Source organism: Ascidiella aspersa, chromosome 8, assembly GCF_963924565.1.
Source record: "Ascidiella aspersa chromosome 8, kaAscAspe10.2, whole genome shotgun sequence".
NCBI lineage: Eukaryota > Metazoa > Chordata > Ascidiacea > Phlebobranchia > Ascidiidae > Ascidiella > Ascidiella aspersa.
Genome location: NC_139454.1, coordinates 18927956 through 18986111, shown reverse-complemented (window position 1 = coordinate 18986111; position 58156 = coordinate 18927956). Strand labels below are relative to the sequence as shown.

General features: G+C 36.9%; 3 protein-coding genes and 1 long non-coding RNA gene across 5 annotated transcripts; 3 read left to right on the top strand and 1 right to left on the bottom strand.

Annotated features, from left to right (window-relative positions):
- Positions 1 to 1875: 1875 nt before the first annotated feature.
- On the top strand, positions 1876 to 6001 carry LOC146136709 (uncharacterized). The gene is made up of 7 exons (XM_083396238.1): positions 1876 to 1982; positions 3634 to 3926; positions 4263 to 4324; positions 4410 to 4692; positions 5311 to 5487; positions 5564 to 5702; positions 5841 to 6001. Exons 1-7 carry the CDS (start codon positions 1919 to 1921, stop codon positions 5999 to 6001), a joined length of 1179 nt encoding a protein of 392 aa, XP_083252364.1. The 5' UTR covers positions 1876 to 1918.
- Positions 6002 to 7059: 1058 nt separating this feature from the next.
- LOC146136708 (uncharacterized) lies at positions 7060 to 10399 on the top strand. The gene is made up of 5 exons (XM_083396237.1): positions 7060 to 7116; positions 7526 to 7610; positions 8090 to 8301; positions 9536 to 9690; positions 10122 to 10399. The coding sequence occupies exons 1-5, from the start codon at positions 7109 to 7111 to the stop codon at positions 10379 to 10381; spliced, it is 720 nt and encodes a 239-aa protein (XP_083252363.1). The 5' UTR covers positions 7060 to 7108; the 3' UTR covers positions 10382 to 10399.
- A 5295-nt stretch (positions 10400 to 15694) lies between these two features.
- LOC146136707 (spondin-1-like) lies at positions 15695 to 35328 on the top strand. 2 transcript variants are annotated; one of them, XM_083395200.1, is made up of 19 exons: positions 15695 to 15725; positions 16695 to 17127; positions 17936 to 18030; positions 18507 to 18660; positions 19627 to 19794; positions 20515 to 20728; positions 21389 to 21538; positions 22372 to 22564; positions 24201 to 24347; positions 24533 to 24662; positions 24842 to 24952; positions 25562 to 25676; positions 26143 to 26240; positions 26668 to 26967; positions 28325 to 28468; positions 32265 to 32469; positions 32718 to 32839; positions 33517 to 33687; positions 34683 to 35328. In XM_083395200.1, exons 2-19 carry the CDS (start codon positions 16917 to 16919, stop codon positions 34859 to 34861), a joined length of 2907 nt encoding a protein of 968 aa, XP_083251326.1. In that variant the 5' UTR covers positions 15695 to 15725; positions 16695 to 16916; the 3' UTR covers positions 34862 to 35328. The 2 variants fall into 2 exon arrangements, with proteins under 2 accessions (XP_083251326.1, XP_083251327.1); XM_083395201.1 differs by lacking the exon at positions 15695 to 15725 and having other exon boundaries at positions 16522 to 17127; positions 26671 to 26967.
- A 7238-nt stretch (positions 35329 to 42566) lies between these two features.
- Positions 42567 to 44362, bottom strand: LOC146136706 (uncharacterized). The gene is made up of 4 exons (XR_014501621.1): positions 44264 to 44362; positions 44070 to 44146; positions 43696 to 43794; positions 42567 to 43072 (listed from the first exon to the last, which is right to left on the bottom strand). It is a non-coding gene; the product is annotated as an uncharacterized LOC146136706 (long non-coding RNA).
- Positions 44363 to 58156: the final 13794 nt, after the last annotated feature.

Here is a 58156-nt window from a genome sequence, read left to right as displayed (position 1 = left end):
CAGAGGCGAAACACAAGGGCAAATCACGTATATCCTATGCGCTTAAACGGATTAGTGAAAACCTGTGTTTATTTGCAGTCTATGCAAAGCAAACTTGACCTTTAAAACCTTGTCAGGGTTCATTTCAACAGAAGCATATTGGACTTTGAACCGCAACTCACCTCTGGATGAATTTAATGATGTGAGCGAACATGATGACGCTTCGGGCTTACAAGAACTAGCTTATTTTGCTGCTCGATAAATTTGCTTTTCTTAGACGAAATTTGACAAATATGATGCGAGGGTAATCCAACCACCAAAAAGGAGGGGTATCCAACAAAAAAAGGAAAATCTCAGTTAATAATATTCTTGACATTTATTTTGGCCTGTCCGACGGCGAAAAGTGTACTTGTCGATTGCAATCAGGGTCTTGTCGGTCGCCTCAGGTTTTAACACAGGCCAATCACCATCCTCCGTTATCTTGCAAATCCATTGTTTACCCGATGATAAAGTTAGCTCGGCAGAAATTTACGCCTAGAGACAGAACTTCATCCTGAACAAACTTCGCACTGTTAAGGTGCACTAGGTCAATGAGTTTACGACAGACTTCATAACTTGCTGAAAATTTTTCTACATCTAAACAAATGTCAAGACAACTGCAGTATTAGTTTCCAGAGAAGGTTTTCCGCTTAATGCTTAACGGGTGTGATTTAATTTATGTTAAAACCCCTTTGTATTTTTTTGGTAGTTAACAGGCCACAAAAAAATATTGTTGTTCTTTTTTCCAAGTATCCCGAGAAACAATCATGTGTTTTCTTGTACTTAATAAATGTTTTAACTGAAAGTCTTGGTCCAAATGACATACTTATTTAAATTTATTTGTTCAGTTCATCACTATTAATTACATCGTTTGAAGAGTCTTCAACGTATACCGTAGTTCAAAACCTTCTTTCAGTCATTACAAAATTACCAATCTCACGAAATCCTAAACAATAGTTTTTCAAAACTACGCCTACCTACGATAACTATATAGATGTGACATTGTGGCCGATTAAAATGTAATTACTTAATTTAATCTAACATTGTACAATTATCAGGCGCCACAGCTCGCCTGATCACTCAATGAGGCCTCTTAGTCCTAAATAGATTTTACAATCAATAAATGTTGCCGTGTTTTTCAAAATAAATCTGTCACTCTGGAACTTTTTCATACCTCCAAGGGGTGAGTGACGTTATCGTTTGGAACCACTGATGTAATGTTTTTCGGCATAACCACAACTAACTGGAGTTTCGTTACGTAAGTGGTTCCCAACCTTTTTGTTATCTCGACCCCTTTTAAGTTTTCGAACTTGCGCGACCCCCCAATTAATTATAATGCCTGACACATAAACCAGAGTCAATAAAAAGCACATTTCAAAATTGGCAAAATGAAAATGTCTGGACGGATTTTATCAACATTTGCCCAAAATGTCCGGATTTAAATATGCACGTTATTAGACATTGTTTGACTAAAGCTTATGTTTGATTCATTAATTAGAATAATGGTGATGTCATAAAACACGACTGGTTCACTGCAAAAGCCACATAATCACAAATGTTAGACTGGCGGTTGCTTTTGCTCCTTCTAAAGTGCTAAAATTTTAGTTCATAATGCTTAGTTCGTTAGAAGTTTTTCTTTATCAAATACTACACGGCGACCCCCAGACAACCCCTTGCGACCCCCAGGTTGGGAGCCACTGCGTTACACTGACCGACTCCAAAATATCACGTGGGACCTGTGACGTCAGCAAGTTCCCCTCAGCGACAGAACATAACTAATAATACCAACGAGTGGCACTTGATCAGATCAAGTCGCTTGTTGTGCGATATAAGTGCTTGATCAACTCACGTGAAACAGACGCCTTTATGCCGATCAGTAAAGCCGACTTCTTATCAATGCATGGGTTTATTTACAATGGGAACAGGTTCTTCCAAACAACGAAAGCTTAGAACTGCAAGGAAAGGTAAGATCACAAATGTGACATTATTTTATTTCAACAGAGGGTGAACCACATTTTTAGAGTAGGATATTGAATGCTTATGTTAATTGTGATATAGACGCCACTTTTTTACGTTAGTTTTGTATTGTTACGAATTTCTTGCCTCGTAAGACAGGTTAAAGAAAATGTATGAGTTGTAAGCGAGTTTAAACTTTTAGTTGACTAGCAGGAATAAGACATTAGTTGAACTGATACAGTTTGAGCAGTAAAAAGCGTAAAAAGGCTTTTGTATGTCTGGTAAAATATGCTCGAATTGTGCCAAAGTACACCAAAATACAATAGAAAAACCCCAGCGATAAAAACGTTACACAGTATGCGTTGTTTTTAGTCAGAACGTGGGATGTGTAGCCGATGAAATATGTTCGTATAGGCTTATTGATTTTATACAAGAATATATACGCTATCCACGTGAGTAAAACGGACAAAGGCCACATAATACTACATTTAATCTGTTTGTTACTACTTTTACCCTTCTTCGCAAACAACAGGGAGAACTTGCATTTAGGTTATATATATGTATATGTATATATATTTCATTTTAGGGGTGAAAATAAAGTTTCTCACCGGAACGCAAAAACAATTATAACTGTTAACATTTTGAAATGTGGTTTTAAAACATTTATGAAAGTTTAATAAAATAGTTAAATATAATGTCAGCGGCCATAAAAACCTAGGCTATCGTTCGATGTCGTCCGCGAATATACAACTAAAATTTATACATCTAAGAAGTTGCAACAAGCACAGAAAAAAATCGTTGTTGGGTTCAAATCGGCAACAGAATAATTAGAACGAGAACATGCTTTTACAAACATTTAGCCGCTCCGGCCTACTCATATGGATATATATATATATATCCGCAGGCGGTAAAATCACAGTTGTATAGGATAGTACACCGAAAGTCATTGCAGACTCACCGAAACTGTCGATCAATGATGCATCCAGAGCAGGCTAAAAAAACAACTAGCCTGCAGTGAGATTCGAATACGCGACCTCAGATCAAGCCATGGCCGTCGCTCTACCAACTGAGCTACAAAGGCTCAGAGAGGAGCGTGTCGAGAACAACCATACGATAATGCTTGCTTAATCTGTTAGTACAAGCAACTTCATATTGAAGGGGATCCACAGTACCACATTATTTATTCAAAGAAACATATGCACACAAATATGTGTGTTAACAACTAAAATCTAGCCCTTCTGAAGCCGCTTTTTGACCAACGATTGCGGCTTACGTATCATTAGTACAGCGAAAGCCAGTTGTTATCTCAGTTGTTATATGTGTGTGCATATGTGTCATTGAATAAATGTGTAGCTCAGTTGGTAGAGCGACGGACACGGCTTGACCTAAGGTCGTGAGTTCAAACCTCACTGAAGGGTCTACAATGGCTTTCAATTTACTAATGATACGTAAGCCGTAAACGTTGGCCAAAAAGCAGCTTCAGAAGGGCTAGATCTCAGTTGTTAACATACATATGTGTGTGCATATGTTTCATTGTGTAGGATAGGGTATCAAACTTTCCGAGACATGGATCGCAACTCGTTAACCTATTATTTAGTAATTTGATGTTATGTAAATATGAATGAGCCCATTGCATTTTTACGTTTTTCCTTTCTACAGAAAATGTCGGAAGAGTCCGTTTCTCTCCTGAATGTCACTCTGCTTCAAATCTTCTTTCGCGAGACCAATCGTCGTCTTCTATGTTACCGTTGATATCGTCCAGTCGAATCGATGTTAACAGGTTGCCGGAAAAAGTAAACAACAGCGAACCTCATTTCGGCGACGACGAGGACTGTGACGTCAGAGCTTCGTCACGCCTGTGGATGAAGTCACCAGATCGAGTTCTCAGCTCTGGTGGTTACCCATCTTTTGTTTCTTCTTCAAGGTCCTGTTTGTCTGTTGATCTTTCACTGGTGAGCTTTCAATGACAAAGAAAAACGATTTTGTTACCACTGTTTGTATCGAATTTTAACGCAGTAGGCCTATAATTGAAAACAGATGTTACATGTTGACCCTTAAGTAAACACATCATACTTTTGGCGTGAAATCTAACGAAACCTAGAGAATGTCACAGTTAATTTATAGGATTTTTTGGTGTATTTTTATCGCCATAAGGCAATAAACAACCATGGGCAAATTACTGCTATTGTTAATTTTTTTTTACTATTGTCAACGTTAAAGTGGTGTTGCTCGCCGAATATGCTTCCAGGATATAACCTTATCAACATTAAATATTGTTTCTTTGTTAGATGCAACATCAACCAAAGATACCTGATCATCCACCCAATGAAATGGAGTCAACGATCGTCGGGTAAATATTTTTTTTGAAACCTCTAGAAATTCGAAGTTATCATTTAATGTAATTCAACTATTCATTTTGCCTTTTTTTTTTGGAGTGTGCGCCCTCAATCAGCTAACATGCTCTTTTTGCGGGAGCTCTTGAACTTGGATGTCGTGAGACCAAATACCGCTCCCGATATTTTACAATCGGTGCCGCGAAACGGTGAAATGCAGGACAGGAGTGGTTTCAAGAGGATTAAGGAAGTAATGATCAGCAGAGAGACTTCGAAGATTTCCCAGAGCAGCCAGACTGGACGCGACCGGAATAACGAAGTGTGTGACCAATCAGTACAATGTAAGGATGCTGAAGTCCAGTGTTCTTACAGTGATCAATATCAGGTGAGATGTTTGCCTTTTTGTTAAAACCGTTATTGAGGCTAAACATTGGGTTATCAAAGATTGCGATCACATTATCAAAACTCTAGCCTGGCATTAGATTTATAGTTGAGGCCTAGCTAAGTGGGGCAAACTTAGTGGTTAAAGCAAGTAAGCTAAAGCTTAGTAAAGTCAATTAGGTTAAGTGGTGAAGCAAGTAATAAAATATTACAACCCTGGAATGTTTTGCCAACAAGAATAAACCTTTATTGTGTCGTAATGCTATAAACAATTTTCGTAGGCTAATGTAGAAATGTTGCTATAGGACCGGAATTTTATTGTAAACATTTTGAAGAGAAGAGGTTCTTAAGTAAGACGATTACAGTGATTGCAAAAATAATGACTAACAGGTGATTGCAAGGCCTATCGTTTGGCGTTTCTGGATACATAATGCAGGCTATAAATCCTTTTACATCAAACGTATACCAGGACTAAAAACACTCTACAGTTTTCCAAAAATGTAATAACCTCCATTTTAAAATACGATTTATGCAAAAAATATCTTATTTTAGATATGAACACTTTCGCATCGAAATTGTCCTTAAACTTTTGTTGTTCTATTTTTCGTTTAATATTCTACAGACCCCACTGAGCATTGAGTCGCCAAATAACAACGATCGCACCTCGTCAAAACGTCGGAAAGATAAAACAACATCAAAGGAGAAATTGAGATTGAAAAAGTTTCGCCAGTTGAAACCATTGTCACACCAACCTAAAATAAAAGTGCGTGCAAAAATTTTTCCAAAACACCCAAACACAGTAAGTATACCGGCATTAAGCAGTTGCTGGGTGTTTCCACACTTTTAAGCGTAGTTTTGTGGTGTGTTACGTTAAGGAGCGAGCTTCATCATTTTCCACGTCATGTTTGAATGACCAAATCTCGTACAATTTCGACTCACCTTCGCCAATATTTGACGACAGAATTCTTCCTGCTACTAAAGTGAAATCAAGGTCAAAAAACGCCCAAGACAAGTGTAAGTAATTACTAAAACCTAATTTCATCGATCAAATTTACATTCTTCTTTAAGCTATCTATCGAACGCCAAATTGAAAAAATAATTTTAATACTATCAATGTAACTCGCTACAAAGTCGAACGAACTTTTGTTGCAGTAGCGAACAGTCCTTACCAAAGCGCAAAACGCAACAGAACCAAAATCACAATTCGACCACTCTATCACGGACACCGAAAGATGACAGCACGACAAGTCAGCGACGTCGTTAATCGACTGTACACTTTCAAACCAGGAGTTGGCCAGCATATCGATAAGTGAGCAACCTTGCTTTAAACCAATCAATTATTCATGAAACAAAATAAATTACCCTTGAAGTTGTGTATTTTAGTGGCGTATTCTTCTGAATAACATCGAACGATAACCTCAGGTTTTCTAAGGTTACTTGTTTTCGACACCCTGTATGACGTAACTTTGCGACGTCATCACGAATAATTTTCATGCGTTCCGGTTGTCATTTTTTTTATTCTTCCTGGAGAAAAACTATTTTACTTTAACCCCTGGATGCAGCCAAAGTAAAGGTACGTTGCAAAAGTAAAACGTTACCGGTAATTAAAATAACCGATGTTTTCATGAATATGACCAGTGTTCCCTCTAAGGAAATTTTCAACTGCTCAAATATTTTTTGAAGTGCGCAAGAATATTTCAAGGGTGCGTTGACAGAGGCCCGCGGCAGGTCAATGTTTTGTATCGCGGCGATTCGTGAAAATTTTAGAGATGAAGTCACAAAGCGTGACGTCATTAAACAAATATTCTCAAGAAACTTGTATGTGCAAGTGCAATCGAGTTTAAATAGTTCAAGGATATGACAACGAAGCGGTCGCGCGAAAAAATATCCGATTATTTGGGTTAAATTACAAAACGAGCACGAACTATTCCGCTCCTTTGCATTTATCAAGATAATTGTGTCAATTTGCGGACCTTTGCCCTCACAGCTAAAAACATACGCAGCATGGTTGATAAAAACCAATTAGACAAAGTAATATATTACGTCACAATCGTCAATATGGATTTAATTTGTTTACTTGATTTTAGCTACAAACATCAACGAAAACATGGCACTTGAGAAATACTTAAACTGTTGCGGCAAAAAAGTCAAGATATTTAGGTTTATTTAAGAAAGATGTCAGTGGGCAAAAATAAATTTCACAGCTCAATTTGTCTGGTGCGAGTTTAAAAAAAATGTAAAATTCATTTTCTATAAACCGCGGCGTCAGTCGCAGCAAAGTCATTCCCACCGGAATTGAAGTCCATTTTATTTAAAGGTGTCCAATTGACAGTTCGATGTTTGAACTGACGAAATTAAACCAGGCTACCTTCAATTCGTTTCAAGAAGTGGCGTCAATTTGGAAGAAAATTTCACCAAGCATGGAAATGTAACAACTGACGCACAATAAAGTTTTATTATGACAGTAATCTAAAGTCTTTGTTTGTGTTGAACACAATGAATAAACTATTCAGTCGCAATAAACTATCATTAGATTTTTGTGTGAACAACAACATATTGCAGTGAACTTATTTATATTTAACAACTAAACCAACTGTTTCTACCGCTAATTTTGTTGTCCTGGTTTGTCACCATAATTCTATGTTTAATCATTTCGCACCAGTTGTCTGAAAACTTTAATTTTACCCATTTACATAAAGTTGAGTTTTCTATTTCCCATAGCTTTATTGTTTTCTTCAAAATAAAACCCGATTCGTTGCTTACCACATATTATTACATGATGCGTTACATTTTACTCAACCCAAGTTTTAAATAAACATATTTTATCCTTATTATAGGTGTCATAGTTCCAAAACGAGAGTCGAACGGGGCATGCGCCAGCAAGTTTGGCAACTCTACCAATCACTCTCGCAGGCCAACCGGGTAAGAATAATTCCAGGCTCGTGGGTATAGCCGGTCATTCTTTTTATTCTTAGGGCACAACAAAACGAGTGCGAAATAACAAAAGAGACGAGAAACAACACATGTCAAAAAGCGACGATTTAGCAGGGATGCATTCAAAGACAGCTGGGGATTTGGGCTTACTTGTACTGGACTTCAATATGGCAATGTCCACCTGCATAGAAAGTCATTTATTTTATTCTTCTTAGTGGCGATAATATGTTCCGATTTTTAAACCGATTTGACCATACTAAGGAACATATTAAATTTATCACGAACTCGGCGTACTTACAACGTTAAATAACAAAACGCGGACACAACAACAAACAATTCAGATCAATCCGCCACAATATCAACCAACATATAAACAGGATTATGAACTATTTTTATCACAATTTCGCCGAGATGTATTGCCTGTCGATATGGCGGTCGTGTAAAACTGCCGCGTGTGTTTAATGCAGGTGGTGGAAGACATGCAGCGCACCCTTCAGACCCTAACGTCGAGGTCGATCGAACATTACGCGGTCGACGAGGAGACGCTGGCAATGTTACGGCAACAGCTATCGGGTTACGTGGCGCTAAAGACAGAGGTTTCACCCAACTGTAACCAACAGGAAAGCAGACAACACACTCTAAGTGGAATGGTCGTGAAGCACATTCGGTGTCAAGACAGGTTCGACCGTTCATTTATCTCGGTTTTTCTATTAAGAAATTGACGTGTTCTGACAGGAATGAGCTAATCAGATACAAACTGTAGATCAACGAATCAGACTTGGGCAAAATACGCCCCGCGGGTCAGCCAAGGAATTTAATCTAGCACGCGGCTTTATCTTAAAATACAAACCAGGGCGACTTTTCTAGATGTATGGTTGTAACATTTGCATACAGTCTATCCAGGGATGGATCTATGACCTGATTAGATCCACGCGTTTTCGGCATCTTTACAGGCATAAGTCGCCCTCTGCACTGTGACACCCTTTCAAACGAAAGTTTGTCGAACTTTTTTTTAGCCTAATTCGATCGCCTGCATTCCGTCTTAAAAATGTGAACAAATATCAGTATAATGACGGTTTTATATCCTCTAAAAACATATCGATTTACATCTAGTTAACCTAATTTGGTTAATGAACGTTTGTGCTTTTTACCGATGTATACCGTCTTTGCAATATGTCCATTGTATCGCACGAAACACATCGGCAACGTAAAGCCTCAAAAACCAGAAAAGTGCATTTGTAAGTTGTTCTGTTGTTCTGTGCAAAAAATAATTGTAAGTTGTTCTGTGTAAAAAATAATTTTCACGTATTTCAACTTTAAGCTGTAGGGTTATTTAACCTTAGGCTGTTTGGCCCCCGCCACTTAGTTAATTCCAACGTATCAAGTAATGTACACATATGTTATCTGTGCATAATGTGTCACATCCCCCTCTATACCATTTTGAACACTTCACTTAAAGCTTCATTCAATCATGCTTTATAATGTTTAGACAGGCTAATCAGATGCAAAACAGCAATCAGCTAGTTTGTCAAGGTCGATATAGAAATGTCCATCAAGTCTTGGTCGAAAATTATTCTAACGTCAGGATTGGTGGCGATAGGCAGATTTTGATTTTGACTCGTACTCAATCAATTGAATTTTTAATTAGAAACAGTTTTTGCCGTGAAATTCAATGTTAAATAGAACCGTTTGCGTTGTCATGCTATTCACATTTGAAAGTGTTTAGCGCTAGTCAGCAGCACTGGTAATATGCAATTACACATTTTTTTTTTCAAAAAAAGTGTTCTTGTGATTTTATAAGTTTATAAGTAAAAACACACATAAAACCAACACAAAGAATCCATAATAAAGTTTGTGTTGGGTGTTAACGCTATCCTGAATACTAAAGTAATGAATCGGGTTTATTTTTGCAGGTACGTTTACCATTCAAGAACTTGTGGACAAGTAATTGATCAAACCTCCAAACAACGTCATCAAAAAATCCTCACTTCAGATGAATTTTACTCGATGGTGCACCGACTTTCCAAACCGAAAGCGTATCGTAAAGACAGGCCAACCCATAACCCAAGTAGGAATGTCCGATGGTTGAAATTATCCAAAAACCAATACCGATATTTTAGATGAAAATATTCGATACCAATGACGTCATTGGTATTGTCATACAAACAAAAAAGTTGAAATTAAAACGCTTAAAGGTAATTTTTTCCAGGTTATTAGGTTAAACTTTGCTTTAGTGCTAAGAGGTTTAAAAAGCTTATGTTGTTATCAGTTTTATGTTTTTGCCTTTCAAGGTAGAAATTGCTGCTGCGTTGAATCGCAAATCATGGCTAAAATGCTTATATTACTTTGATATCGGATCGGCACCGATACCACCTTGGTATCGGATCGGCACCGATACCACCTTAGTATCGGACGAGCACCGATGCTTCACTTGGCATCGGGTATCCGATCAGATGTTATCGGACATCCCTAAACTCCTAAAAATGCGATTTATTTCAGGCCACACTTGTCTAAGGAACGTTTCGAGCAAAAAGCACGCAAAGCGAATGTTTCCACAACTAACAAACGGAAAGCCACCAAACTGCTCAAAAGATACCTCGATTCCACATGTGCCCTTCACAACACCTAGTGGCCAAATTGAACACGTTAAACACCTCACAAGCGGCGCAGCGGAGCGGGCAGCCGACAGTCGACGAACCAAGAACGAAAAACAAAAAGAGTTTGGGATTGTTTGTTCCTTTCTGTGGAGTGGCTATTAATCGCTCGGTGTATGACATCAAGGGTTAACTAACTACGTCAAAAAGTATAATTTACTTGAAAAACTTGTCAATTTATGAATATTGCGTCATGAAGTTTCTGTAGCGCTTTGCTAGAAGTAAACGCAAAAAACTGCCGAATAATTGCGATATTTACCTACTTTAAACAACAAATATTGTTCTGTTTTTGTGAACGAACAAATGACTTTATAAACTGTTTGTGCTTCGATGTTGAATTTGGTTGGATTTAGGCAATATATTTAGATTATTAAAGCTGCTTTAAAATCCTTTTTAAATGTAACACTGAGAATCTCTGTTCCTAACTATTTAAATGAACAAAATTTTAATCAAAAAGGTATTAAAAAAGTTATCGTCATATTATCATGTACTATTTTTGAAAGGACGGTTAAATTACGTTGTAATTAGACATTTGTTTTATATTTGGTACTACAAATTCAACTTTATATTATTAAAACTCTTACAACGCCATTCAGTTATTTAACACCGTAGAAAACTGTTAAAGTTACTACATGACCACGACACTACTTTGGCAAGGCCGCAATTGTAGTTTGGACAGAGCAATATTGCTCGCATTGTATAAAACTTACTTATATGACTTGCAAAAGTGCAATTAAAATCTTACACTTAGAAACATGGGCGCCCACAGGGGGGCAAGGGGGGGAGGGCACTTGCCCCCCCCCCCCCCCTGGAATTTCAAAATGTGATTATTCCTATTATTTGTAAGTGTAATATGTTATTACTTATGAAGGTTAAAAATAATATACACTATCCATTGCCCCCAGTGGAGTATCCAGTGGGGGCGGGAGTTCTTACCACCCATTTTTGTAAGTGGTATTATCGCTTTTGCTTCGTTTTTGTCATGGTTTAGCAAACTGTTCGAAGCGGCGTGCTTTTTAAGTAATTGGGTCACGCGTCTTAATCTAATGCGAAGCCAAAATCGAGCGCAAAACGCCGTTTTTCGTCTTTAGTTTGGTCGACCGTAAACGCTGGATAGTTTTTCTCTTTCGTTATTTGTTTAGGTCAGTGGTTCTCAACCTTTTTTCTTTCGTGGCCCATTTACCTTGCAAAAAAATTCTGAGGCCCAATAGAATTTTTATGAAAGAAAAAACTTTAAAATAGGTTTAGAACAAATCACAGCAGAACATATTTCAAAACAGATTATTCAATCAACCGTGCATTAGTGAGATACTTGCTGCTGAACAATAAATTTACATTCCTTTTTAATTCCTCCCAAACCATTATTCCTTTAAATATAATGACACAAATGAAACTAAATCTAGCTTTTTAAATTGGTCTGTGGCCCACCTCAAACATTCTTATGGCCCCCACTGGTTGAGAAGCGCTGGTTTAGGTTGACTGATTAGTGATTAGCAAGTATTCGACAATTGACAACGCTAAATCAAACCTTATTTTTTTTTCTCGCTAAAAAAACGTCAAGTTATACGCAGTATGTTTCTCGCTGTTCGGTCTCTGCGCTTATATCCGATGTTGGTGTAACATCGACATTTGTTTAAATGAAGCAGATTATTAAAAGGAGGTATAATGGTGACTGTCGTGCGCGATTTAAAGTATAAATGTTTAAGTGATGATAGTTAACGCAAAATTATGCTCTTTATGCATACTCTAAGACCAAGTGCTAAGTGTGCAATGGACACGACTTATTTCCCCTCAACCACAGCTTGTAATTTAGCTGACTTGGCGCACAGCTCGGCGCAGATGTTGCGCTAATCGTGGCATAATAACAGCCGGTAAAAACGATCTTCGTTTAGTATTGCACGCGGTGAAAGACGTGCTTGTAATTTAGCGCTTTTTCCGTTCATGGAACTTGAAAACTGCGCTGCTGATAGTCGAATTATGTATGATTCTACCACAATTAAACACACATATTTCACGGTCTTGGTTTGTTTTTTGCCTAAAGTTAACAATTGTACACCGTGATTTCGCAGCTGGCGCCTGGCAGGATTGTCGACGACGCACGTGCTCGCTTTTGCTGGACGTATTTGGTGTTTCTGGTTTTTTTCTATCACGTCTTGCAATCACCATTCTATGACGTCATATTTTCACTGTTTTAATGACGTCATTATTCATTAACATCAGGCGAAAAATAGGGGAATTCCCAAAGTTGAAAATTCAGGACCCCTGATTGCCCCCCCTGGAAAATTTTCTGCTGGCGCCCCTGCTTAGAAATAGATTTAAGGAAGTCAACGGACCGCAAAATCTTTGCTGGTTAAGCAAAATATATATTTTAAGCAAACACGAGTATTTTGAATCTCTTTTTCCTTCCAAATGTAAGTATGACGACTAAAGGTTTTGGTTTTATAAAACAATGAATTTGGAAGACATTACCTAGTTATAGTTAAGTTAAATGTGCTTTTTATGGTTGACTTTTTCGTATTCCTGAGGTCACAACACACATCCGCAGATCGCATGTTTCGCAGTACTTCAATCAAACAACGGCAACAACAAGCTTTTATCACAAACGAACAGATAAAAATTTAATACAACGTTTACTGTTGCCCGAAACTTTACCAAACAACAATGTGGAAGAAAGCAATGGCCTGTTGAGCGTAGCCTATTTTATCCGGTCGGTTGAGCCTCGGACCAAAACCCGTTTAATTTGCGGTCAAAACTAAAGCTGAGGCGTTTTGGCTTGGTGTGGGGGAGGCGAGAGTTAACACTGACGCGAAAGCGGCATTTTGGTAAAAGTAAACAGTTGGCATTTTAGTGGTTGAAACGATTTGACCGGTTAGGAACACGTCTTTCCAAAAACCAGAGAAATATCGCCTGATAATAATTAAATGAATCTCAAAACCAAAAAGGTCAAAGTCGACATTATCGCGAAAAAGACGTTTCGATACGAGTTAGTATCATCATCAGTTAAGGTGACTGGAATACATTTAAACCTCACTTATAAAATGTGGGACGCATTTCTTTCTTTAGTGTACCAGAGTAATGTCAACCTCGGTTTTTTTAGTTTAAGGCCAATGTTTGTCTTATGCATTCTTTAGAGTTGTACACAATGTAGCGTTGCGCAGAAGACGCAATTATGTTTACTGCTTATCGGGGATCACGATTGGCGATTAATCTTCATTACAGTTTTCCAACATTTCCCTAACCCGAGCGTTGGTCAAAACACGGCTCGTTCACAAAGCGAGCGAACCAGCATTTTTTTCTTCCAAGCTAAAAAGGAATTTGGCGAAAAACGCCGAACAAAGGCCCTACAGACGGTTGAAATTTAATCGACTGTAACCGTTTACCGTTTCTGCGACGCTTGGCAGCGGCAGCAGCAGAAGCATTTATCCTCGCTTGATTGCGCTCGTTTTTTTGCAGCCCGGTCGTAATGGACTCGGTGGCGACTGGGCAAATACAAGCCCGAGCGCGGGCGTGCTGGTTAATGGACGGGTCGGCGTTAAGCAAATAGAACGTCGCGTGCTTATTATAGCCGAAGCCCAAGATCTGGCGAAAAATCGGGACCTGGGCAAATTTAATAAGGCCCGCCAGACGCCTCTACGTTTTGAGGCTAATTCAGTTCAGCAAATGCCGAGAAACCGCGTAAGTTCTGATTTAACAGCGTCTGATTGTATTCGTTGGAGAGACTCTACAATCCAGAGGGGTCGGAAGAATTTATATATATATATTTTTTTGCTAGTTTAAAGGTCATTTTATCAGTGATCCTAGTAGATATTTGAAGATGCACTTTTAGTGGTAACACGAGACATTGTTATTTGTAATTTGGCGTCTAAGATGTTTAGAAAACAGATACAAGTTCATTGTCAAGCTCTTGTTATATTTGGTTCGTTAGCGTGTTCCATAAAAGTTGTCGTATTTAATAAATCAGAAAAGTCCCTAAAATATTCACAAACATTTTTGTGGAAAACTGCGGTTCAGAAATCTTACGTGTAGCCAACAATAACTACACACATATCGTTTTGAAAAGTGTAGAGATTTCTTAATTTTGTTTATGTATTTCTACGTCAACAGCAATAAAACAAAACAAATAAAACAGAGTTTTACGCAAATTGGACGCATATGACGATAGTCTAGGAATTCCAATAAAAGATGCCTCTCCTTAAACATTCCCGTACCACTTTAATGGTGGCGTACATGTGGCGGGGTACATTGTGAAACACTTTCCCGGCAGCAGGCAAAAGGCAGCGAACAACCAGACGTTGCTAATTTTTGTTGGATGCTGGCCAGCAACAACAAGCCGAGGCGCACAATAAGGGTTTGATGACAGATCAGGCCCCCTCTGAAGCCCATTCTGGGTTAAAAGTGGGTTTGAATCGAACGCTAACGTATAACACCGGGTATTGCGCGGGTGTATATTTTTCGATCGATATTTTTTTTATAATCACATATACATTTCGAGGCGTATTTTGTAGGGTTACTGTCTGTATTCTGCAAATACATTACCGTTTACCTGTAAAATCTGATTTATGGTTGAGAAAAGTTTCAATTTTAACAGAGGCTTTTATTTGTTCTGGTTGCTGGTTTGCTTTGCTCTGAAAAAGTTCTATTCAACTGGGAATGCGTTTCGTAGTGAATTAATGGGACAAAAAAGACACAATCAGTTTGATAGCGGTACGCTACATCTCAACCAAGCCTTTCTGAGATTTACATTCGGAGCGTTTTTCAAACATTCGAAAGTAATCGCAGTTTGCCATCTCGCAACAACGTCTTGGGTCCTTTGGGATTAAAGCAAACATCGCTAAAGCTTGCCTGTTAATGTTTGATCAGTTATACTATGGACTACACAGGTCCGATGCGTTTATTGCCTTTAGTTGGGTTTGTATTACATGGTGTTCTGTTCAGCGTTTAATCACTATTTTTAGTTAAATAACGGTCAGTTTTCCGCTAGATTCGAGTATATAGGCAAAGTGATGCTTGCCATTTTTTATATGGTAAACGTAAACCAGTCATTTGCTTATTAAACCCTGTTTTCCCAGTAAGTTAGCAATGAGGTATTTCCTTTGGTTTAGTTTCAAGGGATGTTCGGATGTCATTAATTAGCTAATTTGGTTCTTATAACCCGAAGGTGATTTATATTAGTTTACACAAGAAGTTTGATGGTAAGTCATGTAAACCAACAGGTTACAGGAAGAAATAAAATATCAATAGTTTTAAATGTGAAACAATCCTAAACGTGTTTATTGTTTGACAACTCTAATTTTGACTCATTTTTTGTTAACTATTTGGTTTCTAGAAAGTCTTATATGTCCACACCAGGCATGCGTATGGTTCGTTTCTATGGGACTTGCCGCGTACCTGAACACAGCAATTTAATTATTGATGTATCCGAAAGATTGCTTTGTTTGTTTTTAGGAATGTAAGTTTCCCGAATTTTAGTGATTTTGTGAAACGTATATTAACAACCCTAACACATATATTGGAGTTCACGCCACTGTACATGTCACTGTATTAAAATATAATCCTGTAGCTAAGAAATAAACTTAAAGAATAGATAAAACAAATTTTAGTTATAGATTTTACTATAAATCTTATATTGTTCTGATGGCTTCTATGGGGTTACACCTTGGTTCAAATGTAAAGTTGACAGTTTCGCCTAAAAGGCGAATCTTTTTTCCCTTGGCACTATAATTATTATCGTTAATCAGAATTCATGGATTATTCATAAGATACGCGAATTGGCTCTTTTCGACGCGCAACGTAATTCGTTGTTTCGCTTGTAGAATGAGGGCAACCGGTTGCACAGAGCCAGATTGTTTTAAGCAGAGCATTGTTTAACCTAATCTATGGCGTATAGTGCGAGAATTTGTTTGAGGCGGGGTGTCACAGTTAGATGTATTCTACCTTATGTCCGAAGTAGATATTTAAAGCGGTGTTTTCGTCAAGTTCCCCTTTATAGAAAGAAAGTCAGAATGCAAAAAAATAACTGCATTTCCTATATATAGGGGTGTCCGCTAATATCGGATCGGAGCCGATACCCTATATCAAGTGGCTTGTCCGATACTAGGTAAAATTAAAAAAATATTTTTTCAATAACTTAATATTAACTAAACGTCATCATTCTAAAGCAAATTGCGGCCTAATAGCCTAGAAAACATGCCTTTGAAGTCTTAATTACGTTTATATTGCTTGTTTGCGCTTAGTAATGATGTCATTCGGTTTTGGATCGGATCGCGATACTTTTAATCCAAACTATCGGGTATCGGCATCGCAATAAAAGTATCGGACATCACTAATAAAACTACTAAAATCAACAAAACGTTAATTCAACAATGACAAGTTCGTAATAGATAAAATAAACTGCTTCAAGTTTGTTGATGTCTTTCAGAAACCGTCTCAACATAGTTATTGCATTGGCATTTCTGTCTCAAGTGTTCCGCAAAGGACAACTCATTGGTCTTCGTTACAGCCAAGCAGACGCCAACCTCGAATTGTAAGGGGAGCTGCGCCAACGTGAAATGATTAACCCTTTGTCGACGTCATAATTGCCTAGTCCACCGGGGATCCAATCGGCGTGACGTCATCGTTTCAATTCCAGGCGGAATACAAGATGAAAGCGCCCGCCTCAGCGGTCTTCCTAGTTTTACTTGCCTTATGTGAGGCGGCGACCAGTCGCTACCACCCTTACCGTCGACACGTGCTCGACTGCCAGGGAAATCCCCCGCTGACCCACTACTCCCGCCCCAGGCCAAGGGACAATGGCTTCCGTGTGCGGATCGAAGGGGCACCGGAGTCGTACGAACCCGAACGGGAATACAGGGGTGAGAGTTTTTCTTCTTTTGTAATTCTCGGCCATGACAAAATCCTTTGGAAATAAGTAGTTTGGAAGTAAATCGAAGTCCAAGTCGAGTCTTAGTTCATGTCATTGCCATAACAAGTCAAGTCAATCACAAACCCCTCAAATACAAGTGGAGCCCTTTTAAGTTAATAACAAGCAAAGTCACAGTCATTTTCATTTTCATTTTCATAGCATTCACAAAAATTCTTTAAAATTATTGAAAATGCTAACCACATACCATTCTAAAATTAGTAGACAATCACAAATGTATCAAATTTGTATCAAATTAAAAACTTTATTTCAACCCAAGCCATATGCCTTACAGGCTAAGTTATGCCATTTTTTTATAAAGAACCAACTTCAGCAAATCTATTCTAAACCAAAAGATATTGGTCTGTCCTGCTATCACAAATTTTCTTCAGTCGCAGAATTGCTTTGTTTTGTCATTGAATTAAACTAATTTTCACCGAAAGTAGTTGGTGTTGTCTCATAATCTATGCACTATTATAGCTATTTTATCGACGCTGTATTTTGAATGAGTGGTTGTAGCGTTGTACCATATCATTTAAAATAAATTCAACTAACTTTTATTGTGACGTAATAAAGGAGCGGTGTATTTAAAACGCGCGTTGTGAAAATTTGTCTATTTCAACTATTTACTTTTCAGTCGTACAAAATTTAAGTAATAGACGGATTTCACACGGATCTCCTGAAAAGTAAAATTAAAAGTGAAAATAGGGTAGTTGTTGTCATTACAAGAAACAAGCACATTTACGCTCATTTGATTTCAGTGACTCTTCAAAGTTCACTTCCAGCCTCTTTTAGGGGATTTGCGTTGAGGGCAACAAGTCAACTTAACTCGTCAAGGGCGGCGGGATCATTTGCGGTGAGAATCACTTTAAACTATATTTTCTCGAGTAAAAACTATTCGAAGCAAATATTTAAAAAAACTCTGTGTGTATCTGGTCAAGAAATTGTGTGCAAGGTATAAGGCTGGTTAGTGGTTAGGTCGCGTTAAGATTTAAACGACTTGATATCGTCTACATTATTACCAATGAAAAATTTCATTTTGTATATTAAGCCATGTATAAAAAGGAACAGGTGTAACAAATATTCAAATATAGGCAATGCAAGCTAAATACACGCAACAGTGCCAAACTTAACAATATGGGTGTCGATGTCATTAAGTTTCACCCAATGAATACGCAATACCTCACAGAATGTGTTTTTTGCACATTGGACTTTTTTCTAAATTCAAGTAGTGTATTGCGGCCTTCGGCATATTTTACGTCTGCATTTGACCCTCAAGAGAGATTAGGGTTTGAGACCTATAGTTTAGGGCTAACCATTTGTTTTTTACAGCCCGTGAACGCTTTTACATCACGACCGCTCATCTCTTGTCCTCATGTGATAACACACGTCACGAGCGGAAAAAAGACGCGAGTTTCCGCAGTCTGGAGAGCGCCTCCCAGCGGATTTGGATGCGTCCGGATTTCAGCAAGCGTCGTGCAAAAAGGTAAGTTATGTTCATTGCAGATGCCCTTGTTTAAATACGTAGGATAGCTAAGTCGAGGGTGATCTTTTCTGACTACTGTGGGTAGCATATTTTTGGGGGCGTTAAAAACTAAAAATATCACTTCTTCCGATCCGCAGTGCAACTCGGGCTTTACCTCTGTGGACACCAGAAACCTAAAGTGACTTATTGCTAAAAGTGTTACCATTTTACGTGAACAGCAATTTCCGGATTTCTTGTTGGCCAATGCAAAGACCACACCAATTTGCCCCTTATTATATTTCAGATGGCAAAAAGATATAATAATAGTAGCAATGCTATTTCAATTGCACAAAGTTGGTAAATTAAGTATTGATAAATTTTCCATTCGTTGGTGTACTCCACGTTCTTCATAGAATGCGTTATAGGCGATGGTTTGTGTGGCAAAACAAAGCTGCAGCATCTTTGCGCGTGTTCCACCTATTCAGAGGAAGGCTTTTGCACAAAATACTTCCTTTTTTTCCAGCCTTTGTTTCACACGTTAAATTTTACGAAGAAATTGGCTCATTATAATTAGAGTTACGATTATTAAAAATATATCTGCCTCAAATTAACTAACTATTGCATATTTTTTGTTATTTCGTTATCGCGTTTTTATGCCATTTTTTGTTTATCTTTTTTTTCGCCTTTTTTTGTCTTTGTTGCGTTTGTTGCTGCGTATCGACCTGCGCTTGTTGTTTAGGACAGGGGTCCTGCACCTAAAATGTGCTGTGATTTTCTCATTTCTTCATTTTTACTTCATATTGATTATATTTCTTGACTATTTTTTACAGTTTTAATGTTTCGTTAGATACACTGATAATACCATTGTTGGCGAAATATGTAATATATAACTCATGAAACATTTACATAAAATGTCTGATATTGCTGGACTACTAATGTAAAGTTGTGTCTGTTTGTTCAGAATGTACCATTTTCTCTTGTTTACAGGCTCAATTTGGTTCAAGGACAGCGGAAGATTAAGTCTTACCATTTGCGAAAGCAGCGCTTTACCGCCACCTAACGAACAAGTGCAGTGTTGCGCCTGCGGGGCCGCCACCTACCGGATGACGTTCTACGGACTTTGGTCGCCCGAAAATCACCCCAAAGATTATCCTGGTAATTTTCTAGTTCATGTTTATTGTAAAATACACTTTAAGTTAATCGCGAGCATAATAAGTAACGTAAGGAGTCGTGGATACGACATTTAATTAATAAACTGTACAAACAATAGAGAAATCCTATGTGTATAACGTTTTATACATCAGGCATGTAAACTACTTTGAGATGTTACAAAATTGTAAGTGAAATTTAAAGACTGATAATTTATACAATTACCTCGACCTATTTGGCAATTCATTTTCAAGCTACATAACAGATCCTTGCATAGTGCACCTAGGTATATTGGTAACCATTACGGTATAGAATTCAAGCTTCGATAACTATTTCGGTTGTGGCAATTCAAACTAATAAACAACAATATATAAGACGCTATAATTTTTCTTATTATAGTCTTCCTACTTTTAGTATATTTTCTGCAACAGCATAAGGCACGTTTGAACCTTTATTTCAAGACCTAAGTTTGTATTTCGGAGTTGTAAGAGACTTCATGATTGGAGCTTGTAGTGAGACGTAGTGAGAATAACAATGCCCATACAGAAGTAGGTATTATTCTGAACGTTTTGAAAAAAATGTTTATTCATTTTAACATCATGGGCTTTAGTACGCCTGTATTGAACAGTGATGTTTATATGTAAAAAAAATACCAAAAATGTCAAGTGATATAAGTGATTGCTTTTCATCTGAATAAAATTACGTTTGTTTTTGTTATGACGTCAGTCTTCTCGACCCACTGGTCCAACGTCATCGGCGCGTCACACAGCCCAGATTACGTCATCTGGGACTACGGCCAATACGCCAGTGAGGCCGTGCAGAAAGTGGCCGAGTGGGGCTGGCCGAATGACGTCGAAACCGAAGTGAGGTCACGAGTCGATGACGTCATGTCTGTGATTAAGACCAAAGCGCAGTGGCCGGCGCACGAGCCAAGAAACTTGTAAGTTTTTATTTACTTTACAAAAACAACTTAACGAATATTTTCAGTTACTTCGTGTTGTAAAGCTACTTTCCAGAAAAGTTGCTAATGTCTGTAGTTTATAGACCGACGAGCCAAGCAACACATATTTCGACCAGGCATCTAATAATTGCGTTATTTACAATTGTTTTCAGCGACCATATAACAAAATCAAAATAAATATTTTAGAAAGGAACAAAATGTTAAAAAATACTTTTTGTAAAATTGCACTGCTGTATAAAAGACCTAAAATACAATCCTTACGGTGTGGATCGCCCTCTGCCAAATGCGCTTTGATACGAGGAAAATAATTGTTGTGTGTGTACTCCCCTTTCTCATAATAATAGCGCAAACTCTGATCGTAATAACTTAATTTTCCTATAATAAGTCACGCAGAATCGTGTTTGATAAACTGACTACCAGACAAGAATAATATAATTCCATACAGCAGCAAGTTTCGCAATAATATTACAACGGAATGTGCTGTGTTATGACACGTTCGTGTTTTTCGAAATATCTCAGTCGCTCTGTTATCTTCGCAATAAATTGGTCAGCCATTCCTGCTGTAGTCTAAAGTGTTGAACATCTACCTAACCAGGATAAATCATAATTTAACCAACACTAAACGCTCCGACCTCACAGACGTTCACCGCCTTCGGACACTTTCAACGTGGACACTGCCCATCCCCTTGTATCTTTACTGACCATGCTGGGCCCCAGTCCAGACTGGAACGTCGGTATTACCAAAGAGTCGATGTGCACGAATGAATGCGGCTGGGCTGGAGAAAGAACGTGAGTAGTTGAGTGACAAGCGATGTTGTAGTAAATCATTTGGTTACTTAATCGTCACGGATTTTAATTGTTTTTGGTTACGTGTTTTGAGATCTGATAGGGATATACGATAGACGTTATTTTATTTCGATACCGATATTGTGGACAAAAAGTATTCTGAAAAAGTTAAAATATAGTTTAAACAGGTGACGTCGCCCTTTAGGTTTTTTCGTTCATTCAACTTATTCAGATCAAATTTAACCTAATTTTTTATAAATTTATCTTTCGAGATTAAATCGCTGCGTTAAACTGCAAAACATGGCTATAACTATATATCATTTTGGTATCGGATCGACACCGATGCCACCCTATAGTATTGGACGAGTGCCGAAACTACCACTTAGCATCATGTATCGGCTCTATTCCACTATTATCATTCCTAAATCTGATGTATGAAAGAAAAATGACCAACCCATTTTGCAAATAAGACATAAGTAACTCATTTTGAGAATAAGACATTTGTTAACTCAGTACTTTATACGAACACATTTTTTAATGTTAAGTGCTTTGATTAGAAATCAATTCGTAAAACATTGGTTGTTTATCTCAACTTTAAAGGTAAAAACGTTGCTTGCTGTTAGTTTCCTGTTTTGCCATGCTAAATATAGCTTGGAATGGAATTAACTTACACATTTTAATCGTTTAATTTTTATTTGTGATGCCTATGAATTGAATTAGAATTGATTTCGTATCTTTAGACTTGACTGGGGCTTACCTTGTTATTTTACAATGACTTTACTAAGTCACTTCGAAATGATTTTTCCAGAAAATAACGCCTTTCCGTTAAATAATAGGTACAACTTGACGCCGTGGGACGCGGGTACCGACAGCGGAGTGAGTTACATGTCACCCAATTCACCCACGCACCCACATGAGAAGATAAAGCCCCTGACCACATCCGACCACCCGCAGTCACCCTTCTACAACATGTCCGGGGGTGAAATACCACCAGTAGCTAGGGTGGTCATCACACGACTGGCTATACAGGTGAATAGAAGAGATCTATTAGGTTATAAAAATCTGCCTTCTGCCTTTAAAATTAGAAGTAAATGAACGGCATACGCTTCCTCATCGACAACATTGGATTCTTTATTTTGTATTGTTAATATACAGGTTGTTCCGAAAGGAGGTAAATATGAATGACAACTATAAATAATGTTAAAAGAATCCCCGTTGGCATCAATATGGGCTTTGTCCCTTCTTATTTTGTCTTGAAACACCTGCTCTCTTGAAATGTAGTGAATGAATACTGTTATCGCTGCTTGCAAGTCATCCAGAATGCGCGGACGATCTCGATACACTGCAGTTTTTCCTGTTTAGCTTAGATCAGTGGTCTACAACCTTTTTAATAAGCGACCCCAATGTAAAAAAATGAAATAAAATTTACAATGCGACCCTATATTGTTTTCAGATATATAAAACTATTTTAAATTATATGAACGAATATGCGTAAATTATACACAATTCCAGAGAACTGTGGCTACGCATTTGCAACAAAAGGATCGCATGTAGGAAGTTTTATTTAACATATAAATATAAATTTAACACACGAACAGAATTCAGTGTAATGGTTGCTCCTGAATAATATCAACTAGTTTTTGCAAACGCGTCTCCATTTCGCATAAGCATAACCGCATGTTGTGATTGTCGTGCTCTACTTCCAAGCGATTACGATGTTTCGTTTTTAACAAGCTAATTGCGCTGAATTCAACTTCACAAAGCCATGTGGTTAAAAACGGAATGAGTAGTTGAATAATATAATTAGACAGTGTCGAGTACGTTGATTGTATTGAAGTCCGAAAGTAAATATTTGCTGAAACCTTTAAGTATTCCACTTTAGGCGAGGTATACGAAATGCGTTTTGCTGCATCCGCTGTTATATTTAGGAATATAAAGCCTAATTCTTATATCTGCAGACCACGTTGCCTAAGTTTAATAACAAAATTTGACCAGCCCTTTTATAACTCATTGAAAGAATGTCAAAAAAGCAATCTGCAAAAATACGATAAATCAAAGAAACCTAATTTTTGTTTAATGTCACGTTTGCTGATAAAAGAGAAAATAAAAACAGAAATTTTATGTAGAAAATGCGCCCAGTCACGTATTTTAGTGTGATGTCATTGTAAAGAGATACATAAATCAGCAGGAATATGGTGAGTTATGGCAACCCCACTTGGGGCGCGACCCATAGGTTAGGGGCTACTGCCTTAGGTGATAGTCTAGACCTAGAGAAGAATAATTAGAACACTGCGCAGTGACTTTTCGACCACCATGTACTTTATTTTCAACCCGAAATGCTCCAAGATTTTAATGATGGGATTCTCTTTTTATTTTCCAATTTTTATTTTGAATACCTTAAGAAAAAAATTTATATATTTGTCTCTTATAAACTTGCTAAAAAAGACTTTCTTTTTAGTTTGTATACTTTTATCAGAAAATACCTTAAAGAAAAATGTTTTGTGTAGACATGTATATAAATAAGACTAAAGCTTATTTATTCAAAAACGCAATTTCTTCGTTGGTTATTTATTTCCTTAATGGGTCTAAATATCTACAAGTGCAATAAACCTGGGACTTTTACAAATTTGTTTGTGTCTGATTTTACCTCATACTTGATTCCCAGGGAGACCAGTGCGGTGAGAGCGAACGAGCGCCTGACGTCACCGAGCAACACGTCAGAGTGACGTCACATGAGACATCACCGGCCTGTATGTACACGGAGTGGGGCGATTGGTCGGAATGCGAGGCCCTGTGTGGGTGGGGAATAAAAGTGAGTATATCGGTTTGGTATGAAGCTTTTAAACAAAAATCTAAACATAAAGTAAAATATTAAACTTTCAGTTGTATTCACATTTTTTTTCAGCGTATATAAATAAAATGTTTTAGTTGAACATTGATGCGACTCAATAAAAAGCATTTTTTTATTTTTCCCGCCCTGTGTTTTTTTTAATTTAGACTCGAAACAGACAGGTGAAGAGAGCGACTGGAACGTCTGCGTGCGAGGCTACCATGGAAAAAGAAATTTGCAAGGGCCCAATGAAGGAATGCAAATATTCAGACGAAGTTACTGCGTGTTTGTTTTCAGGTGACTTTTCGATCGTTTTATATAATATTTGCTTTAAAATAGGGAATTCTTGATAAACCTTAAACCAAATTTGCCACCAAGGTTACAAAAGATGTCTCAAAGACTATTTGGTTACTTACTTAGAGGGATGCTTATTGAGCTGTGTTTTTTAACTTCTTTACGTTGATGCTGTTCTGCAGATTGGACAACATGGTCGCCCTGCAGCGCCACCTGTGGCGATTCGCGAAGATTCAGGTCACGTGTTTTAAAATGGCCGTCCGAGCCGAAGTACTGCCCTGCTCCCTTAAAAGGTAAACTGTTTATTAAATCTATAAACTGATTTGCGATGGGTGGCAAAACACTTGGGGATTAGTCACTATAGTTAGTTCAAACCGTGTTTTGTACCTTGATGTAGGATAACTAGATGTTATTTTTGCTCAAACCCATTGTGCAGCACAGATATTGACAACTAAAACTTTACACTAACTTTCTTTAAAATACCCAAAGTCATGTAGTTAACTGCAACAACCAGATTTAAAATGAAAATTTAATTGTTAGATTTAACAAACAAATTAAACATAAATGTTACAAATTTGAGGTATGGAAATTAGAATTATTTGTTTATTAGAAAACTAGTGTTTGGTTTAATGATTGATACAAATTGATGCCATTTTTGGGCAAATCTACAAATTTTGTTACCAAGGGCTATCAAAAAACGATAGAATTCTTTTTTAAGGATTTTTATAATTTACCGATTAGAGATCAAAGCTGCTTAATTTAAAAACTTTAAAATTTAAGTATAACAAATTTTAATTATTATCGTTAGGCAACTTAGACACCGCACTTTGCGTAACACAAAATTTGTGCAAAAAGTAGTTCAAAAGCAAAACAATATATTGAAAAATTTATAATTTTCTTAGAAATGGAATCATGCAATTTGCCTTCGTGTGCCACTGAGGGATGTACCTACACGTCTTGGACACGCTGGATGCCTTGCTCCGTATCATGCGGCTTCGGACGGACCATAAGGAAAAGGTAGCTTATAAGTTATGATTGCTCAGTTTTGAATAGTAAACAATCAAATTATCAGATCCTGGTTTATAACACAAAGGCAAAGAATTCGTTAAACAGCAAGACATAAGTAATGTTAGTTAAAACACTCAATTTAGCAAATTATAGTGGTTTTATTAACAAATAAACTGCATAAAAAGTAAAACCTAATATTCTCATTATTTCACTACATGCATTTATATTTATAAGTATCCCATCAATAATCGTTGATAATCGGGTGTGGTACTAAGATGCTTTATCATGTTTTTGTGTCAACGCTGCTTGAAATTGTATCAAAGTATTTTTTTATGTTTCAAACATAGTTTTACTCGTCCTATAACTTATTGAATTTGATATTCATTGAGTCCTTATTATCAATATTTCTTGCAACGTTAAAAACTGGTAATCTATTTCTGACTGCTTTTTTATTTGACTGCGAATATTTTCGAAGGTTCGTTTTAAGTCGGGCCCCGGATGGCAGAGTATGCACGGAACCACTCATGCAGAACAGTCAATGCATGACGTCTATGTCATGCTCCAGTGACCCAGGTAAAATTGATAGTAAATTTTTTCAATCAGTTGGGTAAAGATATGGCATTCTGCCTTTGACTGAATAGTTTCAATGCAATGTCCGCAAAGATGGACAAAAAAATGTTCGTTACAAGGACTATATGATTTAGTCTTCTGACTTGTCATAATGTGACCTTAAAATTAACGAAAAGGCCACTAGAAGTTGCGCTATGACAAATCTTAACATGTTTCAAATGGCAATTCTGCCCTCGAGATAATCAGTTTGATCATGTTAAGTAACACGTTCAATGTACTACCACTAATAGGTATAGCTGCATATATTTAGAGCAACACGACTATAAATATGTATGCATACAAAGTAAATAAAGACAACATTTTGACAGAATCAACTTTTATATATGTTTAAAACTCCATTAAATAACAGTCAAAAAAATTAATTATACAGGAGAAGTAATCCCTGGTTGTACGTACACGCCGTGGTCTGATTGGTCGAATTGCCCGGTAACGTGCGGCGTCGGTCAAGCGTTACGCAAAAAGCTTTTGACGTCGTCTTCCCGCCAAAACGGCACCGTAGCGTGCAAAGCATTTTTTATGGAAAACACCAAGTGCATGACCTCGGCGTCTTGTGAGGCCGACGACAACCAATCACATGCCGCCACGTGTTCGTACACTGATTGGTCAGGATGGATGCCGTGTTCTACAACTTGTGGTTACGGATCGAGTTTGAGAAAAAGGTTCTTGCAAGGTTCGGTGGAAATATTTTGATGTTTATCAAAATTGTTCGATATTGTCCGACCGATTGCCTTGTTACACTTTTACACAGTACATCAAAGTCCTTTCATAAAATACTTTTGCTTTTTAAATTGTTTACTACCTATAAGAGTGCTAAAAAATGTTTCATAAAATACCACAGCCTTGAATTGTCATCAATTCACCTTAAGCTTAAGATCGAATTTTCTTGTAAATTTAATGTATCGTAATTAATTTCAAAATTCCAACCACAAATTTATAACCAAATAAACACGATTTTAGGTAGTAGTTTTCACAGTGCAGTTTGCCAAACCTAAGAGGTTCAGGAAAATATACTGGGATATTGGTTGGTAGTTGATGGGTAGCTCGTTAAACTACATATTGTTAAAATGGACTCCAGCCGTAAGACCGAGATAAGAATAACATCAACGCCAGAATAAAACACAATTCGGAATAAGGCCAAAATAGAACTGATACCTAATGGTCGTTACCATCTAAATCGAATTTAGTCCTAAACTCGTCGAAATAAGACCTAAAAGGTCAAAATCAGGCCTAAGCAACATTTTAACTAACCCCAAACCCCACTTCTAAGTACATCACTAACTCCCCTAATAATTTCAGCACTAACCCATTTTCTAACCCCACCCATTACCCACCAATAACCCCAAACAAGATCAAAAATCCTGTGCCAAAACAGCAGCGCCGGTCAGACTAGGACGTCCAAACGTAGTCACCAAAAAGGCCGATGTCAGACCGATGGCCCCCGATCTTTCTATACCCTCTACCGACAGGTTCGGGCGTTATTTTGGTCATTTAGGCCTTATTCCAACGAATTTAGGCCTTATTCCGATAAGTTTAGGCCTTATTCCGATGAATTTATTCTGACAGATTTAGGATTTTTCTGATTTAGGTATTGTTGGTTTTAGGTCTTACTCTGTGTTCCCTGTTAAAATGTAGCATTCGGTCAATAAAGTACAACTTTGTTTTGGATAATGGGTCAATTATGACTATAGTTTTCCAGATACAAGGGGAAACTTGATAGGCAAACTGTTGAGAACTCCCTGTTTAAAGGAAAATGTAATCCATCAACAACAACAAAATCACAAGTAAAACAATTATTAGAATTTTAGACACCTACTGCCAACGGTGTTTCTTAAAAAAACACGACATTTTATAATGAGATAACTCTGTCTGTTTAGTTTCGTTTCAAGTTAAATATGAAAATGTATCGTTGAACAAGATCAAATAAAAAAGTATGTTAATTTGGGAAACTAAAAGCGATGACAATTTAAATTGTTAACATTCGTTTCGCAATAGTTATTTTTTTTTGATTTGATCTTGTTTCAAATCAGGCACAGATTCGTCTTTGATTTGCGAGGGAATACTGATGGAAACGTCACAATGTTACAACGGGCCCTGTGACGTACAATCGAGCGGACAATGTAACTTTATGACGTGGACGCCGTGGATGCCGTGTTCCGTCACTTGTGGGAAAGGTGATGTTGAAGTACTTCTCGATTTCGTGATAAAAACTGTTGTGGCTGTAAAAATGTTACAGGGCCTATAAATTCTAATTGTGTCAAAGTACAAACAACGGTATATTCTGAGACACAATTCAGCTTTACAAACTTAAAGAATTATTATGCAAGTTAGACAAAGCTAGACGAGGGTCGTAAGCGGACCACAGGCTATTTTTTTGATATTATGCTGATTAGGCCGTCTGGTTTCGCAATTAGCCTTTCCTAAGTCATCCGGTGTATTATTACTAGTATAAATGTATGTGGTATTTTTGTTTGGTATGCCTTCAACTGGGTCGCAGAGTACAAACAAAGTATTTTTTTTTCAATATATCACTTCCCGCAGCGAAGTAGCTAATGTTAGAAGGGAGTTTGTTACACCATAATGCATAAAGAGAGAATACTTAATTCCGATGTCTTCCAGAGTTATCAACGCTAACAACATATATTTGAAAAGTAATGTACAAAACTTGTTTATGTATGAAGTTGCCCATTTTCAACGTCTATACTCATTTTAAAAACTATGCGTATATATTGACGTAAAACTTTGTTTTTTTTATTGTCTGAATGAGTTGCAGCGCTTCTACTTTTGTGCGTGTAACGTTTTTTTTTCAGCAGTAGCAAAAATTGTCTACATCTTGTGTACAGATCGCTGAAATTTGTCAACATTTTTTTAACGTTTCTTCGCCTTGTCATTATAACAATAGAGCCCAAAGTAAGCCAATGATTTAATTCGAATTAGGATACCACAAGGAGTTCACGAACATTTACAGGCGAGTAGTCGCGTAATTTACACTGCGATACAATCAACGCACAACACAATAAATATTTACAAACACGTGGCTAGAGAGCACGCGCCTCAAGGGCCGCGGGCAACCTCTCGCAGTAAAACCGCTTTATCACTCCATGTCATCTACCACGAAGGTTTATAAGCGCAAAACTCTTAAATATTTGTTGGAATTGTCCTGACACTATAACTATATAATGTTGCCCTAACCAATTGGTTTTCAACCTCGGGGTTGCGACCCCCGGTCGGGTCGTTTGCCTTTTCTCTGGGGGTCGCGAATACGACAATTAAATACAAATCACTAGTACGTGAATGACAATTAATTACCATAAAAAATATCTGTAATGATATTAGTGAATGTTGTTGACAGTGAATGTTTAAACAGCTGACAAGAAGAAAGTTTCGAGATAGAGTGTTATTTAACAATGTAGACTTACTATTGATATCCCGGTATCAATCAGGTAGCTTTGGCAGTTCTTTTCACTTTCAACCTCTTTTGGAACAGTACACAGTTTTACGTGTACTGAAGAACTTGTACACCCAGTCCTCTTCTTCTTCTTTCGTGTGTCAAACACGGAGCTCTGTTGACGAGAGCCATTTCAGAGTGTCATTGTCGAGGTCCCTGAGGCCTCGTTCCCCATGGGGTGGACGGTAGGTGGTACATTCCTCCACGATGTGATCCGCAGTTTGGTGTTGGGCGCCACATATGCAAGCTGGATTGTCGGTCAAGCCCCACTTCAGCATCGACGCTCCGAAACAGCCGACTCCAGTGCGGAGGCGGTTAAGATTAACCCACTGTCGCCGTGGAAGGTCCAGGCCTGTTACTTCATAAGGGCTGTCTATGTAGCGATGTAATCTTGTTTGTGGTGCTGCTGACCACCTCTCCGTCCACCGGTTCTTTACCCAGGTGTCCTTGGACATGCCATCTCTGACGACCTGTAGCATCGTCTTTGCCTGGGCAGCAAAGGAGTGCCTCGATTTTAGGCGTTGATGGCAAGTCTTATTAGTGAGAACTCTGTGCAGTAGATGTTGTTCGTTGCAGAGCGCTTTTCTACAGAGGGCTAGGGTCGCTGCCTCTCGGCGGATGTCAGGCGGTGCTATGCCGGCCAGCACGGGCAGCTGCTCGGTTGGCGTGGCACGTAGGCAGCCAGATATGATACGCAACGCACTATTAAGGGTAGTGTCCACCTTCTTAGCGTGGCTACTTCGGCACCACACAGGGGCACAGTACTCAGCAGCGGATAGCACCAGTGCCTGGACAGATATACGCAGCACCTTAGTTGAGCCTCCCCACGCAGTACCGGCCAGACGGCGTATAAGCGCAATGCGAGCGGTTGCCTTCGCCCTGACGCTGTCGACGTGATGCTTGAACGTCAGCGTTCTGTCAAGCTTGACCCCGAGGTATGTGGGGGTAGCATTATGCTGCAACAACGTGTTGTTGACTCGGATGTTTGTAGTACGCTTGGCTTCCCTGTTATTTAGGTGGAACATTGTGGCCATAGTTTTCCCCATGCTTAATTTTAGTCTCCAGTTCTTGAAGTAGGACGACAGGATCCCCATGTCTGCGGTTAGACCTTCTTCGGCTTCGCCCCATGTTGGCTTGCTGAATAGAATTGCAAGATCATCTGCATAGCCATATTTCTTCGACTGGGTGGCGGGTAAGTCGTGAATATATATGTTAAATAACATAGGAGCAAGGACGGAACCTTGTGGTACGCCATTCCTCAGCTTTCGAGTCCTACTGCATTGACCGTTAATTGTGTGGAGCTGAAAGCTACGGTTACTCAGCATGTTTAAGATGAAGTTGACCATATGCATATCTGGGATCATCTTCAGGAGCTTTAGGTGAAGACCACGCAACCAAACGGTGTCATACGCAGCCGTGAGGTCGATGAACACGGCTCCGACTTTTTCACCAGCCTCAAACCCATTCTCTATATCTTGGCACAGTAGGGTAACCTGATCTGTGGTAGATCTACCACTGCGGAAACCCGCTTGCTCCTTGGGCAATTGTGGATCGATAATAGGATTTAGGCGCGTGTGGAGAAGTCGCTCCAACATCTTGTAAGGAACACACAATAGCGATATAGGGCGATAACTCTTCGGGTCGCCTTTTGGTTTGTTTGGCTTCGGTAAAGCTATTACCTTCGCCCGACGCCAGATCTTGGGTAACCTGCCAGTTCGAAGACAGGTCGAGAAGAAAGAGGTTAGCCATGAGGACATTTTCCTTCCTTGATGTTTTATAAACTCTGGATGAATTCCATCGATGCCTGGTGATCTGCCCACTTTAAGTTGTTTGGTGGCTTCCGCAAGTTCTTGGTCGGTGAAGTCGATTGAAAGGTTGGAGTTACAGGTGGGGGAAGCACGAATTTCTTTGGTCTTGGCATTAATTCTTCTGCTGAAGGACCTGTCTACATTAGGGCAACGGTTGTTGCTGAGAAGTTGGGCGGCAATCGCATTGGCCGTGATGGGGCATTTACTTGGTTTTGCCGACCTTCCAGTAAGCCTGTTGACTGTTTGCCAGGCTCTACGACTGGAATGAGTAAAGTCTATTGACTTCACTGTTTCATTCCATCTCTCCCTTCGTTGTTCGTTTAGTCTGCGGATGAGATCATCGGCAGCCCTTTCTCCCAGCCAGTCCTCGAAGTTTGCCAAACAACTAAGTGAAAACTGAAAACACTAACCTATAATGTAAGTTAACTTGCAATAATTAAAAGAGAAAAAAAGTAGAGAATAAACAGGAGTGGTATAATATAATTTTTGTTATTTTTAGTTATATTTTTTGTGCTGTTGCACATACACAAATGTATTACATATGCCTGAATCCAAACTTTTGGAGGGGGTCGTTAGTCAGTTAGTCACATTTGGTTGTATGGGTCGCGATATGAAAAAGGTTGAAAACCACTGCCCTAACCGCTACCATAATAGCTGTATCTCAGTTGCTTTATCAGCTTTTTACTCACTCTTTCAATTTTACTCAAAACGTAGGCGAAACAAGAAGAAAGCGCCTTCTTAATCAAACGTTCAGCGCCCAGGGATGTGATCCAGTGCAGGAAGAAAGCAACGTATGCATGGTTGCGTGCAGTGACGTATTCGCCAAAGTGACGTCTCCTCCTTGTGCGTATTCTGACTGGTTGCCATGGGAGACGTGCAATGCACCTTGTGGAGTAAACAGCGACATCGTGCGGAAAAGGTGAAATATTGTTGTGAAAGAGGGATAATTATTTATTTTCCCTAAGAATTATTTTTACTGGTTTTGTCAATGGGCATTTGTAAAATAGTGCCAAATGCTAATTTAATTACAAAGATGGTCGTGATTACCTGGTTGGTTTACAATGTTTTTGGTTGTTTTTGATTTTGGCTGGCAAAAACAATAAACATCTGATTGGATTTCTGCAATTTTACACTTTTCTTTTTCTAACCTATCTTGTGAACAAATAGGATGCTACGTGCTGAAGTGTCCAGAGCGGATTGCCCAAGCATCGTCATGGAAACAAGAAGCTGTCCAGTTGTTCCTTGCGCAGTACTTGATGTTTTGAAACCCACAACCAGTCCTAGGCAAAGTAAATCATGTTTTGTTTACGACATTGAACATAGTTGATACTCTTGTACACTTAACTTCAGTGGTTTGTAAACTTTTTTCTTGCTTTACCTCTTTTAACTCACCAACTAACTCTCGTACCCCTTTCAAATCACCAACCAATTTCTCGCACACACATACCAGAGAAAATTTTGTCTTAATAACTAAAAAAAATGCTTTTGAGGCTTTCGATATGACGTCATCATCTTCCTGTGTTTTGCCGCAGCTGTTTTGGCACCGAATTGTTGGGACTGTTTGGGGTTACGGGTATGTAATGGCTGGGGTTAAACAATAATTTAGGGCTGAAATTATTAGCGGAGTTAATGATGTACTTTGGATTGGGGATTGGCGATAGGTAAAATGTTGTATAGGCCTGATTCTGGGCGATTTTGTCTTATTCCGATAGATTTAGGACTCATTCCGATTTATATGTTATTGCGACTATTAGGTAATTAGTCCTATTTTGACCTTTTTTCCGAATTGTGTTTTATTCTGTTCATGTTGTTCTTGTTTCGATCTTACGGCTGGATTCCACGGAAGACTTCGGTTCAGCAATAAAATACAAATGAAAGGACATTCCCGATATTTCTGTTGTTTTTAGCACAAATTTTCGTAATTTGTAAAAATCAACAATTGGTACTTTACTTTAATTTTATTCAGATCCCAACCGTTGTCAGGTGTCGAACTGGCAACCCTGGGGAGAGTGTTCGGCCACTTGCGGTAAGCGACTCTTCGCCACACGGCGACGTCACTATCTCGATATGACGTCATCATCTTTCTGTGACGTCAAATTGACTGAGCGTCGCCGATGCCCGGGTCCACATAAGTGCTGTAAGTTTACGATATCGACTTTGTTAGACAACATAATACAGTCGTAAACCAAAGATGAATTAGCGGTTAATTGAAAAAGCATTTATTTGCTTTGATCAAACGGAAAATCATATATTTTTTAAATGTTTTTGTAGGTGTCAGTGTTTAGATTCCACTTATGGAAACAAATTCCATCATCTTTCAGCAAATTTAGAGAACAACGCCCAGTTATACGTTCAGTTTCTGTGCCTATTTTTGTGCATTATAGGCTACTTCCCTGCCAGCCTACTAAAACGTGTGTAAAGCACCGATGTTCTTAATAATGAACTATAAATAATTTTAACATTTCCTTTCGAAATTTTCCGGTCTTTGGTATATTGTCGCTGATCATACAACTACTTGACAAAATTTATAACGCTAATTTGTGATACTGATTAAAAGCGAAAAGTTTTTAGAAGATAATCAGTCCGAATCGAAGCCGAAAATCATACCAAAGTATTTTGTTATCCGGATATTTATCATAATACAGTTTTTTAAGTAAATTGTAGCGAAAAGACTGCCCGATCCGTCACTAATTGATGTATTTAATTTGGCCAAAAAAGCTAATATTATTGGTCAAAACGTTTAAAGGTTCATATTTTCGGTAACTTTAAAAAAAATAACCTTGGTGTTTAGAAGATCAATTTTAGTAAACAAATTATTTTTAATAATTTTATGTTTGGAAGTAGAAATCACTACGTTGAGACGATACCGAGACTGATATGGCTACACCAATTTAATGGCGATCCAGTAATATCGCGTATAACTGATTGTTAAATATGCAAAACTACAAAAACAAACGCCTAATTAGATCGCTAACCACTGGTGAAATGCTGATATTAATTTGGCGTCAGATTGGCATCGAAACCAGCCTAGTGTACAACCGGTCCTAATACTACCCCTAAAATCGGGTATCAGCCCCAAACCGACATTGTTGAACATCCCTAATTACCGGACGCAATGTTGTCGCTTTTCAGCCGGACAAGACTGCGTGCTGTCATCGTGGGGCAGTTGGTCGAAGTGCAATTTGTGCCGGGTTCGCGCCACCGGTGTACAGAAGCGAAGAAGGAAAGTGGTGATCAAGCCGAAGCGCGGTGGAGCCAAATGCGCCCAAAGGCGGGAACGGAAAAGTTGCCTTTGCGGTCGATCGAACTGATTTCAAAGCCAGGTTATAAGGCAAGCTGTGGGCTCGAAATACCGCTTTTTTCTTCAACCCTTGAAAGCGTTCAAGTTGACTTTATTTTAAGAGACCCGTAAGCAGTGTTTTCTTTGAAGTGCGAAAACGATTTGGACAGTAAAATTAGGTTCTCGCAGTCTTATAGCTTTGACAGGCTATTAGGGTTTAGGAATTAACTTAAAGTGCATTACTTTGGAAACGCACAAAACAAAGGCAAGCTGTTTTTGTGAAATAAATTTTTACTTTCTTTGTATTTTTGTACATTTTTATACTAATTCTACTATATTAGTAGCTCATTCGGGTCCCGGCTAACACAGCCTTAAAATAATGTCCATGCTCACTGAAACTAAGTTTTGTTATGTTATAAATATTTTAAAGGTAAAACGGCCATACGACGTTTTAATATTCTCCTATACCAACACAAAGCTTGAAAAAATAAGGTACAAATGATTGAGAGTGTTAACTTTACTAATCCTAAATCAGTTTGCAAATCTGTTTTATGTTAAAATATTTTTATTAGTTTTATATACACATTGTAATAAACCCTCTAGGCGTTTATTTTTGTTATGACTATTAAGTCAAAGAGCAATAGTTTTAAAACAATTGCTACTTTCAAACATTCGAAGGTAATATTATTTCTCAAGTTTTTTCAGGCAACCATACAGGAGTTAATACCTGATCTATTTTAAAGCTGTTTTCGGAAATTAGAGTCCTGTTGTTGTCAGCAGAATTGATGTTTACCTACGTTATAGCTCGACACTCACAGACTTTCGTATTTGTGATTTGTGCTTTTGTGCTATAGCTGCTTTGTGAAACTTTCTTTAGATGCTTAACCTGTACGCTTCAAACTGCTTCATATTACTTCAATCACTTTCCAATTGTACAGTATCGCCGTAAATCGACGGTAGATCAGTTGCTTACGACGTGCAAATACCACAAGCAATGTAACACATTATTTTTGCGCTGAAAGTGACATAACATAATCTTCCTCTTTTATAAAAAAGGACTTAAAAATGGCAAGTTTTCTTTGCAATGTCAAAGGAAGTTTACATTTTGTATTTAAAATATTTTCTGATATGTAAGCTTTTATTTAGTTGAAAACCATGAGAACGCTTTAAAACATAGCGACTAGCTCTATCGTAAAGAGAATCTTACTTAGTTGACAAACAAAACATGGCACTGTCTGTACCTTAAGGTAGAATTAGCTTCGCTAGTAGTTGACACTTGCACAAAAATTTCTGACGACTTGCTTCGTTTGCACCGACTTAAGTGATTATAAATGTGCATAAAAATCTATTCGATGACCCAACCTTTTTTGTAAATTTGCATGTTTTAATCGAATGTTAAAAATCTGGCTGGAGTTGGCCAATTCTGTTGGCATGACACAATCCTTTCGTGTTATATTTTCAAGTTATATCGTATACATTTTGTGCGGTCAAAACTTTTCAATCCTGTATTAATGTTTAAAATAAGGTTTCTGAGTTAAATCTACTCTCAGTATCAATTGTAAATACAGCGTAAAAATATGACGTGAAAAATGTACTGACAATTAGTTTTTCTGTTAACCGCTACACAAAATAAACAAAACAGGAATTTATCAAATGACATAACAAATCGACGTTTTTATGATGTCCAATTCAGCCGCGTCCAGTATTAAAGTTATGATTTTCACACATTTTCTGTTTTTGCTTGTCCTTTTCGCCAAATAAATATGCAAAATACCTTTCAAATTGTGTTAATTTAGTATTGGTTGGAATCTGGATAAGTTATTCTGTAGTCCGCAATGTTAATAAAAGCAGTTAAACAGTTTTTATTACAGCGATTTAGGTATATGTTAAACGTATGATTTTAAGATAAAACTATTAAAGCAAAAGTTGTAACCTTATTATGGTCTTGTATCAAGCACTCTAAAAAAACTTCATTCATTTTAACGAATCTTTCTAATTATTACAGGTGTTTTTGAATCTTTGACGGCCGCCTTCAGTGAAGTTACGATTTAAACGCAGAAAACGCGACACAAACTTTTTTTGCTTGCTTGCGACGAGAGAGTTTTTTTCTATTTTTTTTTATTTGCGCGCCATCTAACGAAAGCAGAAGACGCTCCTCTTGGCCATGGTAGTCGAGAAAAACAATCGAATTGTTTAACAACAATGGCATAACTATGCTCGCATCTGCACGTTGTATCCAAACTGACAGAAGTTTTAGACAGTTTTTAAAGGTGTTTGAAATTTTAAATTTGTAATTTTTATTAAATTTAAGCAACTATGCTGGCGTCCGAAATTGCGTCTTTGGACATTGGTGGTATTATAAATATTTTAAGGAACCATAATTTTATCAACGAGAATATAGAAGAAACCATGAGAAGTACGGAAAAAAAAGCATGGACCCTGTCTCAATTGGAGAGATACTCAGACAGTAAGTATATTGACCGACAAACAATTTCTGTAGATTTAATATAATGCCGTTCTTTGCTTTTTAGAAAATTTAGAAGCAGTTAAGGCTCTACAATCACTTCTGCCACCACTAAATATGAAGGGACTTAAAGGACACCATTCTGTTATTGTCTTTAATGGAGTATGTTCGTGTTTTGGCAATGTACTTAAATTGAATTTTGTCAAATTTGCAATAAAACACTTGTTTTCAGGAAAACTGCAGTATTAAAGAGTACATGAATGGAAAACAAAACTACTTGACACAACCATTTTTGGTTGCGTTAGGTCCAGTTTACAATCCAGATAATTACTTTCTAATATTAGACAACACTCCTGTACCAGTGGGATTTTCTTGAAGCATTTTAAAAACCATTTGCAGTATTTTGGGTTTTTAACATTAAGTATTATGCTAAACTTGCAGCATTTTACAACTTTTTTGAGGTACACTGCCTCAGCATGAAACCTATGTGCTCTGTCATCTGCCCTGTAACATGTAATTTTGTAACCTGTGCTGCTTGATTTCGTTAATACAGTAAAAGCAACAGTGAATACGACTGATTTAAAGATTTTTAAGGTTAAATGAAAAAGGTGTAAACTGAACATTATAATCATTTAAAAGTAAGTGAATTGATTGATTGAAATAAAGTTCAAATAAATATAATCATTCAAAGAAATGAATTATTTAGAAGATTCAATCCAGTTCAATCTTTCAAAAAGCGGGAGCAAAATTGATTCAAATTTCATTCAACTGTATATTTCGACAGGTGAGACATGACCACCGTGCTATCTGACTCCACTAAGTCGAAACTAAGACAAACTTTCATTGTAATTTAAGGAGCATACTGTCCGGTCGCTTATAGATTTATTGTAAATTCACATAATTTAGTATAGCTCGCTTTTAATAAAATGGCTTACAGCGCAGTAAAAACACGTGTTGCCAGTAAGGCGTGCATTGTTGACTGTTTTTGCAGTAGAAAGGACACGACTAACGTTGCAGTAAAAGCGAATGCGTTGAGGATTAAAACTGGCCAGTTAACGAGCAGGATGCAGGGAAAGGAAATATACCAGAACGACTTAACCAGGCATTTAGCACACGCACAACGAACACAGTAAATAACACATACAGACGGTGGGACCTCTACACATCTTTTTTTAGAGTGAGGGTAACTGAAACTTTTGAATGCGTATTGTGTATTCAGTGATCAAACCCTTCTGGAGTCGGACTGGCCAACAGCCTGGTAGAGCGAAGGTCCCGGTGTGACCACAGGTCATGAGTTCTAACCTCACAGCCGGCTAGTTGTTTTTCTAGCCTGGCCATGTTTTGCCTTATAATCCGGATCAAACCGGCTGATTTCGGTAAGTCCTTTCGAAGGCATCTTACGTTGTGCCAAGGGTAACCCAATAATAAACCGAGGTACAACAGGAATTTCAGCAACCTACAGTATTGCTGAAAGTGAGTTTTATTGAACCTGAATCTTACCTGAACATAGCAAATAATTTTATTCATTTTATTGTTGTTGTGTGGGTCTAGGAATTTTCTTATATTGCTTCTCTGAAATAATACTGAAAGTAGGCTACCTTTTGTTGACTGAGGCCACAAAATGCAGTAACACCATTTCATCTTTACTCTAAAGGTATAATATTCTCAATTTACCTGCAATCAATAGCCCTAACATCTGTACAGGAGTTGCTTCCTATTGGACACATGTTACACTTGTTTGACATTAATTCGTCAACCAATAGTACTGGTTTGTAATCGCTGTATTACACACCATATATTTCGTTTGAAATATTTCAATTGCAGTTGACGCTCGGAGTTCGTTTGTAAGATTATGTCGATTTAATCAGACATAGTCTGATAAACGTCAATAAAGCAAGTAACGTTTTGTTTTGTAATATTTTTTTCTGTAGGATTATAAGACGATTTTTCATATATGTCATGTAATATATCAAATGTTTAAATTAAGAAACGTAGTGTTCTGTGTAATATGCTATAATTGGTATGTTTTTAAGAAATTATCTTTGGTTATTTTATTGTAATGTTTTTAATCGGTTCTGCCTTTTTCAGTTTTGGCATCAGTTTCTCCTAGAACAGGGGTTCCCAACCTTTTTCCAATACCGTACCACTTGGACGTTTTCTTACGCCACGCGTACCACTTCTTCTATAACAGTGGTTCTTCACCTTTCTTCTACCGCGCCCCCCTGTGGTAATTGTTCTGTGCCTTGCGCCCCCCTTAGATATTAAACAACAATAATACAGGAAATTTGCAGTGTGAAGCGCGAAAGAAATTGAGTTTATTTGGTTTGTATTGGCTAAACCTCAATTTTCGAGACACACAAAAGCTGCTCGTGCTCGATATATTGGTTTTCATCGAGCTAATTTTGACAAACACGTTGAAATATTGCGTTAATCGTGTTTTCAAAGGGGTGATGGCACACAATATAAATCTTTATATTGCAAATAACATTACAAATTGGCGCAATGAAGTCGGAGTTCCCCCCAATTAGTGATGCGCAAAAAGTTGTTAGTAGTTTGCGCAAAGCGCAAAATGTTTTGTAGTTTTGTTAAAATTGGCAAAACACAGTTTGTGGAGGGTGGCATGCTGCACAACTTAGATCTTCTTCAACCATATCATACTGTTCTGAATAGGCACAGCCCCAAAGTTCGGAAAATCGCTAAATTATTATCGCGTTTCTTCAGTTTCTTTTCTAAACATGTTTAATTTTGATGTTATGCATCAGACAGCATACAAGCAGATTTAGTAACTAAAGCAACATGGAACTCTGATAAAACATTATAAATAGTTAAATATTGGAATAGAGCTTGCGCCCCCCTAAGAGTTGCTTGGCGCCCCCGGTTAATAACCACTGTTGTAGAACAACTATTTTGATCGAATCATATTTTTGCCTATTTTTAGCTTACAACTAGCAGTTCAATGCTAAATCAGTAGATGGTATCTATCAAGAGCAATCGTTTGACATAATTAACGCCCACTGCTCAACAGCGTTGTACGCTTTACAAAGCAACTGTGCTGCTTGTCGACAATTAATATGACCTGTCTTTTGAAGATCGTTATGGTACGAAACAACAGGAATAATTACGTAACAATGAATAGGCTTTAGGGAATTTTTTTTGTAAAAAAACAGATCAACAAAATATAAAGTTGTCAATCCAGGTTTTTTGTGAAAAAAAAGGAAGGTACTCGCGTACCACCTGGAAAACCTTCGCGTACCACTAGTGGTACGCGTACCACAGGTTGGGAACCCCTGCCCTAGAATGTTAGGCCTACCATTTATAGTTTTTAGACTAAAAAGAAGCCTTTTAAAACAAGTGTCTATACCTCTACTGAGAAGTTATATGCCTCCTTGGCAGCAGAATTAGTACATTGTCATTGGACTGCAAATTCAAAACAGACATCAAAACATGAGACAATAATCGGCACAGCCACGTGTTTCGATACACTACACAATATACAACACCTGCAGTACAAAACAATTCCTAGTACGGGGTAACGATTTTTCAATTCATGGATTCGTCGATTGACACATTATTTCCTTGAACGGTTTTTGTCTCCCTTTACAGACAACTGGTTATTTCCGCGAATAGAACATTATAGGCCTGCGAAACAATTGTATGGTAACCTAAAAACAATTGCCTAATACGCCTTCAAACAATCGTCAAGCAGCCCTACAAAGAATTGTCAATTTATAATTAAATCTATTAATAGCGTTGTTTTTTGTGACTTATTGTAGATTTTAGACAAACAGTGTACCATGAATACAGAATATATTATCTCGAGGCCCGCGACTCGCAAAAGGTTGCCGACCCTTGTCCTACCCCAACACAAAGATGGTAAAAATAAGGTACAAATGCTTTTATACACTGACAGTGTTAACTTGACTAATCCTAAATCAGTTTGCAAATCTATTTTATGTTAAAATAATTTTATTAGCTTTATATACCCATTGTGATAAACCCTCTAGGCCAGGGGTGTCCAACAAGCGGCACGCGTGCCAAATGTGGCACGCGACCTAATAAAAAATGGCACGCAAGCCCCCCAAAAATACTAAAATTGTTTTTTAGCAATTTTTAAAAAAAATACAACTTGTTATTCAGTCAATTGTCAAAAAATACTAAATTTGTTTGACACCCAATTGCCATTGTTTGTTCACAATATAAAACAATCGCGGCAATTACGACATCTAACAATTACATCTGATAGTATAACATTGTACTGTGGTGAAGGGCTGGAGGCTAGCATTAACATAGCTTGGTGTGAAGTTACAATAGTTAGCTCACCGACGGACAATTAGATGCAGTAATGCGCATTTCTACTACACAGTGTTTCAAGTTTAAATAAACGTTTTTGATTTTGGTAAAAAAAGCGATTCTATGATTAAAAAGAATTGGCTTGGTTGCGAAACTTTGGCACGGCAAGAAGTTATAAGATAAAAATTGGCACGCCGGCATGTTTGAGTTGGACACCCCTGCTCTAGGCGTTTATTTTTGTTATGACTATTAAGTCAAAGGGCAATAGTTTTAAAACAATTTCTACTTTCAATCATTCAAAGGTAAATTCTTACAGGAGTTAATCCCTGATGTAGCCGAAAATTAGAGTCCTGTCGTTGTTTACAAAAATTGATGTATACCTACGTTACACCTCACATACTTTTGTATGTGTGGTTTGTTCTTTTGGCTGCTTTATGAAACTTGAAACTTGATTTAGATCAGGGGTTCTTAACCTTTTTTGTATGATTTACCCTTTTAACAAAGATGAAAATCAAATTTACCCCCAATATATAAAATAGTGCTCATCTATTGAAAAACGAAAGTAACAAATCACGTACATGAGGTATAATCCAGGAGTCGGCAAACTTTGTCTACACTGTCATTCGATTAAACACCAAAATTAAACACCTGAAATGGGCGAAAATGTAACATGTTTAAAAATAAACGTGTTTAAATTTCAGGTGTTTAGACGTTTTGCCGTTTATTCGGTCAGGTGTTTAGGGCTAGTATTCAGTGTTTCCAAATCAATTCCACAAAAATTTCATTAGGTAAACCAGTTTATTGTGCGAAAAAGGTGAAAAACAACACAAAAAGCTCAACACAGTTAAAGTTGAAAAAAAGGGTTAAACTTGAAAAGGAAAACTATACATTAAAAATTGAAGTGCTCATATTAGAAATAAAAAGAGGTAGGAAAACAGAAAACATACAATGGAAGTGTTTATGCAAACAGAAATATGTATGCGACATAAAATAAAAAAGAGAAAAAGTAAATAAAAACAACAAAAGATATATATATATATTTTTTTTTAATAAGGTTGGGTCTTTAGTAGGTTGTTTGAAACCAAATTGAGTAATAGTTCAAATTTTTTTTGCAAACAAAATGTGATAAAAAAACAGAAAAAGTAAAAAAAAAGCACAGAAAAAGGAGATATATTACAAAGTTAAAACCTTTATTATAAGATTTATAATTGCTATGCTTGGCAAATTTTCACGGTGGGGCCTTAATTAAGTGGTTTAAAAACATATAAACACAGAGCAACAGGGTGGATAACTTAAATCCAGTGCATATTAACAGGCTCGAATATTAATGAAATATAACTTAACAATTCGTTCAATAAGTGTTGTTCTTCCACAAATTTAATGTCCATCCACTAATATACAAATGCAGAAACGCTGCTGTGCCGTACAAAGGTTTGCCTGTTAAAGGCCTTAAAGAGTTCTTCTTTAAGACGAGTTGATCATGGCTGCCTAAAAAATAAAATGGAGATCAATATAATATACTGCAATAATTAAATTATACACTGTCACTGAACAACTTTTTATTCATTTGCTGTTATTCACCAAAACCACTACATGCCACGTCATAAAACTATGTTTTAGTTTGTCACCTATCACTACACAAGCATATTATTATGATGTGTTCTAGGTTTGGTGGCAATGTACTCTTTAAGCATAGCATGAGAAAATGTATTAATTAATAGTTATGTTACACTGTAATTTAATGACAGCGCAATGATTACAAAATAAGTTCATTTTTATTTGTATTGATATTTCCATGACCCTCTAAAATTAAAAAAAAGGTTTAACCCTACTTTGAAAACCAATTAAACCATTAAATAATTTCAGATAAAAAGTAAAAATGTGGGCCAGAATATTGTATTGGCCATTATGTTCTATTAAAATAGTTGCTTAAACTAGTGATACACAATATGACCTAAAAAATTTGCCCATTACTGGGACATGCAGACCAAACATTATACACAAGTTGTGTAACACAACACACATAAATTAAATATCCATTTAACTATGTATTTACCACAAATTTTAAAGTTCGATAAAAGAACTTAAGAAGAAAATTTGAGTTTGTTTACCTTGTGTATCAATTTCAGTAGATCTGTACTCTTTTGTTGTTTTCCGCTTGAACTTTGTCACAGACTTTCATTTTACCATCTTACACTGGATTTAAATTCCTGTAAATAAATAAAAACTATAATTATGTAAACTATATCATTTTATTAAAGGGTGAGTAGCATACCAAAAGTACTACAGATTAAATTTTACATTTAAAGCTTGAATGTAATATTTAAACAATGGAAATCATAAATTAAAACTAAAAGACATATTAAAGTACTTCAGAAATTTTACAGAGATTAAAAAAAATAATTTTCTGGCTGCTACTCCCAAAATAAAAGCCAAAAGCGAATAAACTATATTAATGTAAAACATGTAAGTAAAATTTACTTACATTTTTAACCTAATCTCCTGTGAACCAAGTTTTTTTGAAGCCGAAAGAGCAAAAGTTTGCTGTCAATGATCAGCACCCTGAAACAAAGAAGTGTAATCTAAATACCTTTAATAATTATGAATTTAATAATACTTGATTGTTTAACAGAATAATTAAATTACTAGTTAGGAGTGGACAAGAAATAGCTTACAAACCTGTTTCATTTAATCTCTTCATGTCTACATGTGTAAGCACCAAACTATTATGAAATAGTCTTTTAAAACTTTCATTGCTTTTGGATTTATGAATGAAATACCTAAAACTCTGAAACAAAAATCCAATTTCAGGCATTTCGTTTTCGCTTGGAAAACTTCTTTTAACATACTTTTCACATCCTAGACCTGTCAGTCTTGCACAGCTAATGAAACATTATTACTACACTTCTATCAAAAAGCAAACCAAAATAAGTAATATTTATATACATCACCACTATACACTTCAGTATTTGTTTAACATCAATCTTAGCAACTCGAAAGCCAAAAATACGCAAAAGCTGTAACTGTAATGTATAACTTGAACGGTTCAAACTTTTTTCGGCATTTTGAAATCCCGCGTTCGTCACAGCGTCACAGACTAGTGGATATGCTTTGTTAATGTTCATCGGACCGAATCAATTTCAAATAATTTTAATCATGAGTTGATCTATTGAATGTACTTTATATGTACAATATGAAAGAAACTTGTTTTAAAACAAAACAAAATATACTATAAATAGTTAAAATATATCGTAAATCAAACATTTAATAAATAATACTTACTATTCGTCATACCTTCTTGAAAAATATATCAGCTTCATGGCGATACAGCTTTGCCCTAGAAAAAATCCTTTCCAAAGATTGTTTTCGTCACGCGTATTTTATTGCTCGCGCAATTTAAGTAGGTCATGGCGGGACAAGACCACACAGCTTCGCTTTTTTACTTTGGTGGTACAAAGTTATTCGCAAGCGACATCAATGAAATTAAATATTGGATTTAATGGCACGTCAAGAACACAAACCCGTATTTTTATGATTGTCGTTATATTTATAAAATGTAATGATGCCAAATAGGCCGAACAGATGTCAAGTTAGGAAACCAAAAATTAGGTCATTTTGTTTATTGTGTTCTGTTACGACAATACATGCTAACTTGTATGGTTAAATAAAAAATTGATAGACGAACTCGTACATAAAACAAATGATCAGTGCTTTAAAGTACCAATACCCCTCATCAACATCTTCCAACATAAATGGCTTGAGCTATTACTTACCAAGAATGTATCGAATTAAACATGTCTAACAATTGGCGTGTTAAAATTTGAAGTGTTTAATCGTAAACATGTTTAAATACGTCAATTGTTCTTAAAATCACCCAATAATCGTTGTTAAACACGTCAAAATATCAGGTGTTTAACATAAAATCGTTCAGGTGTTTGTAATTTAAACACCAAAACTAAAATTAAACACGAAGGTGTTTAAATTAGGTGTTTAAGTGTTTAGATTTTAAACGTGCATAGACCGTTTTGGTGTTTAAATTTAAACACCGTTCTGACAGTGTAGTCGCGGGCCAAAACCAAACTCAAAAAGGTCTTTGCGGAAATGTTAACTAAGAATTGGGTTATTTTCATGTTAAAACGACTGTGAATCAGCCGGACCTCGGATCGTTTTTGCACCAAAAAACGTGTTTAATTACATTTAAGGAGACAGAAAAGTGTTGGCGCAAAGCGAAACTTTTTCGCATTTACGTAGTTAAAATAAAAAGTACTTAAAATGGACTATACATAACTAGCAATTTTTAAGGGTGTTTTAAAGCTTACAGTTATCGCTAGTCTACTAATTAATAAAGCACTTAAAACCCGCTATCGCCAAACTTTCTGGGCCTAAACTGCACAAAATTAAACTTAGTTCACACTGTCTGCTCGGAAACACGTTACCTAAATCTATGCCGTGACTGCTGAAGAAGATGATAAATTTAAACAGCAAATGAAACTAGACAAGGATATTGCAAATAAACTAAAAACATTATCCAATCCATTAGCGAAGCATAACGTTACCGATACAAGACGATAAAAATCAATAGGCTACCAGACAAGCTTTGAATGAGCAGTTCTAGGAAAGTAGGCTACCAATACCTACAGCTGGCACAATTTGCTGTCCTGTCAGCTGATGTGGATATTTTGATTGATAGCTAATTTACCCCCTAAAACGATGAAATTTACCCCCAGGGGTAAATTTGCCCCAGGTTAAGAAAGGCTGCTTTAGATGCTTAACCTGTACGCTTCAAACTGCACTCTATTACTTCAATCAATTTTTTTAAATCGATGGTAGATCAATTGTTTACTAGGTACTAATACCACAAGCAATGTAACACATAATATTTGTGCTGAAAGTGACATAACATAATCTTCTTTTTTTATAAAAAAGGACCTAAAAATGGCCAGTTTTCTTCTTTGTAATGTTAAAGGAAGTTTACATTTTGTATTTAAAATATTTTCTGATATGTAAGCTTTTATTTAGTTGAAAACCATGAGAACGCTTTAAAACATAGCGACTAGCTCTATCGTAAAGAGAATCTTATTTAGTGTGAAATCTTACTTAGTTGACAAACAAAACATGGCACTGTCTGCACCTTAAGGTAGAATTTCCTTCTCTAGTAGTTAACACTTGCACAAAAATTCCTGACGACTTGCTCTGTTTGCACCGTCTTAAGTGATTTTAAATGTGCATAAAAGACTATTCGATGACCCAACCTTTTTTTGTAAATTTCCATGTTTTAATCGAATGTTAAAAATCTGGCTGGAGTTGGCCGATTCTGTTGGCATGACACAATCCTTTCGTGTTATATTTTCAAGTTATATCGTATACATTTTGTGCGGTCAAAACTTTTCAATCCTGTATTAATGTTTAATACAAGGTTTCTGAGTTAAATCTACTCTCAGTAGCAATTGTAAATACAGCGTAAAAATATGACGTGAAAAATGTACTGACAATTAGTTTTTCTGTTAACCGCTACACAAAATAAACAAAACAGGAATTTATCAAATGACATAACAAATCGACGTTTTTATGATGTCCAATTCAGCCGCGTCCAGTATTAAAGTTATGATTTTCACATATTTTCTGTTTTTGCTTGTCCTTTTAGCTAAATAAATATGCAAAATACCTTTCAAATTGTGTTAATTTAGTATTGGTTGGAATATGGATAAGTTATTCTGTAGTCCGCAATGTTAATAAAAGCAGTTAAACAGTTTTTATTACAGCGATTTAGGTATATGTTAAACGTATGATTTTAAGATAAAACTATTAAAGCAAAAGTTGTAACCTTATTATGGTCTTGTATCAAGCACTCTAAAAAAACTTCATTCATTTTAACGAATCTTTCTAATTATTACAGGTGTTTTTGAATCTTTGACGGCCGCCTTCAGTGAAGTTACGATTTAAACGCAGAAAACGCGACACAAACTTTTTTTGTTTGCTTGCGACGAGAGAGTTTTTTTCTATTTTTTTATTTGCGCGCCATCTAACGAAAGCAGAAGACGCTCCTCTTGGCCATGGTAGTCGAGAAAAACAATCGAATTGTTTAACAACAATGGCATAACTATGCTCGCATCTGCACGTTGTATCCAAACTGACAGAAGTTTTAGACAGTTTTTAAAGGTGTTTGAAATTTTAAATCTGTAATTTTTATTAAATTTAAGCAACTATGCTGGCGTCCGAAATTGCGTCTTTGGACATTGGTGGTATTATAAATATTTTAAGGAACCATAATTTTATCAACGAGAATATAGACGAAACCATGAGAAGTACGGAAAAAAAAAGCATGGACCCTGTCTCAATTGGAGAGATACTCAGACAGTAAGTATATTGACCGACAAACAATTTCTGATTTAATATAATGCCGTTCTTTGCTTTTTAGAAAATTTAGCAGCAGTTAAGGCTCTACAATCACTTCTGCCACCACTAAATATGAAGGGACTTAAAGGACACCATTCTGTTATTGTCTTTACTGGGGTGGTATGTTCGTGTTTTGGCAATGTACTTAAATTGCATTTTGTCAAATATGCAATAAAACACTTGTTTTCAGGAAAACTGCAGTATTAAAGAGTACATGAATGGAAAACAAAACTACTTGACACAACCATTTTTGGTTGCGTTAGGTCCAGTTTACAATCCAGATAATTACTTTCTAATATTAGACAACACTCCTGTACCAGTGGGCTCAGATTTTCTTGAAGCATTTCAAAAAACATTTGCAGCATTTTGGGTTTTAACATTAAGTATTATGCTAAACTTGCAGCATTTTACAACTTTTTTGAGGTACACTGCCTCAGCATGAAAGCTATGTGCTCTGTCATCTGCCCTGTAACATGTAATTTTGTAACCTGTGCTGCTTGATTTCGTTAATACAGTGAAAGCAACAGTGAATACGACTGATTTAAAGATTTTTAAGGTTAAATGAAAAAGGTGTAAACTGAACATTATAATCATTTAAAAGTAAGTGAATTGATTGATTGAAATAAAGTTCAAATAAATATAATCATTCAAAGAAATGAATTATTTAGAAGATTCAATCCAGTTCAATCTTTGAAAGAGCGGGAGCAAAATTGATTCAAATTTCATTCAACTGTATATTTCGACAGGTGAGACAACGACCACCGTGCTATCTGACTCCACTAAGTCGAAACTAAGACAAACTTTCATTGTAATTTAAGGAGCATACTGTCCGGTCGCTTATAGATTTATTGTAAATTCACATAATTTAGTATAGCTCGCTTTTAATAAAATGGCTTGCAGCGCAGTAAAAACACGTGTTGCCAGTAAGGCGTGCATTGTTGACTGTTTTTGCAGTAGAAAGGACACGACTAACGTTGCAGTAAAAGCGAATGCGTTGAGGATTAAAACTGGCCAGTTAACGAGCAGGATGCAGGGAAAGGAAATATACCAGAACGACTTAACCAGGCATTTAGCACACGCACAACAAACACAGTAAATAACCAATATAGACGGTGGGACCTCTACACATCTTTTTTTAGAGTGAGGGTAACTGAAACTTTTAAATGCGTATTTTGTATTCAGTAATCAAACCTTTCTGGAGTCGGACTGGCCAACAGCCTGGTAGAGCGAGGGTCCCGGTGTGACCACAGGCCGTGAGTTCGAACCTCACCGCCGGCTAGTTGTTTTTCTAGCCTGGCCATGTTTTGCCTTATAATCCGGATCAAACTGGCTGATTTCGGTAAGTCCTTTCGAAGGCATCTTACGTTGTGCCAAGGGTAACCCAATAATAAACCGAGGTACAACAGGAATTTCAGCAACCTACAGTATTGCTGAAAGTGAGTTTTATTGAACCTAAATCTTACCTGAACATAGCAAATAATTTTATTCATTTTATTGTTGTTGTGTGGGTCTAGGAATTTTCTTATATTGCTTCTCTGAAATAATACTGAAAGTAGGCTACCTTTTGTTGACTGAGGCCACAAAATGCAGTAACACCATTTCATCTTTACTCTAAAGGTATAATATTCTCAATTTACCTGCAATCAATAGCCCTAACATCTGTACAGGAGTTGTTTCCTATTGGACACATGTTACACTTGTTTGACATTAATTCGTCAACCAATAGTACTGGTTTGTAATCGCTGTATTACACACCATATATTTCTTTTGAAATATTTCAATTGCAGTTGACGCTCGGAGTTCGTTTGTCAGATTATGTCGATTTAATCAGACATAGTCTGATAAACGTCAATAAAGCAAGTAAAGTTTTGTTTTGTAATATTTTTTTCTGTAGGATTATAAGACGATTTTTCATATATGTCATGTAATATATCAAATGTTTAAATTAAGAAACGTAGTGTTCTGTGTAATATGCTATAATTGGTATGTTTTTAAGAAATTATCTTTGGTTATTTTATTGTAATGTTTTTAATCGGTTCTGCCTTTTTCAGTTTTGGCATCAGTTTCTCCTAGAACAGGGGTTCCCAACCTTTTTCCAATACCGTACCACTTGGACGTTTTCTTACGCCACGCGTACCACTTCTTCTATAACAGTGGTTCTTCACCTTTCTTCTACCGCGCCCCCCTGTGGTAATTGTTCTGTGCCTTGCGCCCCCCTTAGATATTAAACAACAATAATACAGGAAATTTGCAGTGTGAAGCGCGAAAGAAATTGAGTTTATTTGGTTTGTATTGGCTAAACCTTAATTTTCGAGACACACAAAAGCTGCTCGTGCTCGATATATTGGTTTTCATCGAGCTAATTTTGACAAACATGTTGAAACATTGCGTTAATCGTGTTTTCAAAGGGGTGATGGCACACAATATAAATCTTTATATTGCAAATAACATTACAAATTGGCGCAATGAAGTCGGAGTTCCCCCCAATTAGTGATGCGCAAAAAGTTGTTAGTAGTTTGCGCAAAGCGCAAAATGTTTTGTAGTTTTGTTAAAATTGGCAAAACACAGTTTGTGGAGGGTGGCATGCTGCACAACTTAGATCTTCTTCAACCATATCATACTGTTCTGAATAGGCACAGCCCCAAAGTTCGGAAAATCGCTAAATTATTATCGCGTTTCTTCAGTTTCTTTTCTAAACATGTTTAATTTTGATGTTATGCATAAGACAGCATACAAGCAAATTTAGTAACTAAAGCAACATGGACTCTGATAAAACATTATAAATAGTTAAATATTGGAATAGAGCTTGCGCCCCCCTAAGAGTTGCTTGGCGCCCCCGGTTAATAACCACTGTTGTAGAACAACTATTTTGATCGAATCATATTTTTGCCTATTTTTAGCTTACAACTAGCAGTTCAATGCTAAATCAGTAGATGGTATCTATCAAGAGCAATCGTTTGACATAATTAACGCCCACTGCTCAACAGCGTTGTACGCTTTACAAAGCAACTGTGCTGCTTGTCGACAATTAATATGACCTGTCTTTTGAAGATCGTTATGGTACGAAACAACAGGAATAATTACGTAACAATGAATAGGCTTTAGGGAATTTTTTTTTGTAAAAAAACAGATCAACAAAATATAAAGTTGTCAATCCAGGTTTTTGTGAAAAAAACGGAAGGTACTCGCGTACCACCTGGAAAACCTTCGCGTACCACTAGTGGTACGCGTACCACAGGTTGGGAACCCCTGCCCTAGAATGTTAGGCCTACCATTTATAGTTTTTAGACTAAAAAGAAGCCTTTTAAAACAAGTGTCTATACCTCTACTGAGAAGTTATATGCCTCCTGGGCGGCGGAATTAGTACATTGTCATTGGACTGCAAATTCAAAACAGACATCAAAACATGAGACAATAATCGGCACAGCCACGTGTTTCGATACACTACACAATATACAACACCTGCGGTACAAAACAATTCCTAGTACGGGGTAACGATTTTTCAATTCATGGATTCGTCGATTGACACATTATTTCCTTGAACGGTTTTTGTCTCCCTTTACAGACAACTGGTTATTTCCGCGAATAGAACATTATAGGCCTGCGAAACAATTGTATAGTAACCTAAAAACAATTGCCTAATACGCCTTCAAACAATCGTCAAACAGCCCTACAAAGAATTGTCAATTTATAATTAAATCTATTAATAGCGTTGTTTTTTGTGACTTATTGTAGATTTTAGACAAACAGTGTACCATGAATACAGAAGTATATTTTCTCGAGGCCCGCGACTCGCAAAAGGTTGCCGACCCTTGTCCTATACCAACACAAAGATGGTAAAAATAAGGTACAAATGCTTTTATACACTGACAGTGTTAACTTGACTAATCCTAAATCAGTTTGCAAATCTATTTTATGTTAAAATAATTTTATTAGCTTTATATACCCATTGTGATAAACCCTCTAGGCCAGGGGTGTCCAACAAGCGGCACGCGTGCCAAATGTGGCACGCGACCTAATAAAAAATGGCACGCAAGCCCCCCAAAAATACTAAAATTGTTTTTTAGCAATTTTTAAAAAAAATACAACTTGTTATTCAGTCAATTGTCAAAAAATACTAAATTTGTTATACACCCAATTGCCATTGTTTGTTCACAATATAAAACAATCGCGGCAATTACGACATCTAACAATTACATCTGATAGTATAACATTGTACTGTGGTGAAGGGCTGGAGGCTAGCATTAACATAGCTTGGTGTGAAGTTACAATAGTTAGCTCACCGACGGACAATTAGATGCAGTAATGCGCATTTCTACTACACAGTGTTTCAAGTTTAAATAAACGTTTTTGATTTTGGTAAAAAAAGCGATTTTATGATTAAAAAGAATTGGCTTGGTTGCGAAACTTTGGCACGGCAAGAAGTTATAAAATAAAAATTGGCACGCCGGCATGTTTGAGTTGGACACCCCTGCTCTAGGCGTTTATTTTTGTTATGACTATTAAGTCAAAGGGCAATAGTTTTAAAACAATTTCTACTTTCAATCATTCAAAGGTAAATTCTTACAGGAGTTAATCCCTGATGTAGCCGAAAATTAGAGTCCTGTCGTTGTTTACAAAAATTGATGTATACCTACGTTAAACCTCACATACTTTTGTATGTGTGGTTTGTTCTTTTGGGATAGCTGCTTTATGAAACTTGGTTTAGATCAGGGGTTCTTAACCTTTTTTGTATGATTTACCCTTTTAACAACGATGAAAATCAAATTTACCCCCAATATATAAAATAGTGCTCATCTATTGAAAAACGAAAGTAACAAATCACGTACATGAGGTATAATCCAGGAGTCGGCAAACTTTGTCTAGTCGCGGGCCAAAACCAAACTCAAAAAGGTCTTTGCGGAAATGTTAACTAAGAATTGGGTTATTTTCATGTTAAAACGACTGTGAATCAGCCGGACCTCGGATCATTTTTGCACCAAAAAACGTGTTTAATTACATTTAAGGAGACAGAAAAGTGTTGGCGCAAAGCGAAACTTTTTCGCATTTACGTAGTTAAAATAAAAAGTACTTAAAATGGACTATACATAACTAGCAATTTTAAAGGGTGTTTTAAAGCTTACAGTTATCGCTAGTCTACTAATTAATAAAGTACTTAAAACCCGCTATCGCCAAACTTTCTGGGCCTAAACTGCACAAAATTAAACTTAGTTCACACTGTCTGCTCGGAAACACGTTACCTAAATCTATGCCGTGACTGCTGAAGAAGATGATAAATTTAAACAGCAAATGAAACTAGACAAGGATATTGCAAATAAACTAAAAACATTATCCAATCCATTAGCGAAGCATAACGTTACCGATACAAGACGATAAAAATCAATAGGCTACCAGACAAGCTTTGAATGAGCAGTTCTAGGAAAGTAGGCTACCAATACCTACAGCTGGCACAATTTGCTGTCCTGTCAGCTGATGTGGATATTTTGATTGATAGCTAATTTACCCCCTAAAACGATGAAATTTACCCCCAGGGGTAAATTTGCCCCAGGTTAAGAAAGGCTGCTTTAGATGCTTAACCTGTACGCTTCAAACTGCACTCTATTACTTCAATCAATTTTTTTAAATCGATGGTAGATCAATTGTTTACTAGGTACTAATACCACAAGCAATGTAACACATAATATTTGTGCTGAAAGTGACATAACATAATCTTCTTTTTTTATAAAAAAGGACCTAAAAATGGCCAGTTTTCTTCTTTGTAATGTTAAAGGAAGTTTACATTTTGTATTTAAAATATTTTCTGATATGTAAGCTTTTATTTAGTTGAAAACCATGAGAACGCTTTAAAACATAGCGACTAGCTCTATCGTAAAGAGAATCTTATTTAGTGTGAAATCTTACTTAGTTGACAAACAAAACATGGCACTGTCTGCACCTTAAGGTAGAATTTCCTTCTCTAGTAGTTAACACTTGCACAAAAATTCCTGACGACTTGCTCTGTTTGCACCGTCTTAAGTGATTTTAAATGTGCATAAAAGACTATTCGATGACCCAACCTTTTTGGTAAATTTCCATGTTTTAATCGAATGTTAAAAATCTGGCTGAAGTTGGCCGATTCTGTTGGCATGACACAATCCTTTCGTGTTATATTTTCAAGTTATATCGTATACATTTTGTGCGGTCAAAACTTTTCAATCCTGTATTAATGTTTAATACACGGTTTCTGAGTTAAATCTACTCTCAGTAGCAATTGTAAATACAGCGTAAAAATATGACGTGAAAAAATGTACTGACAATTAGTTTTTCTGTTAACCGCTACACAAAATAAACAAAACCGGAATTTTTCAAATGACATAACAAATCGACGTTTTTATGATGTCCAATTCAGCCGCGTCCAGTATTAAAGTTATGATTTTCACATATTTTCCGTTTTTGTTTGTCTTTTTCGCTAAATAAATATGCAAAATACCTTTCACATTGTGTTAATTTAGTATTAGCTGGAATATGGATAAGTTATTCTGTAGTCCCCAATGTTAATAAAAGCGGTTAAACAGTTTTTGGTTAAAGCGATTTAGGTATAGGTTAAACGTTTGATTTTGAGATTAAAGTGATGGTTGATACCTTATTATGGACATGTGTCAAGGGTAACTGAAACTTTTGAATGCGTATTGTGTATTCAGTGATCAGGCCCTTCTGGAGTCGGACTGACCAACAGCCTTGTAGAGCCAGAGTCCCGGTATGACCAGAGGCCGTGAGTTCGAACCTCACCGCAGGCTAGTTGTTTTTCTAGCCTGGTCTTGTTTGCCTTATAATCTGGATCAGACTGGCTGATTTTGAAAGTCTCTTCAAAGTCATCTTGCGTTGTATCAAGGCTAACTTGTTTGGTATTAATTCGAATATTATGTTATATTCGCGGAAACAACCATTTGCTTATAACGGAGACAAAAACCTTACAAGGAAATAATGTTTCAATCGATGAATCCATTAATTGGAAAATAGTTACCCAGTACTAGGAATTGTTTTGTACTGCAGGTGTCGTCTGCGAAACAATTGTATAGTAACCTAAAAACAATTGCCTAGTACGCCTTCAAACAATCGTCAAGCAGCCCTACAAACAATTGTCTTTTTCTCGGTAATTTATAATTAAATCTATTAATAGCGTTGTTTTTTGTTACTTATTGTAGATTTTAGACAAACAGTTTACCATGAATACAGAATATAATATCTCGAGGTTACTATAATTAGTTAGTGAGCTTGGTTGAGGCTGGGGTGCAGACTGTGCGTTTTACGTTTTTCCATTTCCATAGACTATAGTTTTTTTAGATCAGTTTTTGCTCTTTTGCCAGCGTTAAAAATAAAAAAAAAAGGTAACGTGCGTTTTGCTTTATGTAGACATTGTCAACCGAGAACTATGGATAAGTGTTTAATACTAATACCATTATACTATTGTTTGATGTTTTGCTTGTTGCAAAACGCAGGAGCCGGTGAGTGAAGTGTTATTTCATGTTTTGTCATTTTAGGCCGTTAAACTCGGACTGAGAGTTTTTTTGCTGCTCCCGGCACATTGTCCGAATAAAGATCAATTTCGAATAAAATGCTGTCGGTAATTCAAACTATTTCAAACTAAATTTGGATAATTCAAACTAAATTTGGATAATTCAAACTAAATTTGGATGGAATTTCAAACGTAACGACAGTTTTCAATAAGGCCTATACAGTTTTTTTTAATTCAAGACGGTTGTTTTCGTCGTTAGAATTTCCGTTTATAGGCAAATTTATAATTGCCTTGTCACAGAGTCTCATGAATGTAATATTTATTTTATTGGTTCATTGCATAGAACTACGCATAGAACTAAAGCATATAGCGTAATACTTTTAGTATTCTACACCAGCTATAATATGCAATGTAATTTATCGAGTTACATCTGTTTCGGCAGGCGACACGCGATTTGTAATATGTTGCTTTTCTGTAATATGTTTGCTTTTTTTTTCTTGTTGTATGAATAAATATAAACCTGATCCCCTTAGCGATGATCAAGCTATAAAATTCGAGACTAAATTTTGTAACCTGCTCGCGATCGTCATATTGTACAGTTATCAGGGCTTTATTGAAAAAATATTTGCTGACCCCATGATAAAAAACTTTCTAAAATGTGTGAAACATTTTTTGCAGACGACGAATGTCTCGGAGGAAAGTGGACGCAATTTTTTGACGTGGACGACCCAACAGGCAAGGGGGACTTCGAGACTGTGGGTAAAATCAGATACCTGCATCCGAAGAAGCTGTGCGATAACCCGAGAAAAGTCCAAGCCAAAGCCATCGGTTCTTCTCTGCCATACGACTCCTTCGGACAAGACGTCACTCTTAGTGTGGAAGACGGGTTGCTGTGCCAAAACCGACCAGACGAGCAATGTCTGGACTACAAAGTGAGATTCTGTTGCCCCAGAGGTAAGTCATTTTGTCTTTACCATTGAACAATACAGCATGTATTTTTGAGATGAGAAAGAAGGAATTTCACTTAAGCCACAAATAATTAATAATACCGTTTCGTTTTACAGATTTATAGCACTTTGATTGCTTATCGTAAAATCCACTGCTTACAATATCACACCGCGCCATTACCAAAATATATACATCGATTGTTCGTCTTAAATTACGTGATATCTCCATTTTTGTCCAAGCGCATTGATTGCTTTTTACATTATCGATTTATTTTTGTCTTACTTTAATAAATATGCATACTTTTTTATCCATGCTTGTCGTTTCTATTTCCAGTTTACTGCCCCGACGACGCTTGGACCGCCTGGATGGACCGCGACAATCCTTCCGGATCGTGCGACTGCGAAAACTTGCCTCTGTTAAGAGAAACCTACCCGGACATGATCTGCCAAAAGCCGGTGGCGTTCGATGCCCGGGTCAAGGGTACTTTCGTGTTTTACAGGGACGCAGGCGAGGTGTTTTCCTTCGCCAACAAGAGGAAGGGACTGATGTGCGTCAACGCAGATAACCCGGGCGGCTGTTCGGACTACGAACTGCGATTCTGTTGTCCAAAAGTAAAAGGTGTGCCTTTTTTAAAGCAGTTCAGTGTTGCAAACAAGTCATTTTAAAATGACATAAATCCCAGTCAAGACTTTTTAATAAATATCAAGTCAAGTCCCAATTCAGTCACATGAGAGAAAGTAATTACAAGCTAATTCCTTGTCATAAAAGTAAACGTTAAATTGGTAGACTTGTCCGATTATTAGTGATCCCAAAACGAAAAATAACAAACACGCAGCATATGGCAAGCAAATAATTTGATATGCAAAAATTAAGATAATCACCCAATTTTCTAAAAAACAAAATGGCATTGTAAAAAACGAATAATAAAAAGCGCATGATAACACGACACAACAATCTGATAATTATGATTAAAAATACAACGTTACTGTAGGTGAGTGACAGCCGCTGATCTACGAATTTTGTTTCGGAGAGCATGGCAATCTTTGCAGAAATGACGTCACAAAGTTACGTTATACCTTTTTGAGGGGCATAGCCACTTTACTATTTTGGGGGGAATGGCCACGTTATCAAGACATTCTAGGAATATAATTAAATAAAAATACCCCAAAAGTACAGTTTTTTATTAAACTAAAACGCGCCAGGTTAATGCTAAAACTTTGTGTTTAATATATGTGTGGTCCTACTTCAAACTAAAACATGCCAATCCTCTAATCTCAGCACGCCCAAAACGCCAAATACCGGATATATCTGGTTACAAGTCAGCCCTTTTTTGTAGAGTATAATATATCACAGGCTTCCCGATTTAGGATTGTTGCCCTACTGTAGCAAACCGAGATTCAGTTGTTTTTGCCATGTCATTCTAGCAGGTTGTACCCCGTTTTGTGAAGGTTTTTAAGCTAAAATTCGCAAAGAATTTCTGTCCCATGTAGTTGTTATTTCGACTTAGCTATTTGTCTAACTTTAGTCTTATCCCAAATTGTTTCTATCATGAAGATGTTGCGATTCCATATTTCACCTTATAGGTGTAATCCGCTAGCATTTTTCAGACTTTCAAGTAAAATAATGTGCATTGCCGTGGATATAAATGTTAGCATTATTGTAAACAAGTCATTTAAAATAACTGAAGTCCAAGTCAAGTATTTTTCCACAAATAGCAAATCCCAGTCCAAGTA

Excerpts from the sequence above, each read along its gene's own strand:
- LOC146136709 (XM_083396238.1), top strand. The coding sequence starts at position 1,919 with ATGGGTTTATTTACAATGGGAACAGGTTCTTCCAAACAACGAAAGCTT. Across the intron at positions 1,983-3,633 it reads GCTTAGAACTGCAAGGAAAG|AAAATGTCGGAAGAGTCCGT; the intron begins GTAAGATCACAA and ends TCCTTTCTACAG. Across the intron at positions 4,693-5,310 it reads CTTACAGTGATCAATATCAG|ACCCCACTGAGCATTGAGTC; the intron begins GTGAGATGTTTG and ends AATATTCTACAG.
- LOC146136708 (XM_083396237.1), top strand. Across the intron at positions 7,611-8,089 it reads CACTCTCGCAGGCCAACCGG|GTGGTGGAAGACATGCAGCG; the intron begins GTAAGAATAATT and ends TGTTTAATGCAG. Across the intron at positions 8,302-9,535 it reads CACATTCGGTGTCAAGACAG|GTACGTTTACCATTCAAGAA; the intron begins GTTCGACCGTTC and ends TTATTTTTGCAG.
- LOC146136707 (XM_083395200.1), top strand. The coding sequence starts at position 16,917 with ATGAAAGCGCCCGCCTCAGCGGTCTTCCTAGTTTTACTTGCCTTATGT. Across the intron at positions 17,128-17,935 it reads ACCCGAACGGGAATACAGGG|TGACTCTTCAAAGTTCACTT; the intron begins GTGAGAGTTTTT and ends ATTTGATTTCAG. Across the intron at positions 24,953-25,561 it reads CTGCCCTGCTCCCTTAAAAG|AAATGGAATCATGCAATTTG; the intron begins GTAAACTGTTTA and ends TAATTTTCTTAG.